The sequence below is a fragment of the Calidris pugnax genome, unplaced genomic scaffold (assembly GCF_001431845.1).
Source record: "Calidris pugnax isolate Ruff unplaced genomic scaffold, ASM143184v1 scaffold89, whole genome shotgun sequence".
Taxonomy (NCBI): domain Eukaryota; kingdom Metazoa; phylum Chordata; class Aves; order Charadriiformes; family Scolopacidae; genus Calidris; species Calidris pugnax.
This window is the reverse complement of record NW_015090865.1, coordinates 801,409-873,497: the sequence shown is the minus strand read 5'-3', so window position 1 is coordinate 873,497 and position 72,089 is coordinate 801,409. Positions and strand designations below refer to the sequence as shown.

Genomic DNA, 72,089 nt, shown 5'->3' with positions numbered 1-72,089 from the left:
GTAGCGAAAAGATCAATTTTTGTGCATTAGTGAAGAAATTTAGTGAAGCTTTGAATGTGCTATCTAGTCTTTATCTGATCTGTAAGTGAATAAAAGCACCTTTTGTTTCTAACAGTTTATCAAGAGGGGAGAACGACAAATGCAATTTAGGAAAAGGTAAAGTGACTGAGAGAGGCAGAACGGGACACTTAAAACTGTGAAAATATTTTTATAGAATTCTCATAGCTAAAGGTATAGGTTGCTTTTGGAGTAATTTTGGAAAGATTACATGGCTGTCATTTGCTGCTTAGAATGAAAATTTTAACATTTTTCTGTATTTTAAAATTATTTTTGGAAAGCATCTTCACCTCACGTGTATTTTTTGAACTATGCAGCTTTCAAATGAAAGCATTTCATATGAAGTGATTCATATGTTGAAAACAAAGGAAGTTCTGTTTCTCCCACAGGATAAAATTGTAAACTTTTTTGCAGATCATTTTAAAACCACAATAACTTGCCACTTACGATCTGTCTGTCTTGCCCTTTAAAACACATGGATGAAAATTTTGGACATCTCCACATATTTTTTTTATTTTTTCTCTCAAAAATTTGTGCAAGAGTTCATCCATGCACACACGATACTTTGAAGTGATCCTTTGAAACACATCCTCTGCTCATAGCCACATACTTTACTTGCTTTAAAAAACAAATATTAAGGCCATACTTTAATGTTGTAATGAACCAATTTAAACTTTCTGCCATTCAAGAAGGATGTTTAATATTTATATGTTACCTCTTGCTGCTGTATTTTACGTTTAGCTTGGTTTTCCACCTACTAATGAATGTAGCATTCTCCCTAGATTATACATAACTACAGTTATTGCTGTTGGCTCTGTATCAAGAATTATTTGTAATTTTCCAGCTGTGAAAATGTTGCCTTGCATTTGGAGAGGTTTCGTGATTTGGGGACCTAATGAAAGTCATGCTCATTAGGTACCGGTCTGCATTTCTTTCTGTACAGGATGCCCTTTCTTAGATGCATCTTACAAGAAACAGAACTGCTGTCTTAATATGTTTACTGCTGCACTGGAGGTTTATTTCCACTTCCAGCTTTAAAGAGAAATTATTGTCCTACGTCAAGTATGTAAAGTAAGCTCATGCTTTTTTGCTCTTTATGTATCCATTACTGTTGTAGCTGTGATAGAGGCGTTAGCTGTGGGCTTAAAATGGTGATATTTAAAGCATGTTGACTAACTTCCTCTCTTTGAAGTACATGGTGAAGGATTATAGCGCTGCTGTGTTGATGATGCTAGATTTAAGGGTCTGTCAGCACTTTCGGTATGAAACCCAGTTTTCAGGGATTTATAACTTCTAAATGTAGATACAGTCACTGGAAGTATTTAATATGCAATAGGTAGCACTTTAATCTGTTCATGAAGGGGTTTTGAGATTTGTTTGTGTTGAAAAAGTCATGGTCTTCTAAAGCATGGTGGGCATTTGCTTTCTCTTTTATAATTTGTACGTTGAAGAAGCCACTGTATGTTACAAATGGTAGAGCCATTCCTATTCATCTTAGAAGCTTCCAGATGTCTTGTATTACAACGTGCTATAAAAAGCTGAAGATCCAGGTTATATAGGAAGTCTGTAAAAGATACGAACATTGCTTATAACTTAAGGGTTGATTTCGTCTCGTGCAATCAATGGTAGTTTGTCTACATTTAATAATGGTACAGAATCACAACTATATGCACATGTGAGAACTATAAACTTTAGAATGCATGAAAAACTTTTATTTTTGTTTCATTATTGCAACTTCAACTCCTTTAATTTGATTAAAATGTTGTCTTAATATTTTAATTTCTGTTCATCAAATAAATATTGCATGTCTAACACTAATAAAGCACCACAATGCACTACTGCAGTATTTCTTGAATTGTGATATTAATCTGTGTTATGCAAAGCATGTCACTCCCGAGCTCTGCTGAAGTATGTGTTTGTAAGAGCTGTGCCGTTAAGACTCTCAGACCACAGAGAGGTATTTCCTTAAGGACCCCTCTAAATGAATATCCCAGCTGTTTGCAGGGCAGCCATTAAGGGAAATCTCTTTCAGTAGTGTCCAAAACGTACAATTAGTGGAAAAAAATGGCATGTTCTTACTGTGCTAATATCTGTGTCTTTTTTTTTATATGACAGCTGCACTCTCTTTAAATGTACCTTCCTCCAATTTTATGGTTGTGTAAATATTACTAGGAGATCTTTGGCACTGCAGGTCAGAGGGGCATTTAGCATGAGGGCGAACACTGTGCAAATTTTGATATGAAAAATATGTTGCATATTTCTCTTCCTACTTGAGAGGGTAAAACTCAGCCAGAGCGACACAAAACTGGGGCCTCCTTCCCCACCTCCCTGCCCCTTAGGTATCTTTTTCAATGCTCCCACAAGTTTTTCAACACACTTTTCTCAGCAAAAACCTGTTTTTGCCTTTCCTCTTTTCCTCTTCCTTGGGGCAGCAAGACAGCAAAGTCCGTCCCCTGGCAATACTAGTTTTTCTGAATTCTAAGGAGATACAAAGAGTGGTCCTGGTTCAAAAGAAGAAGGTGAGTAGTTCACCCAGTTACTTGGAGGCTTGAATTTCACTGGGATGCGGTTCCTTTCCTTGCAGTTAACTTGCTTGGTGACTAGGTCCTTCATGGGTTCGAGGTTTAGAAAAGGTTCTTCTCACTGAGGTGTCCATGAAACATGGTGGTTGCAGGAAATAGTCAATTTTTGAGATGCACATGTACTTACACGTCCTTTGGTATGGGTTTCCATCAGCGGTTTCACCCTGTGTTTCACTGACTTTGCAACTGTCCCGATGGGTGAGTAGATGAGGGACGAGGACAGCATGATGCTGCACCTTAAATACGAGCTTCCATCTGTAATTCACAGCTGGTAACTTTAATCTCAGTTCCTATGCCCATTTGAAAAAGGAGCCAGTGCAATTTCCCCACCTCAGAGGCATAATGGTTGTTAGTTGATACCAAGTGTAATTCTATTGACAATGTAAGAGCCCAGCTTGATTAAATAGCTTCTAGTTTCCCCAGCACGGAGTTGGTTTTTGAGTTTTCATTATTTAACATAAACCTAATAAAGGTTTTCAGTGATCTTTTAAATACAGTTTACAATTTAAAGAGCTATTGAAATATTTAGATGTAAACTAGAAGGATCATTAAGGACAATTCTCTGTCCAGTTACCTTTATTAAAGTTAATTCTTTATGGAACTATACAGAGTAAAAATCAGAATTTCATTTCCGTATTTTAAGTTGTTTAATTTGTTTTTCTGGGATTGTTGTGCAGCTCTGGGTGCAGCTCACTTGGGATACGTTACCCTTCTGTGTAACGCTGGGCACGGTAGTAAAGTTATAAATGATGATGATGATGAAAAACAAATCCTGTTTCTTACTCCGCACTAATAAATTAAATGTTGGGTTGTTTTGCTGGATTATTTGGTGATGGTGCCGTTAGATTATCTGCTAAAGAAGAATGTTGGGTTGTTTTGCTGGATTATTTGGTAATGGTGCCATTAGATTATCTGCTAAAGGAAACTGTTTTCTCTTGTCTGTAGTGCTTACTGAGCGACGCTGATATCGGGCTGCCACACCACGTCCTGCCCAATTTGCAAACCGTGTGGCATTGTCTGTGTGATGTTTATATAAATATCAGTAGTTTCAATGCTGGAAGCCAGTGGCTATAACATGGAGATTATTGCAACGTGTTTTTACAGCGTTTAGTAACATAGATCAGTCTTTGATAAATGGGTGGTGATTTAGGACAGAAAATCCAGATTTAGCCTCCGAGGCTAAATACTGACATGTTTGTACTTAAAGTAAGCAGTTTAAAAAGGTTTTGGGGACGTGCAGCATTTAAACGAAGCCAAATATTAAAAAGGGGAAAAAACTTCCTGGGATGGTCTTTTGTTTCAGCCTTAATGGTATCTGCTGGTGACCCAGAGGGAATGAGTGGAAGCAGCGTTCAGGAGATCCCACTGTTGGGATCCTCCCCAGAAGTTGACAGGATGAGGATTTGGATTTTAAGGGATCTATTTGCCCAGCGTGTGCCAGGTCCTTTTTGTCATCGGAAGAGTTAACACAGCATCCTTCCCTAGCAGGATCAGTGTCAGGATGGAAAAAAAAACCCCCAAAAAGTGGGAGTTTAACAGAAGGCTTAGGTCCTGAGGCGTGAGGTGTGAGGCAGAAGGTGGAGGCTTTACCCGGCTGTGTCCTCTGCTCCTGTCCTCCCTCTGACGTTGGAGCAGTAACTTCAGGGAAGTTAGGAAGCGTTTGAGGAAATTTGGTGTATGCAGCACGTGGCTGGCCAGATTGCCCCTGTTGTTACTCAAAGTAGGTGTCCGGCTCCGGGGAATCTTAACAAATAAGCCACCAAAACGTGTCGTGTTGCCTCCTTCTCTAAATGATTCATTTGGGGCCTTCTCAGGTGAGGAATGTCTCCTTCTCCGATAACTCACTGCTTACATTATGAATTCCTTGAAAATTGACTCCCTGGGACATCTTTACAGGAGACATCAAGGGGTCTCCATTTAAATTTGATGAATATTATGTAATTTGCCAAGGACTTCTATAATGAATTAAGAAAATCTGCCTCGCTGAGGCCGGAACTTTGTCAAAATAATGGCAGCTTCGTGGCATCCTTTAAAAGCGGCTGCTGACTCTCAAGCTATGAATGTTTTCTATTTCCTAATAAATTGTTTTCCCCATTAAAGCAGCTTATTTCATTAACTTATAATTCTTGGCTTAAATACGCTTATATTTTGCTAATTGTAGATTACTTAGCACTTATTTTTAAGGAATACTGAGGCACAAAATGCAAAATATCAGGGTTTTTTAAAGAGAAGAGTCTTGCCTTGTGCGTAGCAATTGCATTCGTATAAGCATTTTTCAAGATGCTATTTTTAAGAAGTTTTAACATGCTTTAAACTAAGCATGTTTTAAACTAAATCATTAAACGTGTATAACAAGAAACAATCTAAACTGTTCATGCAATTAATAGTTTTAATTCCTTTATAGGGATGTGCTCCAGAATTTTACAGTTATCATAGAATCATCGAATGGTTAGGGTTGGAAGGGACCTCAAAGATCATCGAAAGCTGCCACAATTACACATTTTTAAGTTGTAAGGTAATATTGTAGTATTTTTTTCCAAAATATACGGAGATGAGGTATCTGATGTAATCTTTTGTGTAATGTAGAAGTTAAAAATGAGCTCTGGGAGAATTAAGGTTTCCCTAGAAAATTGTACGAGCCTGTTTGCTGGACTGCAGTGCAACTCAGCTTGGGTTTAGCCTCCAGCACTCCTTTATCCATCAGGCTAAAATCAAATTTGCTTTCTTTTCTTTATAAAGTGGAGGACAAGAGGATAGGACTTAGATATGACATGTGCTCAGTACTGCTCTTATGGATCAAGGGAAAAATGCTGACACGCGAGAAGTGGTCTTGACTTTTTTGGGTGCGAGAAGCGTCAATACCGACTTAATGTGTTTTCAGGGTCAGATATAGAAAACTTCCTATTTCTTATGTTTTCACATTTAAAAACTTGTATTTATATAACATAAGAGGTATTTATCTCTTTCTTTATTGTTAAAGGCCAGATAATTGTTGGCTACAATAGAGGTAACAGTTCACTTGATTAATGTTACTGCTGTTTGGGACCCTCTCCTAATTGGCCTCCTCATAATCCCCACACAGAATACTGTGAAATAGTGTCAATTTTAAGTTGGGACACTAAATGAAAGGACCACCCAACAGTAGTCAGGAGAAATAAAATGACACTAATTAAAAGCAAAAGAATTGTATGATCTGAATTAAGATTCAGTTGGTGGATACTGAAGGTATTTTTTCTGGAAGGTATTTTTATTATAACCGTCCAGTATAATTGCTTTGGAAAAAACCTCATCCTTCATATTTGATGGTGTAAACTTTATTAGCTCTTTATAAACCAAATACTCAGTTAAAGACTTGTGCTTAACCTTTTGTTTCATCAGACATGATTTCAGACATGTTGATTTCAACATTTTGTTGCTGGAGTCGATCATGACAGAGTTATATTTACTGATGGGGTCTTAGCTATTCTTTTATCTGTTCCATGATTTTCTGTGTCATTTTAAGTTCTGAGCATTTCACCACAGTCTATTTAGAGCTTTATTTAAAACTCGTTCCAGTTCTCTTCATTCTTACGCACGCCGATGTGTTAAACTACTCCAGAAACCAGTTTAGCTCTCACCATATTTGGAGGCTGTTCCTCCTCTTTGCTCTTGGGCTGTTTTGGATGGGGACTTACGTCTAAAGTAACAAATGAAATATGTGATGAGAGATGACTGCCAAAACTGGGATCAAAGCAAGATTCTGAAGGGCTCATTGGAAAACTATCTTGAACTTTGGAAGGATGACTCAAAGCCACAGTCTAAATAGAGTAAAGCATAGCAAAATAAACGTCAAGGTGGGAATAGAGGTCTTGAACACAGGTGTGGGAGGGTGTCCCCCTAAGACTGGACAGTCCCTTTAGTCTTAGGGGAAAGGAAGAAAATCAGCAGACAAATTTCCAAGCGCATCCCAGTCAGGATGTGTTGGTCAGGGTGTTTTTCATCTGCAAGCCCACAAAGCTTTGCAGTTCCTGTTTGGGCTTACTCCACACAGGTGTGTTAGCTGAAGAGCATTCAAAATAAAAGGTAGCGTTTGTTGATAATCTCCTGTGGGACATCATTAACTTGTCTGAACAGTTGCCAACTTTGGGGATGGTTTCTGTTAAATACATCCAGTGTCTGCCTCATCTAACTTAAAAATAGGAGAATATTCGGCTTTGACTCATTAGTTACAGCCAGTTCATCTGAAGAGAGGAGGCTGCATTTTTTCCTGTAGCCCTCTAAGAAACATGTAGACTTGCAAGAGACAGCTGCTGTAACTGAGTACGTAGATAGCTGTGCTTTGCAGTTGAATATGTGTGTTTAAAAAGCTAGCATTGGAGAAAAGAGAGTTTTTTGTGCCAAACCGAACCAAAGCCCCCCTGACAATCACAGGATCTTTCAAACTCCCAATATTTTAAGGTGTTCAGAAATAAAGAAGTAGGAGAAAACCCTTCAGCAGTTATGGTCTTTAACAACTGGGAGTTGTGTGTTCAAGTAAAAAGTGAAATGTTTGTTTTAGAAAGAGAGGAAGACAGTTTTTTGATCGTTACTGTACCAAAGATTTACCAAATGCTAATATATAATGTAGGTGCAGAAGGGAACAGCATCTCCCTCAGAATATAAAAGGTGAAGAATGAGCCTGTTGAGTTTTCCTGTGGTAGGCATGAGAAGCAATAACTGATTCCTTACAGGAGGCGATAACTGACTGGCTGCAGTGAGCGTCTCGCTTCAGGAGTGTGCTAGATGCTGTGAACACAAATAGTAACAGATTTCTCAGATTTTCCTAGGGCCTGGAATAAGCACACAAATTTTCCCCCAAAGTAAATTTCTTGAATTACAATGCCCCTGTATTTGTTCATTTATTTATTACCCAAAGGACAATTAGCAGATACACAAAATATTGAATCTTGCACTGCTTTGCTTGATTCCTCCTTTGACTTGTCTTCGGAAGGAAAATAGTGGGGTTTAGTTTGACAAAAGCCTAACGGAGTCCATGCTGTGTTCAAAGACTGAGATTCAGGGTTTCCCCTTTTTCTCCTTGCTAACCTGGGGCTGGTACATGGACAGCTGACTCAGTGTCTGAAAACCCTGGAGCACGTTGGTTGTAGCCCTTGCAGTTTGCACAGTAGCAGATCTTGGATTATTGTTATCCTTTGGCTGCAGCACCCAATGGAACCACCGTATATTATATCCGCTTGTGTCTCGCAACTGCTGGACGTTAATTATTTAGACCATTGGAAAACTGAACCTCCCCTGCTTCTCACAGGTATAAAATGTGTTTATTTTAGATGTGGCCATGGAGTTTACACTGTCTGTTGCTGCCCGTGAGAAAAGCTGGCAGCATATCTGCTAAAAACCCATGAATCTCTTCTTCTCAGACCACTTCTTGTGAGCAGCAAAACTCAGGAACCTCACTGTTGTTTTTTTTTTTTTTAATTTTTGTCTCTAGCCTCTTAGTAAGTGGAAAGTTGTAGAATTCTCAATGAGTGTAATTATTTATGCTTTTTGCTTTGACATTAATGCCAAAATTTGGCATTATATCGGGTCAAAATGAGCTTAAAAGGCCACTAAATTTCAATATTAGCAGTTATTCCCACTTTGCACTGGTTTTAATGTCTGTCTTAGATCCAGGGCAGTGGATACTTACCACACCTGTTTTCAAAGCAGCAATTAGCTTTGCTGACATAGAGGAAAATTTAGGACCGAGTATAAATCCTGGTCCCTAGGAAGGAAATATTTTGGCTTGTCTTATGGTAAAGTTACACAAAAAATAATGTGTTTGTAGCCCAGGATTTGTGTGAGACGGCGGTAGCTTCAGTCTGTTTCTTTCTGAGACCTTTTCTTCCTCTGGCACACAGCTAAGCAGTCGAAGTCGTTGATTTACACAACTTCAGTTCTGAATATAAGCTTTTTCTCCAGCTATTGAAATACTTTCTCACATGTTGGTGCACCTGTGCTTTCAATTTGGCTTCAAATCAGTACAGAGCGTGCACTTTGGCAAGTTGTAAAAATTAATTGAAGAATAATAATAAATAAAATGGCATAGTGCCCAAGCACGTTGTTTTTTCTTTACTAATATAATTGCTCATTGAACGTATTTTCCAGATACAGTTCTGTATATTTAAGTATGTATCTGAATAACTGCACTTTTAAATTCAAGAGTCAAGTAGCTACTTTGTATGCCGCGCTTATCTTAAAATAGAGTTTGATTTAAAACATTTATCTTCCCCGGTATCATCTTCCATGTCAAAGCACATTTAAATTATTCTCTGTTCCTAATATCACTCGTGTTTAAAATGGTATCCGAGTACAAAAAAGTTTGATGAGCACTCTGTTGTTTGCCCGCTTTGTAGTTATTAGCTGCTCTGCCATTGTTTTGAATATCACAGAAGTTGAGAAGGAGAAGCTTCAGCAGAGTAAACTTTTAAAAATTAACGCCAAGGTCAGGCTCCAGGGTTAGCAACACCAGAAGACTGCAATTTAAAATGCGTCCAATTATGCAAAATCATGTGTTGAGTTACAGCCTCAAGTCTCCATTGGGATCTGTGAGGCTGCCGAGGTGAAAGTATTGGAAGAATTTCAGGAGGGATTTTTTCTTTTGTTTCTCCCTTAATCTTGCCAGAGAATGATGCAATTCTGGAAGCGCTCATCGGTTTTAGATCAGTAACTCCGAAGGAAAACTCTTACTCCAGGGATGTGTAGTAGGCACATCACTTTGGTGAAGGCAGCAGAACCAGCACGAGACTTTGGGGACTTTTGGCACTTTGTCACCTTTTATTGGCTTGCAGAGGCAGAACATTCAGCCAATGCCTCAGAATCTAGAAATAAATTAGTCGAGGGACAGCAAGTGACCTGCTAAAGAAGAGCAGATTTTACTGTTTATATTCTTAATATTTAAACCAAACGCCATCACGTCTAAGTGTTTTTGTCCCAAGATCTTAACTTATCCTTAGTTTATCTTTTCCTTCAGGTAGATAATTGGAACACATAAGCACACAGTGGTGCCAAATGGTGGCTCCCAGAAAGGCTGGAATGGAAAGGTCAGATTCGGTTTACTTGGATGATTTATGCAGAAGTTAGGATATTTAATTTGCCAAAAAAATCTACTTCTCTTTTCTGGGGGAAAGGAAAACATCATGTGCTGTTCTTTCAAAGTACTTATCCCCAAGCCAAAACACTGTAGAGATATTCTGTAGTCTTCCTACTTCAGAAAACATCAAAACTTACCAACATTACATTTTCTCAACTTCTCTGTGAATCTGAGGTATACGGTTTCATAATTTTGATCGTTTGTATGAAAGCATTCTTAATAAGAGAAACAGACAGATTATGTTCAGTAAAAACAGAAACACAGTTCTGAATATGTTTAAACAAGTTTTTGCATTGATAAACAAAACTACTGGGTTTTTTTTTTTAATCACACAGACACAAAAAAGTCATCAGTACTTACTAAAGAATTTGTACAGTGCTCAGGGCAAGTTACAGCTGGATCCTCTTAAAAACCTCAATCTTTTCTAATAAATGACTCATAAAACTATTGTAGCTATGAAGCTTTTTAGAAAATTTATATAATTAAAAGGGATTTTCACCATTTGAACAAATGTTAAGTTATTGTAAATATCTTCTTGTAATAGGAGGAAAAAAAAAAAAAAGTGTTGCTTTTGCAAAGCATTTCTCTTTCAAGCAGCCCAGAAATTGAGTTTCTAAACTGACAAATTTACTACAATAATTGTTCAAATATTTTTGACAGTGACGCCTCCTACTAGGCAGGGCTAAGGCACCTGGAAGGAGAGTCTTGTGCCTCTCTCTGTATAATTAGTTGAGTACGTAGGAATTTGTCCAATTAACTCTGTAGCAGTTCTGTTGAGCCAAACAGCCTTTTCTTAAGCAAAGAAAGTGTATGTATTTGTAAATATTACTCAAATTCCATTGAGAAAAGGAAGTAAATTCTAAACTCTAACTACTTCTGTCACCCTCTCGGATCTGTTCTCACCCTTTGATGTTGTTTAGCCCCCAAGACATCTCTTCTGCCTTCCACAGCTTGCAGGTGAAATCCTGTTTTAGGGTCTTCCTTCCCCTCCAGGATCTGCCACATCAACAGCACTTACCTCTACCACCTGCCCAGCGCCTGGTGTCCATGGGGAGTCACGAGACTGTCTGGTGAGGAATTAGGAAAAGCCTCCCCTGAGAAGAGTGTGACACCACCTTGGAGAGGAGAAAAAGTTGAATTTAAACATCTGTCTTCTTCATGTCCACTGTAGAAGAAGCAGTCTGTGCAATAAGGCAAGTCTAACCAAAAAGGCTGCATTGTTTCTTCCTGACCAAAGCACTAGCAGGAAAGAAATTCCCAGTCAATTTAAAAAAGATCTAGTGGCTGGGATGGGACATCTTTTTTCACCAAGTGCTATAGGGACATTTTTATCATAGAATAGCTTGGGTTGGAAGGGACCTCAGATATTGGATCATGGAGTTGAGCTCCCCTTATCTTCGGGCAACATCACCTTTCCAGGAAATCTGTGGTAATTAAATAGCTTCTTCACAGGGATGTATCCAATTCTGGTGTTTTTGTATCTTGAAATGCAGAATTGAACTGGGTAACATCTTTTAAGATGTAAAAAAACCCAAATCCCCTTGCAAGCCATTATTCTTCTATGTTGTTCTATTTATGTTAACAGGAGTACATTTGTGAGTAATGGGAATGGGATTAGGTCATCTTCTACTCAGCTGAATAGTCTGATAATATTGAATTCAAACTAACATTGCAGAACTCCCCAGACGTGTAAAGGTAAGTATTGTCTCTGTGCTGACATTAAAAGTGAACACTACTTCTAGGAATCCAAGAGAAAGCTTTTATTCAAGCTAGAATGGACTATAATAACAGGTAAAATTAAAATTTATGGGTTTATTCAGATAAAACCAATAATATTCAAGCTCTATGAGCAGCAAATTGTTACTGAAGCAATAAGAAAAACCACAAACCTTTTTTTTTAAATTATTACATTACTATATGATTATATATTCTCTAAGGGTCACGTTAGAAAGCACCAGCTTGTAAAAAGGATAAAACTGTATCTAAATATAACGTCAAATAAAGTTCCTATTGACAATGAGGGAGAAAAAAATTAAAAATCACTTAGGACCTATAAACAGATTTAGATGTAAAATAAAATGTGTAATGTTCAGTCTGTTGGTTTACCTACTGATATTGGAGAGATAAAAATTATAATAAAATGGAATACTATAAAACACTTGGCAGAGAATTTAAAACGTGATGTTACCATTAAATGTGTATTTACCCAAAAGCCAGAGGAGGTAAAGGGAGCTGGCTTGACAGAACTGAGATAACATCTATTTGAACATAAGTGGGTAAGTAAATTCAGGAACCACTTTGGACAATCATATTCTGGTGCCCAGTAAATTTCTGGATATAAATATAAATTAAGCAATGCATTCCTTACACTGGGAAAAAAGTCATATAAAATTTCTCTACAGCACAGTTCAGGTATGGCAGCTAATGAGATTAAGGAAGTAAAAACTGAAATTATTGCAGCTGGAATGGAAGCAAAATCAAGATCATAGCACACTGAGAGGACCAAGGTTTCTCTCTGGCCCAATCTGATAAGAATGGAGACATGCAATTAGAGGCTTGTAATAAACCATAAAAGACCAAGCAAGCGGTTCAAAGGTTATGTATCTTTTCTTATTCCATACAGCTTTTAATTCAGTGTTAGAAGAAGGTGACTTTTTCTATGTGTCATCAGCACTTCAAGAAACTCCCTGTTCCAGGACAGCATACTCAGAGATGTTGCTCAAAAGGCAACTTCAAGCTTGCCATAAAACTTCATACAGACAGAGGTGCAGAAACGATACATAAATAGATCTATTCAATGAATATATAGAGGTTGAAAATACATGGTAGTTTAGGTGGTTTTTTTTTAATGGAGTGAAGAGATCCCAGGAAAGGTTAACGTTTTACAAACAAACGTTTTGATTGTGGTCATTAAGCTCATCCAAGATAACCCTGTACCTGTTTTTTCTAAAAAGGAAAATTCTTTGAAATTAACCTCTTTTACCTAAACGTCAACAAATGCTTACCATAAGATTAAACCAAAGCTACATGCCACTGGAAAAAAAAAAAATGTTTCTGTGAGCCAAGTTGAGTTGATTTAAACTGAAACAGTAGAAAGGAATTTAAATAATATTAATAAACAAGCAGAACACCTTTAAGGCTGCTATAACTCTGTATTAAGTTTGCTAATATGTACAGCACAAAATATCTGGTATATATTATTTAAGCACTTCTACAGCTTTTTTTATATTTTTGCATTTATTATGGGTTGGATAATGATTGAATTCTCATTTGTGTAGAAATTATGATTTCAATGGATAAAAAAATCTAGGAATTAATCTTGTTGATGCTACTGAAATAAATTACCCTAAGTAGGCTAGATATATAAGAAAACAATATAAATGCATCTAAATTCAATTATTTAACAAAGGGAATATTGTATTTAATTAGAAAATTGAATCAATTTACTTACATTCATCCTTATCCTTCATAATTTTGGAGATGATAGATTTCCTCCTCTTACACTGTATTGTTATACACAGACAGAAAGAAGAGAATAATCTCTCTTCCATTTTTCAATTCCTGTTTGATTTTTTTTTTCAGCTGTGGATGAACTAATTACTAATCAGAACTAGCAGAATAAACTGAGGCAAAAAAAAAAAAAAAAGTATTCTTATACAATTACATTCATCCTTATCCTTCATAATTTTGGAGATGATAGATTTCCTCCTCTTACACTGTATTGTTATACACAGACAGAAAGAAGAGAATAATCTCTCTTCCATTTTTCAATTCCTGTTTGATTTTTTTTTTCAGCTGTGGATGAACTAATTACTAATCAGAACTAGCAGAATAAACTGAGCAAAAAAAAAAAAAAAAAGTATTCTTATACAATAGAAAAGGATAGTGTTGTTGAAACCTGGCTTAAGACTTCAACAAATGGATACAGAGGTTTAGCCAGGACTTCAACTAACTCCATAGTTTGACTTTCCTCAAAATATAGAGAAAACTTCTATGAATATTTCTTAATTTTATATAGTTTAATAGATTATAGTAATATTAGAGCTAACAAAAATTATTGTGAATTTATTGGAATGCAATAATTTTTAAAAGATTTTTTTAAAACTAACTTTTTAAAATTATTTCTGTTCATCACTGCAATTTATAGTGGGTAACTGGCAAAAACCCCAAAGAATATTAAACTCAAGATACCTAATCCAGTTGTTGGAGAATTCTCTAATTGTTAGAGTCCAGTTCAAAGTCTGCTCATGCTGAAACCAGAAGATTGAGCACAACAAAAGCTAAATGGAGAGAGAGATAAACCAAGTGCGAGGAGGACATGAACTGTGCTCTGATTTCCATACAAGCAAAATCACGGTTTTCTTCATCCTGAATGAAAATAAGTGAAAAGCATTTTATCTTGGTTTAAAAGAGTGGAATTCGACCATGGTACTGATGCTCATAAAACAGAAATTATTTTAAATCCTCACATTTTATCACGCATTTATCATTATTTAACCCCTCTGAACTCTCCTAAAGTAAGCTGATAGGGGCTTAGGCTGTAACTTGTAACTTATGTTTGAAATCCCAAGTCACTGAACTGAAGCAAAACTCCTGGTTCAGAAAGGCAGAATATTTTCACACAAAGAAAGCAAAACAAAAAGAACAAATCTCCTTTTGAAATAGACTTTATTATTTGGGTTTGCTGGCCTTATGTTTTTTTTCTAAGGGAGACTTAGGGTACTTAATGTACAAGAATTAAAAAATTGAGGATTTATTATGATACTTCAAGATATCATAAGGGCTTATGCAAACTGGAGTTCCACTTGCACTTGGTCTAGTTCCTTGGAGCTGTTTAAGCTAGAGAGAACTCATAAGTTTTACAGTCAAGGTTTTTATGAAGCGTATTATCCCAAATGGGTCAATCTGAAAATCACCGTAGTAAGAGCTTGTTATATTTGGCTGGGATCTGCAATTGTTAGGAGTCAGGCCAAAATTCAGTGAAGTCATGGATTTTTGTCAAGTCAGTATAGATTAATATGTACTAGATCTGTCACACTTCAGCTAACAATGACCTTTCTTTACGTGTATGTGCATTCCCTTTCTGAATTCGATTACCAAGATATCTATTTCTTAAGCCCTACAAAGTACTTTACTTGGGAAAAATACCTTGCCTGTCAATTTTTCAACCCGTGATTATAAGTAGTCATGGTAAATCCTGCAAACTACAGTGAGACTAATCCTGGGAGAGAAAGACCCGTGCAAGCATCAAGAGGACAGGTATCCAATTTTTCCAAAGAAATGAAAGTATATTTAAGTATTTAAATCATACATGAATTTTGAAAAAGATGCACCAGTAAGTTTAGGGAGTTTCTTTGCATTACTTTTCTTGAGAAACTTTTGGGCTAATTTCCCCCTGAATTTATCATCACATACAAAATTGCTGCAGTTAAGAAAATTGCGGTTTAATGTATAAAGGGCTGAATTGTTCTTCTGAAAGCAAGATATTATAGGGTTTGGCAGTTGTTATATTAGGTTTTATGAACTGTGAATGTTCTACAATGTTCTCCTGTACCTAGTGGGCTCAAACTGTTGATACATCTCTGAATGAATCTTGTAAACGGTGGTCCCGGGGGTGCACTCCAATTTTGGAACCTTTGTTGCGGCAAATGTAATAAAGGTTTTGATAATCAAGTAACATATAAGCTCACTGCAGCATGTAAATTACACCACTTCTGTTTCTCTAGATTCACTTCACAAGTATTTGATTGGCACCCCACGCTGTGTGTGTGGTTATAGACTTTTCTTACCTTCGCTGGAGTATGTGGAAAAGTTTTTTTGCATTACACTGCAGATTATTCGTTGCTGGAAGTGAATCCAAGGACAGTATTGAGGTATTTAAGCTGGCATTTTGATTGACTGGGCCAAAATAATGTGGAGACTCCACTGAGCTAGACTTTCTTCTGTAATTAAGATGTTTATGTATTTCCTTTTAAAAACAGAAGTGACACCTGCCTTTTTTAAATTTTATTTTCATGAAGGTAAAGAGAGATGTGAGCAGGCTAAAATGCACATTAGTGATCAGAGGGCTGGGCCAAGCTGTAAGAAATTCAGGTTCTCTGTCCTCTTCTGTGTGAATGTATTAGGGTCCAGACCATCTGCTTTCCAGGAAGATGCTTTTGCTGCTGGCTCTCATAGTCCTGGGCACAGGGACACTCCACCTTGTGTAGCTACAGCTTTGCCAGCATTGCAGAAAGCACACAAAGTATGGAGCTGGGAAAGGATGGAGGCAGAATCTCCCTTCTCTGATTCAGTAATGATAGTATTTGGTGCCTGAAAGCTACAAGAGCTCTTGGTGAACATTTGGTGTTAAAGGTGATGCCACTCAAGTTTAGACATAATGTTAGAGGTGTGCATTGAACTCTCACAGGATGATGGTGGAGCTGGGCTACAAACATTACAGAAGTTTTACTGTTGAAAGTGTAGGTGCATATGTGACTTGAGGAGCTGTACTTCTGTACCCCAGTGCCTACCTTTTATTCTTGCCTTCTTTTTGTGCTCGCGTCCCTTGGCAGGTGATGGCTTTGGCGATTTGCCACGTGCAGAAAGCTGTAATGGAGAAGGAACCTGAACCAAAGCTGCCCATCTTTCAAGCTAGTGATATAAGCAGCAAATCATCCTCTGAAGTGGATCAGGTTTGTTTGTAAATTATCCTCTCTGTGGCAGTTCCTAGGGGCTCCACAATGGAGAAGGCTAAAAGGCTTAATTAGGACCCGCGGGTGTGACAAATACAAATAAGTATATATACAAATAACCTGCAAGTCCAAGGGGGCAGAGAAGCCTGTAGGGACAGTGACAACTGCCCTGGAGTGGTTACATCCGCACAGACTGGCAGAAATCGAAAAAAAAATCACAGTGGACATGTGCTCCATGACCTTAGCCACCTGCCTCAGGAGTCCCAGTGTGATAGTCACACGCTTTTCCTTTTCCTGCAAAATCTCTGCTTTGTCTGTCTGTCCAGCAGATCCAGCTGTGGGCTCTGTGCTTCCACGGCAGCTGCTGAGCCGTTAGGGCCGGTTCATCTCACTCGGATGTTGTAAAATAATTAGTTAACAAGTATGAAACATGTCGGATGCAAGACTGTCGAGGGCCTATAAAAGTCTCTTGGAAATGAGTCTCTAAAGCGTGTCTCCTCTCGCTAATTGAGAGGGGGCAGGGAGAGAGCAAGAGGTATCATTTCAGCTCTTAATGTGAGCACATCCTGTGGAAAAAAATCAGATGTGAATAATAAGGCAACCCCAATTCTGTTATTTCTCAGCTTTGAAACATTTGACTTTATAAACTTTTCTTCCTTACATTTCTTAATCTATAATTTGATGTAATTTTAATATAAGGCTATTTTTCTACTGACACTGGGAGAAGTTATGAACTCACTGTAATGCAAGAGAATAAGCTTGGACCTCTGGAGAGTCAGCCAAGAGTAAGTGACCTTATTAACGAATTTAAGAGTAATGACGCTGTTCATTGGTGTTCAACAGATGTCAAGGTGTCAGCAAGGTTGGGAAACTCGTGATGTATGCTCTGGAGCAGCCTGTTTTTACAGTTTTAAGAGACAGGAGCTGGCAGGCATGTATCTGCCTCCAGGGCTTTCTTTTAAGAGACAGGAGCTGGCAGGCATGTATTTGCCTCCGGGGCTTTCTGCCGGGGTGCTGTGCTTTGTGGGGCTCCCCTCAAACCTCTGGCCCCTGTTCCTGGGAGAGTCTTCCCCGCGTGGGGTGAAGGTGCAGCACCCAGTCATGCTCCACCGCATTCCAGGAGTGCTGCCCGAGCCCAGAATAGAAACTCCTAACAACCAAAGGTGAGAAGTTTGTTTGGTAAATCAAAGACAAGTAGTAGTTACTAAGCTGGGGGAGGCCGCAGAAAAATAGTTGTTTAGCAGTAGGTCTATCCTGGAGCATAAAAAAAAATATATATATACACACACAGTTCATAGAGTGTGGTTTATAAATTTGCATGGTTTAGATCATGTTCTCTTCTTAACATCAAGAAATTCTGTGCAAGCCCAAGCAGCACTGACAAAAGCAGTGTTGCTCTGTAGCTCCTCTGATTGAAGGGGGTCCTAATTTGCCCTTAATTACCTTCAGCAAAGCACAGATCTAAACTAAATCCTTGGAGCTGACCCTCCCCAGATTTGCAAGAAGCTCAGATGAGCTCTGTCTTCAAAATGCGGCGCACAGCTCCCGTTTCACACTTTAACTGCAGTAACGTCCCTTCTGAGTTTACCTGTGCATTTGCAGTTGGAGAGCTTCAGAAGATAAAAAGTTAATATGATATAAATTTAGGGCCGACATGCTTGCACTGTGAAGGCAGGTTAATCAGCCTCTTAACATCCTGTATTTCCCCTGGCAAGTAATGACATTATGCTTCAATCACATCAACCTTTTTTTAACACTGCCCTCAAGAAAGATTTGGGAAAGATAAACATTTCCCGTAACATTTTTTTCCCCCCCTGACTTGCATCAGCTATATATGATTTATCTTTTAATGTGTTACGGCCAGCTCAGTACTCCCTGCCCAAGATAATCTCTCATTGACTCCACCGAGAGATTTTCTCATGGCAAGAACATTAAACAGAACACCGATTTTATTTTATTTTTAATGTGCTTCTGACAAATTTTTTAATTTTATATCTCCTTTTTAATTTTAATTTCTGTCTCAAAGATGCAGGAGAGATAATTTATTGGGATATATTTTCCACTATTGTTTCAGCCTTGCTTTAGTACCTGCCATGGATGATGGATGGCCTGGCTACTGGTGTCAATTATGGAAGTGCAAGTATTTCATTAGTCTTTCTAAGACATTGTCAGCCACAAATTACTTAATGGTTCCCAAAGTTAATAGGACGTTAACAGTATTATTGTGGCCAGTTAAGGACTACAATTGAATGCAGGGCAGGTGTTTGCATCCCAGGTGTGTAATATGCTATGCACTAGTAGATAATAAAATATGCTTTGCTTCTAATTTTATCATGAGTTCCCCAACCTTGGTGACACCTTGACGTCTGTTGAACACCCTTTGTGGTCACTGCAGCTCATTGCTGTTTGGCACATGATATGGGAGAAGTGAAGTCACTTGACAGGCCTGTTGCTTAATTATTTTCAAAGCTGCAGAGAATCATAGAATCATAGAACGGTTACAGTTGGAAGGGACCTTAAAGATCCAACCCCCCTGCCCTGGGCAGGGACACCTCCCACCAGACCAGGTTGCTCCAAGCCCCATCCAGCCTGGCCTTGAATCCATATCTACTAGTTTCTACTAGTTTCAGGTTCAAAAAAAATCACTTTGTCCCTGGGATGGTGGGTTTTCAGGGATCCTCAGGCAAGACTCTGTGTTTCCACAGCTTGGTGCCCTCATGTGTGAGGCTCCTCCACCAAGCAGTCGTATTTCTGGCCTGCTCAGCAACAGTCACTTCGCATCAACTCTAAATATACTCAGGCATTGCAAACACAGCCAGTGCAAAGTGGCATAATGTAGCAAAATCAGGCTTAAAATTGCTGCCACTTTGTTCAGTTCATTCATAGTCATTCCCATGAAGGAGGTGGTTTCTAGAAACATTTATTTTCTGTGCTTGCACTCATTGCAATGCAGACTGAATGCCCCTGCATAAACAATTAATCTGACTTCTTTGCATCAGGCACCCTTTTGATAAATACTGCTGTTGCAACATGTTTGCACAGGGTGAAGACCTATCACTTAAAAACATTTACTTGATATATTTACATATAATTCTGCATTCTTTCAAGACCTGTTGGCAGCATTAAGTTATTCTACAATGTCAGCTGTTACAAGGTTGTGAGTTTCTTGGCTCTTCAGTGTTGCATAGAAACAAAGCACTTGCAGATGCTTTGCCATTTGGCTGTAATGTTGCTTTCCACTTAACAAAAACAGCATTTCTTGGATGTCATATGAGCATCAGCATCAGATTTCTGAGCGATTAGACCAGTGGTACAGGTAGATCTAAAACTGTTGCTACTGCTAGTGTGTACTAAACCTTTAGTAAGGCCTTTGATGTTCTACCTGAGTGCTTACAAACTGTTGCCACCTTAGTCTGTCAGCATTTTTGATGTTCCAAAATGTGAAAACGATAACCACATATCATTAGCAACCTGTTGCTGTTCAAAGATAAAAGCCAGTGATGGCAGAAGCGATGTTAATAGCCACACTGTTATCTCAGAGACACGTTAACCGAGCTGTGCCGTGCACAAGGAATTGTCTTGCCATCCATTAAAATAATTAATCAGCAAAATGGCATGTTAATGAAGACTGCAGAGATGCCTAGATGGGTCCACAAAAGTGATCCTTTATGCCTGAGGCCAGATTCTGTTCTCACTTACAAAAAAAGGAAAATCCAAAGAGATTCTGTTGGCTTCAGGTACATTATTCTTCTTGAAGCAGTGTGTGAATAAAATCAGAAGCAGGTCCATAAAACTGAGGCAAAGTATAATATGAATGAATAAATTTTAGAATGATTGTTAGATTCATCTGAGTGAGGAAAAAAAATGTGGAAACTGTGAAATATTGCAAAAATCAGTTTTGTTAATAAGAAGTAACTTAGATAACGGCTGTGGCTAAACTAAATCGTCTGTCTCTGAAATGTATGCAGGCCTGGACGATAGTTGGGGAAAGAAAAACCCCCTAAATGTTGATAGGAAAGTGCTTAGAAGCAAAGTGCTTAGTAACAATCAGAAGAGATGACAGATTGTATTATTGCACAACAATAAGTCTTCAAGGTATTAGAGGTATCAATTTACAGCGCTCTCTATACCATCATTACCTGCCACAGTCTGACTCTAATCACAGCAATAGAAACCAGGGTAGCTCCATGGGTGTTTGTGACTTTCTCTGAATATTTATGAAGGTTATAAATGAAATCAGGATCTTGCTCTCTGTTCTTAGCCCATCTGTATAACCATGAAGGCCAAATGAAGCTTTTAGTCATTATACTTAATTGGATGAATGGCCTTCAAAGCTGTCAATAAGTGGTGTGTTCACAGTAAGGTAATTAATAACGCTATTTCCTTTTGGAAGACATATCATTAGCCATTATTTCTCGAGATACAACACTGATGTCTTTATTCAAAGAGGTAATTGCAGGTTACCCACCAATTCCCCACCAGTGACATCATCTTTGCAAACTGAATCTCACAATCTGTCACTTTTGAATTCATAATTAGGATATTTTTCTAATGACAAGTGAATGTTATTGAAAGAAATACCTACTTTGTCGTTGCAGGAATAAGCATAGCCTCACTGCAGAGTGAGGGGCTTGGAACACAAATAAGGCTTGTGAGTTGTTAGACTGAACATCTGGGACCTTCAGAGTGACTGTGTTGAAGGATCCAGCAGAAGTCACAAAGGCAAACCGGCAGCTGCATCACAACCAGCGTGTCACCAACATTTCTGATGGCACACTTGAAGAGACATGCTGAGAAGATCCTCTGCTGCAGAATTTATTTGCTAATTCAGAGTATTTTATAATGACAAATCAAGAGGTTCTGTTAGACTGCCCCCCTTCAGAAAATATGTACTGTACAGTGAGAATGTCCCTTTTCACCCCCCTTAATTAGCTAATGTGCTATGCAGAGTACTTGATTTCCGACCCCATCCTGGGAGGTCAGAAACATGGATAGCAATGGGATACTTTTCATTTGTTCATCCTATTTTAAAATGTATGTGTACAAATAACAAGAACCCTTCACCACGAGGTGAACAGCTCTTGCTAGTGTTGTAAAGCTATACAGGTAAATTATATCTATTTATGTCAGCGGGAAATCCTTAAATACAACCGTAGTTTTCAGCTATCTCAGAGAAATGGCTCTTCTTCTTGCATGAGCCATTCGGGTTTTTCAGTATCTGGAGAGTTTTGTAAAGGTATAAGCAACAGCATGGTTTATGCACTGACTTTGATCTGCAGACTTCAAACAAACGCGCTCTGCAAGCGCTTGTCACACGCCCAAAATTCTGGCAGGAGCTGGAACCTGTTCCCTATCCAAACCCAGATATTTTGATTCTGCTTTTATATCCACGCCTTACCAATAGCAGGAACCTATCTAACGTGGTTTCTGCTTCCCTGACCCTCGCTGTTTGTTTGACGTTGAGTCTCCTTTCACATGCATCGTCTCCTTGCACCTTGGCTCTGCCCCTCTCAGAGCTGCCCTGAGCCCTTCTCTCCACGGGGCAGGGGTGAGGTGCCCATGGCTGACCCCATGGACGTGCCACAGCTGAGTGAGAAACTGGAGACAACCACTCTTCAGGTATGTCTTTGTCGTACTCTCGTGATAGCAAGCCTCTTTGCTTGCTGCTCCTCTGCTCCGGTTATTACCCAGGCAAGCCCATGCAGTAGCTGCGAGGCAACAACTAAGATCTCAAGTACCGTTTCAGCCCCAGGGTAGTAGTGTCAGGAGCCATTTCGTGTTGCCTTTTAGCTCTTAATTCTGCTCTTCAACTGAGTTTTTGGCTGCACCCAAAGTGCATTTGTGTTTTGGAAGTGAGCTGGCCTTCAGCTGACCCTATGTCAACTTGGGCACCCCAAAGAATTTGAGATACAGCTGAAGGGTTGCAAAAGACCTCATGTAGAGGGCTAATAGCATGGCTAATCACCAAGCAAGGCACAACCACCACAATTTGGAACAGGTCCTGAGCAAAAGTAGTGTTGATGGCCTTGGTATTCTTGACCCAGGAAAGGAAGGTTATTTCTTATTTTACCTGTATAGCTTTGCAACACTAGCAGGAGCTGTCAGAAAGCTGTAATGTAGTGGAAACTCTCTGGAGTTTCTTTCTTGGTGGTTTAAAGATATGGTGCTACAGGGTAGTAGTGTCAGGAGCCATTTCGTGTTGCCTTTTAGCTCTTAATTCTGCTCTTCAACTGAGTTTTTGGCTGCACCCAAACTGTATTTGTGTTTTGGAAGTGAGCTGGCCTTCAGCTGACCCTATGTCAACTTGGGCACCCCAAAAAATTCGAGCTACAGCTGAAGGATTGCAAAAGACCTCATGTAGAGGGCTAATAACACGGCTAATCACCAAGCAAGGCACAATCACCACAATTTGGAACAGGTCCTGAGCAAAAATAGTGTTGATGGCCTTGGTATTCTTGACCCAGGAAAGGAAGGTTTCAGCCCCAGGGTAGTAGTGTCAGGAGCCATTTCGTGTTGCCTTTTAGCTCTTAATTCTGCTCTTCAACTGAGTTTTTGGCTGCACCCAAAGTGCATTTGTGTTTTGGAAGTGAGCTGGCCTTCAGCTGACCCTATGTCAACTTGGGCACCCCAAAGAATTTGAGATACAGCTGAAGGGTTGCAAAAGACCTCATGTAGAGGGCTAATAGCATGGCTAATCACCAAGCAAGGCACAACCACCACAATTTGGAACAGGTCCTGAGCAAAAATAGTGTTGATGGCCTTGGTATTCTTGACCCAGGAAAGGAAGGTTATTTCTTATTTTACCTGTATAGCTTTGCAACACTAGCAGGAGCTGTCAGAAAGCTGTAATGTAGTGGAAACTCTCTGGAGTTTCTTTCTTGGTGGTTTAAAGATATGGTGCTAAGCAGTTTCTTCTGGTAAAATATTTTAAGTAGTGACATAATTTCCTTCAAATAACTATCGTTTTCAAGCCCAATAAAAGTGAGAGCTTTATAGCCTGTATTAACTCAAACAGCCCTTTGGAGAATGTCTGACATTTTATGAATACTTATTGTCTGGGTTTTCTACCTACTCTTAAATAATGAAATACCTAACACCTGGAAACGTGTAATGATGTCGAGAAGGAAGATCTAACACCTTGTGCTGCCTGGAATATCAGGCATCAGATTTTCTCATTTGTAAACAATATTTTTCTTACAGGGCTTGCAGGTATCAGGAAATCTTTATCTCAAAGGCACTGCAGGAAATGTTCAGACCGTTGGTGAGTGGGTGCACCGTGACAGGCTAAAAAAATTTACCTCCCCCTACATTAAAAATTCAGGCCTTGAAAAGACATAGGCAGCGTGGTTGCAAATGGCTCTTGCAGAAGTAGTGTGAAAGATTACATAAAATTCTCTCATGGGAATGAAGAGATGTGGTATTTCAAATTTAATACAATAAAAATTGAGTTCAGTGTCTGATCTTTTCCTTAGCTGACTATATTTGCTATCTAACTTGCTATGTTGAAAAGATGACACTTTTCTTCCCCCCAACAATCTCATATCTCTTTAATCTTTTCTTCCTTATTTTTTTTTCCTTACAAACATCCTAGTGTAGTATTTACCTATTTTACAATCTAGGGAGAATGCTAGTGCATGGCTGCATTTAAAAAGCAGCATTAAAAATACAACTTCTTGATTTATTCAGCAGAAGGAAGGTGGATTTTCCTCTATGCTAATTTCTTGAATGTATGACAAATTGTAACTCACACTTGTAGAACAATTAAGACATAATTATTAAGAAGTGAAAGTCTGGCAATAAAACTTCTTTGAATTCTGCATTTTAAATACACAGAGTTGAATCCTGGAAATCTTTCTTTAGTAGAAATACTTGTGTGATAAAAGGCAGTTCAATAAATGTCCCTTTATCCAAATGCATTTCCTAGATGATAGGGTAGATAAAATGATCAAGCCCATGAGTGTTTTATTTGCAAGAATAAAGTGAGTGTTGAATGAGGGTGGGTTCCCACAGCTGTACAAGGCAGCAGCTGCTGCCAGTGCTGAGTAGGGGGATGAGACACGAGGCCAAGGTGATGCACACACACAGGAGGTGGGTGCAGATAAGAGGGGGATACATTCATTTTCATGGTGCCCCAACGCTCCTTCAGGCACAATCAGTCATTGCAGGACTTGTTCTCCCATTTCTACTCTGGGACTGGTGTACATCACAGACAAAACTCAGGACTGACACTCTCATGACGCCTTCTCTTGTGTTTTTGCCCAGCTGAAGTTGCAGGATCACAGTGGGGTTATGGTGCCTGCCCTGAAGAAGGCTTGGCATTTGGAGCAGCTGTGGGAGCTCTTCCAGATTCCTGAAGCAGAGCTTGTCACAGGGCAGCAGAGCACTTGCCATGATGCACCGGTGAGTTATTCTGGCATGATGCAATTAATTCCTGATAAAGGACCTCAAGGCTTGTCTAAAAATCAAGGTACAGTAGCATGCAACAAAGCCTTTTGCCTGTCAAGGGCTGCTGACAAAACTAAACATTAGGGTCCATGCCCTTCCCTCCAAATATCTATTTTGTTGTGCTGCTCCTTTGGCTAAAGATGCATGTTTCAGCCCTGGCATTTAAATTGGTAAGAAAATCTTCTTCAGACTAGAAGGAGAGGATCTGGGCATTATTGCTCAATAACTCTCAGGACTGAAAACGCTGGCCCTGAGCACTGACGTGAAGCAACCGGGTGGTTGTTTTGCACAATCTCAGCATGTGCCTGCAGATGGCTTTGTGCAACAGTAGCTGTCCTGGGATGGTAGGCATGATTTGTGTCTTATGTGGCTATAAACATATCAGTAGAAGGAGTTATTAATGATCATAACCCATAATTATCAGATGTTCAGTCCATTGATTATATTAAAGAACCTCTTACAAAGGTGTAAAGCATGAGCATTATCGCTGTTGCATAATGAAATCATTATGTAATGAATATGTAATTATGTAATGCACAAATAACGTTAATGACGCTGCCAAATGTTAACTGTATTAATCACTAGAGGGCAGATTATAATCCGTGCTGGTACTTTCCTGCTGGCTGCCTGCATCACGAGGAGGCAACAGCTCTCGGGGGCTCTCTGGCTGGCAGGCTGGGGGAGGCAGGGAGGTCCCATTGCCACCGGCAGAGAGAGGACACAGAGAAGGACTCCAAGTTCAGTAAGTCTGAGGGACGTTGCATCCTTCTGTCAAAACAAAAGGGAGCCACGGACCATGCTGACTTTTAGCAGAAATCTGGTTTATTGCTGTTTCTCAAGTTACATGAATGTGATTTTTTTACCATGTTTCAAATTTATGGCAGAGTCAAATCTCCAAGCCAATAATAAGACCGCTTGTGATAGTGCAGCTAATTGCATGCAAAATGTTGCAGGATCAAGGCATTTGTGATTATTTTACAAGCTCACTAGTATATAATATGTATCATACCCCCTCTTTTTTTGTCTTTTCAGAATTTATGCAAACATGTATGTTACTGTAAATTTTCCCCAGTGACAATTTATAAGAATCTGCGTTTTAAGCTTACTTAGAGTCTGTACTCCACTTCCAAAAATTCAGACTCAGTTTTGGTCTTAGCCTAAAGCCATCCTACCTATCCATATCCAGGACAACCACGGGGGATCTGGCGTGTGCTATTTCACTTCAACAAACCAAAAAAAAAAGAGTTGAATGAAGTTGAGATCAAGACAGTTCTCGTCTTTTCCTCCAAACCGTGGCATGCTGATAAAATCAGTAACGTTTCAATCCTTTGGATTTTTAAAGTAGAGAGAGACTAAATATAGACATGGAGGCCTCTCGCTCAACCTGCTGACCCTGAACCAAGTGACTGTAGGTTGCACGGACAAGAGCCCCATTGTCCTTTTCATTAATCAAACCCACTGAGCCAGGTAAATCTTTAAACAAGATGAATGGGCAGCATTTTTAAAAAGTAAAATAATTCACTAGGCTTTGGATGTGTTTCTCTTTAATTAGTTTGATGAGCACAAAGTCTGAAGTCTTGTCAAACACCCAGTATTAACTTCTGATGCTGACCTAGAAAAGGAGCGTTGCAGAGGTAAGAGAATGGCCAGGTTAAACTAACTGAATAAGAGATCTTTTCTGTTAAAGCCTTTTGCCAGATGAAAAGAATCATTACCACAATGATACTTCTAATTATACTGTCATTAGGGTAGTACTGCAGGTTCCTATGGTGCATGAAGCTCTCCTGCTTTCAACAACTTGATCCAAAAAGGGTAAAATACAGGTATTAACCCTTTCACAGGAAGTAAAGCTAAATATTTAGGCAAGCTAAAAGAAGAGAGCTTATTTTGAAGTCAAGTTGTAATATTTCTGACGTTTCTGGAAAATTCACGAGGGTCTTTTTAAAAAATTCAAGTAGTAAACAATACTGAAGAGTAAAGTACCTGGCCACTGTGCATTCTTGCCAGAGGCCAAAGATGGAGAAAATATGATGTGTGTTTCTCAAGACAGCCAAAAGGGAAAGAAAACATGCTTTATTGCTGATCTAATTGTTGCCTGACTGGAAAATGTGAAGTGAAGTTTCTGGCTCTAAGTTGATGTCCAAAGCATTGAAAAAGAGCCAAAAGCAGATAACGCACTGGGCTGCAGACAACAGCATAGTTCAAGGTCTCTTTCAACTCATGAAGCATCTGTTTAATCTATGAAGTGAGAAATACTTCCATTTTTTTTATAACTTTTAAGTTGCAGATGATGCTATGACATAACTAGAAGGCTTTGTCTTTAGTTTGGAGACCTGGATGTTCAACTCTTGGATCCAAAATGTATCCAAAATCACAAGTATGCTTGCAACTACAGCCCAAGGTGTAAAAAATCATGTGCTATTAGATGCTGGCATAAGACACCTTCCACCTAGTGCTTAAATGCTCCTAGATTTTGGATAGTAAGTCCGAGTTGACCCTTGTCTAAAACTGACTTGGAGGGGTCAACCCTTGCTCTGTCCAGTGTAAACGTTGTATTTTCTTCCTGTTTTGGATAGAGTCTAGCTCATATTTCCTTCTTCAGGAGCAGAAGGTGGGACCGTAGACTGTTCTGTCAATGTGGAACAAAATCGTGTCATCTTCAACATTTGAAGAGCAGGGGACTTGAACCTTCAGGGTTCCAAATGTCCAGAGTTACCAGAGCGTTAAGTAGGCTGCAGCTCTCCCATCAGACTTGGTGAGGTGTCCCCAGGCAGGAGTTTCTTCAGGCGTATAGCTGAGGTGTGTTTTGGAGATCCAAAATTAGAAGCCCATCTTCAAAGAAAAGGGAGAGATGCCTTGAGGAAGGAGACTTGGAGGAGTGAATTGTGCCTGAGGCAGATGGTGTGAATGCTGGGGTGAAATGAGAATCTTTCAGTGGAAGAAATAGAGCAAGGCAGGTAGATCAGAGTACCATACCACAACAGCCAAATGCATAAAGGGAAAAGGAGAAAGGGCAGATGGGAAGAAAGAGATAAATTTCCACAAAGGGGGAAAAATAACAGTATTTGTGTATCCCTGTATTTTGAGGGAATGGCTTTTTTGGGGTGCTCAGCCAGTGACACTGCAGTACCACAGTGCAGCTTGTGGCAGTTTAAAGTGAGGATGTGGCTGTGGAGGTTTTGTGAATCCCAGAAGCTTCTCTTTGATGACTAAGTAGTTATTAGCTCTTTTGAGACCGAGTACCATTTGGATAATTGGTGAGTGGACTGTGACCTGAAGTACTGATAAACTGGAGGGAAATAATTCAAAATTCTTTTCAGTTTTACTCCATACCGCTTTTGTTTCATGTTCACACAACTCAATCTAAAACATGAATCACTATTTTCATAAGAGAAATCATAATTGGCATAATTTGAAGGGAAAAAAAAAGCAGTAACACTTGCTAATATGGGCACAAATCAATTAATAAAACACCAAACAACATACTGTGGCTGATTTGTTCCTAAAATATTCTCTCTTCTACTTTAATAGGCAAATGTATTTTCTGTTATGGTCAGTATTTTAAAAAGACAGCAGGATTTATCCCGTCTGCCCCATTTTTTTAATCTTTGCTGTTAGCCACCATTTAAAAGCAAAGGACCCAGTCCTTTATGCCTGAAACTGGTGGGAGTTCTGTCTAAAATCACAAGTGACTTCATGTATGGCCATAGAGTTGTACTGATTGGAGTGACATTGCAACGCTGCCTGCCATGTGCAGACAGGACATTAAAAAAAAAAATCCTAGGAAACTCACTCCAGACTTTAACATGCTGATGAGGAAGACTTCCAGTTGGCAAAGGAAGTTTGTCACTGAATTTGTCACTGCTGTGGCTGAGAAGCTTTCCTGAGCTAACAGGAACCCGCGCTCATGTTCCTGGTGGATTTCCCACATCTCCTTTGCAACCCCGTGAGCTGGGGGTTATGAACGATGCCTATGCTTTTTTAGAGGAAAGGAGTGGATTGGCAAAGACCTCGGGCTTAGAGCAGTCCAGCCAGCTCACCTCCTGTAGGCTCACATGAGCAGTTGAGCCTGCAAACCCAAAGGAGTGGTAGTGATGAGCAGGTTTCTAAGGAGCAGAAGGTAGTGCAGCTGGAAGAGAACACACTGCAATCAAAAATATCTAGGCGCAATAAAATTGCTGTATTTTTACTATAAGAGTGTCCAACATAACCCTACATTGTGCATCTCTTGAGGCAGGAGTGGAGAGGTGACTGGTTAGCATGTGGAGTACTTTCTGAATTAGCTCATTAGCTTGGGTCTAACCCAGCCTCCAATTTGATCTAACTGGGTCCAACTTAGCCTCTGTCCTCCACTGCTCTGAAACCTTGGGGAGATACACATTTTCATCTGAGCTTTACAGTTCAGCATATGTGGAGGACTGTAGGGTGAGATGTTCAGGCCATGTCACTTTTTTTTGCATAGTATCAGACAGTACTTTAAGAAGGTCTTGTAGAATCAGTTTTTCCTTTTAAACTTGGAGCAGAGTCAGATTATTTTAAAGCACTTCGAAATATTGTCCCGTAACAGCTACTGCTCCTTTTGCAAGCCAAGTGACTGGGTGTGGGCAGCCCTGAAAATAGAGCATTCATTTATCCCCCATCCCATCCCATCCCTGCTCCAGAACCCGCCGAGGTTTGCCTGGCTCCCTCTGCTCCCCTCCCCTCTGCTCCCTGCTGATGGATGTCGATCCTGCTCTGGAATGACACAGCTGGTGGCTTAAGGAGGCATCACCATCCCTGGAGAAGGAGGAGAAATCACAGGTGAGTACTTTAAGAAAAGAGCCTGATGAGCAGCACCCCGAGAGCTGGCCTTTTGTTGGCTTTATTTTTGTATTTGTTTGTAAAGTGAATTCACATCAAGACATAAATTCGCAGTTTACTTTAAGCATATTTTTGCTGGAAAAGTGCCTCACCTTTAACTGCAGGTGTAATAAAATGGCTGACTTCATATGTCTTGAAAAATCTCTTTTTATCCCTTTTTTTTAATCACTTTGGGCTGCAAAGATTTTTTTTTTCTTTTTTTTTTTTTTTTTACATTCTCACCAGTGCTCACCTTTAGTAAACTAATTTCCAAGTACAGGAACTGTAATACTGCATTCTTCATGAACTGCAAAATTACTTCAATTATTACCTGTCCAGTCATTTATTCTTGTTGAGTTAGTACGTGGAAAATATTTTACAACTTTCTTCAGAAAATATTCCTCTTTTTCAATGTATATGGGGCCTGTATTGTATATAATCTCTCCACAAGATAAGAGTTTAATAAAGAACACTCAGATTTTTTTAATTTTTGTATGTCTATAACACCTATTTTGCCGATGCTTATAGATTTTTTTAGGTGATTTTACTTTAATTTTTAAATTAAAAGGAGATATGAAACTTATTTCTGACATAATTAGAAACCTAAAATGTAAGTTTGCTCACTGAAAACTATATCTTGGAGTTCTTTTGCAATACAAGTTAATTAACTGGATTTAGATATTTGCAAGATGATATATTTAATGGGATTACTGCTCATATAATGTTCTCAGTGACTGATTTGGAATCTAAGCTCAGGGAACAGAATACCGAGTTTCCAGCTCTTTGAGAGTTAATGTTGTGTTAAAGAAAAGTACAATTTGAACCTTATTGTTGATGAATAGGGAAGTTATTCTGGTGAAATGGAGCCGGTCCCTACAAGGGCTGCACGAGGCAGATGCCTGAGCAGGAGCGCGCAGAGAGCGACATTCCTGCGAGCGCTCGGGGTACAGATATCCCCACACCTGAACTCCTGGCAAGTTCAAGGCAATTGCCTATCTCATCAAAACATAATGGCCCTTTATTCAGACCCCGTCTCCCAAGTGGGATCAATTAGATGCTTTGGTCTGCAGGCTCAAAAATAAACACTCATGTTTTCATTTATATTTAGAATGAAAATGAAGACAGATGACCGTGGCTTTTCTGCCCGCTCCTGTCATGTTTTGAAACTACTGTTAATTTATTCTTTCAAAATATTGATTGTCTTTTTAATAGAAAAATGGCGAAAGCTAAATGATAACTTGCTCTGGGGAAAAATACAGGAGCCCTGACAAAGAATATTTCCATGTGCCAATATATCCCACATTAACGTCTATCTTCTTTTTAAGGCAAATATATTTCTCTGTGTCAATTTGGTTCACTACAATGTTAGAGTTTCACTCCTGGCACAGGATTTCTCTAATGAATATGATAATTTAAATCTTATGATCAGAGTACTACTTTTAAAAGAAATTTGAACATTTTTTTGTTTAAATGCTATTAAGTGTTTCAATATTAGCTCAGTCAAATAACTATTAGATTGGGGAATTTATATTCTCACTTTAGAGGATGGCTGTGTAGTTCTACAGTTCTTCTATATTGTAATATTTTTTAAAAGTACTTCATAAGTAAAATGATAATTCATGTTTAACCAGAATAGATTTTAAAATTTAACCAGTGTTCAAAAGCTCCAGTGAGTTCAAATGTCTTAACATTTTTATTTGTGAGAGTAATTTTCATTTTAAGCTTTGCTAAAATGAAGTCTAAAAGAATTAACTGGATAAGATCATTCAGTTTGCAGTGGTTCACCAGCACGTGTGCTGGAATGCAGAAGAAAATCCCACAAAGAGGAGATACATTCATGCACCTTCCAAAATCAGAGTTAAAATACCATTAGAAATGATACTGTTGTTTGGGTTTGGGATTTTTTTTTGCCAGTTTTAGCTTTTTTTGTATGACATATTTTGATTTTAACATAAAAGCCTTGGTTTGGATGTGGTTGTGTGCTCTGATCAGAGGGGGTTAGTAGCACAGATGAGAAACAGAGTGGGCTTCCCTGTACCTGCAAAGTCAAGGGAGCTGTCAATCAGAGCTGTGCCAAGGCAACCTTGAAGTCTCATGTTTTACATGAGTGTTACGTTATAAGTATTTCATTCTAAGTATTTTAGTACTTGAATAAGCTGCTCTTGTTAAGCTAAATTTAGATCTGCTCTGTTTATGAATGCATAAAAATATGCCTGTCTATTTTTCCTGATTTGTCTGTAGTCAAGACAACTGTGAAAAGTGCCTTACAATACAGGGCGATCACTAAATAGACCAAAATAGATTAATAGCTTACAGAAACCTCCTAAAATATTCTCAGCTCATGTATTTGTGAAGAGTTTGTGATCTTAGAGTATGATATTCTGTGATTTACCAGTAAAGGAATTTGAATTGTGCCTTTATGTTCCTGTCCTGTAGCATGATGTTCTTTTCTCTGGCCAGGGCTTTCACTGATGCAAACCCAGATACTGTTTTTCCTGGACCGAACAGGAATGCCACTGTATGAGGGGGAATTCCAGAGCTGAGAGAGAGTTTTTCCTCCATTCTTCAACTTACCCCATGCATATTATCGCTGGGTGCATCACGGGGAAAAAATGAGCAATTAACAGCTTTCTTCCAACCGTCGAAGTGACTTTGTGAGTTTACAAAGTCAGGTTTCTGTAACATTGGGCTTTCATCTTCAGATCTTTTCAAAACACAGTGGAAATAGCGAGCAGAGGCTTATGACTGCACAGCAATATTGCATGCCCAAGAAATGGCCTTTGCTGTGTCAATGTGAAAGCAGAAGGAAGATTTCAGGGAGGCTGGAGTCAACGGATCAACCACCATTTGTCAAGGACTCCAGAACAAGCAGTCGTGGGGCTTCTCTTTTGCTCTCAGTATGTGGAATTAGTGTTCTCTGGGATGAAGTTACAGCCATAGGCACAGATAGCAGGGAGATAACGAACTAATGCTTGGAAAAAGTAGGAGATTTGATCAAGGTATGTTAATGAGCTAGGCCAAGGATGGTGTGTCTGATTTAACAGTGTTGATAGGGATTGTGCTTGGGGAGTTTCTATCAGCTGGGACTAAGGTCAGTCGTTTGTGCAGAGTTATAACAGCAGCAAAAAATATATTACAAATAAGTCCCATTAATTTGAATTGCCTAGTGTTTAGGAGAAATATAAAATGACATCAGACTGGAGGAACTTTGAAGACACAGTGTACAAGATACACCCTATCAGAACACATAATTTGTCAGAATTTAAATACTTTTCCAAAGTCAGATATTGCCAGAATGTCTGAAAATGTCTTGACAGTATCAAAATATATCTTTTGGAATGAGCTGATGATGCTGGTTTGGCTTTTTGATCCAACTTTTAAATATTTTTTTTTTCTCAGTATTCTGTTCCATTGAAAGTTGAGCTGAAGCAAAGCGTCACAAAACATTTTTGTCTAAATTACTGTAATTTTTTTCCATTTATAAAAAGAACAGTAGTTACAAGCTTATCTTGACAGATGTATTTTACAACTATCTTCTATCTTACGTCTTCTATCTGCAGATAAGTACAAAAAATACAGAGTTTCACTGTTGAAAAGGCAATATCTGAAAGCACCAAGAAATGTGTTCCTGTATTAATCAGAGAATAATTTAATTCTGTACTAATAACAATTTAGAAAACACAAAATGAAGCTAGTACCTTTGTGAAATTATCATTCATTACACATATTAATTGACAGTGCACTCCAGGAATTAATTGATACGAGCATGGGATCTGGCAGTTATGGCAGATAGCGATGCTCTTCTCCAAGAAGAGGGAACATGCAGTACCAGTGCAAGATGACAGTGTTCTCGGGCTCCTCGGTGAGCAGAATGAATTGTTTCTCAAATGCATCATTTACCCTCGCAAAGAGCCGTTGGAGATTCTTGGATCAGGCCTGAGAGCAGCTAGGTATTCGCTGTCTCAATTTCAGCCCAAATATAATGTGCAAATGGAGGAGTTCATTGGGAAAGCATTTGGCAGCCCTGGGCAACCAGCTTTTCCCAAAATGAGAGCCTGTGGAAAGCTGTTTTCATCTTCCCAAGCCACTGGCCTTATGGACTTCAGCAAACAAGTTTCCAAATAATGAATCTGCAGTTCAGTTTCTGGCCAAGGCGAACGAGCACACGTTAACTCATTCAGAAAGGAGATGAAAAGCTCACATTCAGGATGCATTAATCTGAAAACAAGTGTACTTTTGTGTCTGGGGAGTATTATTTTCATTGCCATCAATTTAGAACATAGATAGACTGTGATTCTAGCTTCACTATCAGGTTGCCCCGCAGGCTGAGACCCCTCCCCAGGCCACTCTATTTAATTTAGACTAATCTAAAGCTAAGTGAAACTTTGTACCCTCTCTGATTTCTCCCCATGATGGGGAACACTCTGATTTCCCCTTCCCTGGTGACCTGCTCGGAGCTGCTGGGGAGATGGGGAAGGAGCAGTACGCAGGAAAGTGACCCCCAGGTAAGGGGAATCGTTATTTGTGCCAGCTGACAACCTATTAACGGGTGACAAAAGTGTTCAACCACTTCTTCCCTAGAAGTTGTTCTATTAGTTTGGATTTTCCTTCACTTTCACACTGTTCTCTTGAAGATAGACTTTGGCACATGCGTTTTTCAATGCGCTGCACGTATCAAGAGAGATAAATCTCCCGTGGAGTAGAATGAAATCCGGTACTTAATGCTGCTCTTACACAATTCTTGTGCTCCTACATTTGCAGTGAAATTTGATGTGGCAGGAATTGGGGCCTGTATTTTTCATGTTGGTTTGTTGTGCTGGGCTTTTTTTCATGGAATAAAATTCTCATTGGGCTGGAGGTCGGCAAAACAGGTCTCTGATTCCTCTGGGCAGCTGAACTGGGGGCAACATGCATCCTTCATTCTCAACCTTCTTTTAGAATAAAGTAACACTGAAAGGAGAGAAGGGGACTGTGTGCATGTGTGTGACTTTGCATGGACATGTCTGGTACAGAGGAGAGCCCTCATCTTTACTGGTACTTCTGTGAAAGGCAGTGAGCAGGGTATGGGCATGTCTCATAGTTGTTGCACAGAGTCTGATGACAATAACAAATTTTACACAGTACTCTGATTTCCCCTTCCCTGGTGACCTGCTCGGAGCTGCTGGGGAGATGGGGAAGGAGCAGTACGCAGGAAAGTGACCCCCAGGTAAGGGGAATCGTTATTTGTGCCAGCTGACAACCTATTAACGGGTGACAAAAGTGTTCAACCACTTCTTCCCTAGAAGTTGTTCTATTAGTTTGGATTTTCCTTCACTTTCACACTGTTCTCTTGAAGATAGACTTTGGCACATGCGTTTTTCAATGCGCTGCACGTATCAAGAGAGATAAATCTCCCGTGGAGTAGAATGAAATCCGGTACTTAATGCTGCTCTTACACAATTCTTGTGCTCCTACATTTGCAGTGAAATTTGATGTGGCAGGAATTGGGGCCTGTATTTTTCATGTTGGTTTGTTGTGCTGGGCTTTTTTTCATGGAATAAAATTCTCATTGGGCTGGAGGTCGGCAAAACAGGTCTCTGATTCCTCTGGGCAGCTGAACTGGGGGCAACATGCATCCTTCATTCTCAACCTTCTTTTAGAATAAAGTAACACTGAAAGGAGAGAAGGGGACTGTGTGCATGTGTGTGACTTTGCATGGACATGTCTGGTACAGAGGAGAGCCCTCATCTTTACTGGTACTTCTGTGAAAGGCAGTGAGCAGGGTATGGGCATGTCTCATAGTTGTTGCACAGAGTCTGATGACAATAACAAATTTTACACAGTTTGCCATCTTTTTTCTAGGCATATTTTCATTTATTACAACTGTGCAGCTCTTTGTGAGGTTAAGCGACATCAATATCTACATGAGAATCTGTTTTGGGCAACATCTGATGTCAAGTAGACTTTGGCGGTTTTGCTACATCGTTCCTTCTGCTCCTCTGGAATTTACAGATTAATCCATACATGAGCACATGAGACCTCACAGAAGCATCTCTGATAGAGTCTTGCTATCATTTCTGATAACTGGAGCCAGTTTGTTTGCTTGCTTTTTTTTCTTGTTCTTCTTTTTTTAATTTTTATTTTATTAACCTGCCATGATTTCTTTCTCGAGACGAGCCAGTGAAGAAAAAAGATTCTGCACAATGATGGTCCTCAACTGGCAAGCACTCAGCAGGCAAATCAGCAGGTTCCCACACATAAAGAATCACGTTATCATTCAGTTTGGGCTCTTCACTTCTTATTTAAAGAAGTAACGAGATGCAACTGGCTGTGACTCTTAATCTTTTACAAAGCAAAATTTGGCATCTCTGGTCAAAGGCAAGGAAAAATTATCTGCATCAGTACTCTGTTTGAATGTGTTAATCAGTAAATTTGAATTACTCCATCAATAACCAATGAATAAACAAAAGTGAACAGAAATGAAAGCTAGTCTGCGCAGTGCTTGCAACATATCTTAAAACATTACTTATAATGGAACAATTTGGAAATATTCAGCAGGTTTTAAAAGGTACTGATAAAGTATCGAAATTTTCCTGAAGTCTTTGACTTCACTGTTTCCATGGAAAAGGTGTTAGAAGTGATGAAATTATTAAACTTATTAGTACTGATTGACCTTGAATTTTCATGACCTTACTCTCTTATAATTGCAGCTGGAGGATTTCAGAGGAATGATTTAAAATTTAACAGGTTTCATCAGATTAATGATAGAACTGATGAGCTCCAGATCAAATCTGGAGGATGGAGAGTTCTAGTTTTCAACACTGCAAGGAGGAGATACGGTAAGGGAAAAGAGATCTTAAATTTATCTCCTGGGCATTGCTGGGCTACAGCTCTCCTTACTTATATACTTATACATGTATAACCTGCACATCATGAATTTTCTTCTTCCTCTCATCAGTTAGAGGACAAATACATTTTTTATTGTCCTGTCTAATGTAACTGTGGGTCAGTCATCTCATTGTCCTCATAGATGATTAATTCACCTGTATTTTGTACCTCATTTTGGTCTAAAGACAAAGATTGTGGACAGACAATTAGCAGCAACCATGCTGCAAATTTAAATGAAAAGGGCCTGATTATGTTTCTCATAAACAATTGTGTTTTTCTGATTCAGAGATGCAATGCAAAAAAATTCAGCAAAAAAAAATTTATTTTTTTTTCTGGTGGCTCACAAAACTTGCACGAACAAGACTTTTATGTGTGTGAAACTGCCAAACTGAAGCCAGGATTGGAACTCTCAAGGGGCTGAATATTGAGCAAAAGAGAGAAATGAAACAGCTGAGTTACTACACTGAGAAACATATGTGCTATACTTACACATTTACCAGTGTTCAAAAGATTTTCTGAAATGTAGCTGCTCTCTTGAAAATTATCTACATGAGTGTCTGGAGTTGTAACATATCTGCAGGAGCCATTTTAACCTCTCAGGTAAATTATACAGCACCGCAAAGGAGTTTATAAATGGGTGTTTATCCCTTAGATGGAAATCACTTTGGAGGAGCTCAGCCTAATGGGTGAATAACAAGCTGTTTGAAAACTGTTTGTGTGTAAACGCCCAGGACAGCAAAGCAGCCATTCTGAAGTAGAGTCTTTTTATTATCCTTCATATTTTTTTCGTTAAAAAACCAAGAAATTATCTCAAAACAACGATAGTGTTGTCACACACAGCAGAGCCAGGAAATTCAAAGTTATGGCTGATGTTGATTCTAATTCATGCAGCTGACAGCTCTTAGCCTAATCAACCATTTCACCACTACCCTCTAAATTATCCGAAATCTTTTATTTCAGTGAGTAATGTGTGCTTAAATTAATCAGGCATGCTGCCTTGGCAAATCCTCCTGCGTGTCCTCTCCACTCCTGCAGAAGTCAACAGACAGACATCAAACAGTCTTTCCTGGGGAAAGATTGGCTTCTCCATGGCAGAAACCGTAAATAGTTCCTCCAACTTCAAGAGAATTAGCTGGGTTTTATAGCAGTGTATTTGCAGAGATTTTGGGCTTTTATCTTGAAATGGAGAGTTCTGCATTGTGGTAAGAAATAACTAGGACTGCTTAACACTTCTCCCATTTCATTTTCCCAGGTGTATCTATTTGATCAGGTTTTCATATTTAAGTATGCAGCACGTGTTTTATGTTGAAAGAAAACTGCAATATTGAAGGATAGTAGAAGAAAACTAGTGTCAGAAACAAAGGAAACAAATATACTTGAATTATACTGTAAAGACTACGCACAGAAATGAGACTATCTAAAATATGCATTAAGGGTTGATGAAAACGTTGCTGATATCAAAGGAAACTGTTTGCGTTGACTTTGGTGAACATAGAATTTGATGCTTGTTTTGCAGACTCCAAAAGATGTCGGGACAGGGCTCTTGCACCTTGGTGACTGTGTCAACCAGATTCAGTGGTGGGTACAAGCAGTGAGGACACCAGCTCCAGTCCCCGTCCCTCTGCTGTCCCCGGAACTGCTGTGGCAGGATTCTCCAGGCTGGGTTAAAGACTCAGTGAAATCTATTTTGTAACAGACAGACGAGGAGCAACTTCCACAGAGACCTACTGCACCAACTCATGGTAATGTCTATGGGCTCTCGCGGTCTGTAACAGGGGCAGGTGGCCTGAACCAAGGTTCACCCTTCTGGGAAGTGCTCCAGAGAGGAGCAAATGAGGCTTTCACCTTTCCGTGCCTCCACATTATTTCCCTGTTCCCTCCTCTTCCACTGCCTTCTCTCTGGGGGTCAAGATGACACCTGAACCTTCTTTAATCGTGGCCTATCTCATTCCAAACGGACAGTTATGTGTTGTTTCTGTATTCTTCCTATCTATCCTTTCTACTTTTCTTTCAGGTAGCTCTATTTGTTGCTATCACGTGTTTTTTTCCCATAAATATTCTCTTTCAGCTTTTGATACCTCTTTTTGTTACCAGAGTCATACATTGTGCCCCTTCTCACAGTAATCTCATGACCCGCAGGTAATATACAGTACTAAAGTAGATGAAGTCCCTTCTCTTTCCTCAGCCAGCACCTATTTTCCAGCCCTGATAACATTATGTGCCTGGGGTCAAGTTAAGATGAGTTCCACAGAAAAAATATTTCTTTCTCTTTGGTAATTTAAGATTGAGATTGGGAGCCAAGGGTACAATACTTCAGGAATAGCTCTCCATGTAACAAATCCAGTTTGAAGTAACCTTCTAGCATTTTGTCAGAGATTCAAAAGTATGCTGAAAAGGTGAAAATGAGGCTTCTACAAGCAGAGTTTTAAAATACAAACAGTTGACTTGGTTTGGTTTTTTTTCTTTTCTTTAATTTGTTGTCAGTGTGGCATGCAAGGGTGCAAATAAATGAAAACTGAGCTTGGTGGCTGAATGGTAGGACACTACTTCTTGCATTTAATACTATTGAAATTAAAACTCAGAGGCAAAGTAAAAGAGAAAGGTCTGAAGCTCACCATCTCATGTCTACAAACATCAGAGCTCCCTTGAGGATGGAATTTTCACCACCTGAGAAACCTGAAATTTCCAAACTCAGTTGCATCATTGAAATTCTAGTGTCAGGTGAAAATGATCCCTATTCCTTCAGTCAAAGAAACTCAGGTCCTTCTGTCAAAAATGCTTATGCTGTCATTGTTACCTCTTTTTTCTGTACACAGGACCTGCTTATCAAGTCCTTTCATCTGGATCAATGGTAAGGTGACAGAGAGAGCAGTATTTGTGACTTAGAAATCAATAATATCAAATTTACCCATATGCAAAAAAAAAAAATTAATTTGTCTTATAAGGAATAACCCATAGAGAAAAACATGCTTCTTTTCATGACATGCAACAGCTTTAAAAGCTTGAAAGGCTACTTGGCTCCCCAAATGTGTGGTTGTACCTGCTCTCAACCAGACTTTGTGTCCAAAGTCATCTTCTTTTACCATGAAATAAAACTTGTGCTCCATGCAAACAGAAGGACTTTTGCCAGTCCTACCATTAGAGGATTGTGTCCCCATACCTTTACATCTGCTTTACTATTTTAAATAATTCAAAAGTTTAGATCTATCCAAGGGAAAATTTCATTTAAAAGTCCGAGAACAGCCTTAAATAATTTTCTCGTTTAACAGAAGTATACGGATTTTTTTAAAGTTAAATAATATATTTTACCATTTTTAGCTAAAATGCCAGCTGTTGTAATGAAATAGGACAGTGAGAGTTACATTAGGAAGACCTCTTTCTTAGCTGTTGGACCCAACAAGCTGTTACCACAGTGCTAGCCAGTGCTGTCATGACAGCTCCAAGTGGAAGATGTACCAATGTGTCACAACTGGCGTTGTGTTAGTAAATACCATATGCCTGTTATTTTTGATTTCTTGAGAAGGTCTAAGGGGAAGGAAAGTATTTGATGGAAATGATGTTTAGTCCTGAACTTAGCTTTCACATTGTGGAAGAATGAAAATTAAAACTCACCTAAACATAGAAGGAAACGCAGCCAATCACAGCTGAAGGATTAGTAAAAAGTGTTAAAAATATTATATGAATGTTTTAATTACAGAGAAAAAAATATAAAATGCCCAGTAATTACAGTATATTGATTCCATTTTTTTTTCTTGAAATGCTAAAACTATTTCAACACACACAGAATCAATAAACATAATTAAAATATGAGCTCATCAAAACAGTAATTAAATGTACTTAACAGCTTTTGTGGCTTTTCTCCATATGGTTACTGTGGGAGTGTGAATCTGGCTTGCTAGATAAATGTAACAAAATAAAGTGAAAGCCTGGGAAAAGATTACTGTGGTATCATAAGCAAATACAATAAAGTCTAGCTCTATAATAAGTTCCAATAAATCAAAAAGTTGACAAAGGAAGCAGTGTTTACAATTATTAGAGAGAAATTCTGGATGTTTTATATTTTTATGGGATTAACACTATCATGGACTTCATATAGAAGCCAAATCAAATCTTTCTTCCATCATTAAAGCAGTTCCACTGGAAGACTCTCTGTTCAATGAAAGATATTTGGGAACGTTACGGGCTTGCTGGTGTTGGTGACAAATCACTTGACAGCTGTCATTCAGGGGGCCATCCAGCTCAAGGACCTCATACAGCTGCTTGGAGTTGCCCTTCGGAGCAGCAAATCTCTCTCCAGTGATTAGATAAAGCAGCGCCACTGCCAAAGCAGAAAGTAAATTAGGTGCTTAAAGTGGGGCGTGTGAATACCTCTCCTCCACCCTTTCTCCCTCCCTCCTCCCTGGGCACATGTGCGGTGTCATGAATAATACAGAAAAATCAAGGGATGGACGATGCTTTAGGAAAAAAAAAAAAGAACATAAGAGATGAATAACTCTGGAGCTGATTTCTTCAGAAGTCACCACGGGCACCTATGGGCTACGCAGCTCCTCCTCCTCCTCCACTGCCTTTTCTGGAGCCCTCACCATCTCCCTCTGCCGTGTCTTCCAAGACCCTTGGGAATTACGCCGTTTAAATGCCGTTTTTGTATCACTGCCATGACAGGTAAGTGCAGACGACATGCAGTGCGTGTGTCTTACCTGTTGCCTGGATGTAAAAGAGTTTGCAGGGGTGTAAAGGGAAGCCTTACCAGCCTCTTCTCCCTTGACTGAACCGACACTGTCACTGATTTAATGAGAATATACGAAAGTAATCAAGGTAAATATTGTGTGGTAAAAAAAAATTAGAAGTGTGAAGATGTGGTGACACACCATGTCTTTAATTAAAAAAAAGGAGAGAGAAATGTATTTTTTTAGAGCCCAATGCACATGCAGTAGGGGTTGCACTGGCTGTATAAAGAAAGTTATTGCTACCTCGTGTTTTCCCTCACCACCTCTTGACCTGAAAAAACAGGTGCATTTCAAAACGTGATGCATAGCAGTGTATTGCAGTGATAGTCACAATTCTCCCAGTAGCTTATGGCCACCAGTGTACCTCATACTTTAGTGTTTTAAAAATTAGAACATTCATTTTAAAAGCTTTGTTTAAATGCACCCACAAATCCCTAAAGCCGACTAAACCCAGAGAAAGGAATAAGACAATATATTACAATTTCTAACACATTTTTCCAAAAACAATCACCAGAGCTTTTTCTCACCCAGATCAGCCCTCACCCTCCGATAAATATACTTCTCCATCATCCATAGGCTGAGAAAAAAAAATGCTTTAAATTGTGAAGCAGAGCAAAAAGGCAAATAACTCCTTTAAGTCAGTAAGTCCTTTAAGAAACAGCAAGATTTGGTAGCTAAATAGGTGTTGTTAAGGGGAGAATCCTATTACAGTTGTAAATACCCTGTCTCGCCCTTCCTCCTAGAAAAAGGCACTCCTAGAGAACAGGAACCCATTCAGCAGAACTGAATCCCCATCCCGTTTTTTACTATTAGTGCATTTTGGGAGTGCAGGAAGATACCACGGCTTGTGTATTTGTTACCTTCAGTCCTTTCTCATTTACCAGCTTTCTTTCCATCTGTGTCACTATTTACAGATGTTAAAAAAACCCTCTATTTCTTTTTCTTGAAATGATTAATCTTTTTTTTTTTTTTCCCCTTGTTCTTGAAAGCATGTAATCTTTCTATAAATAGGACCTGGTCCGTAGCTCCTGAAATTCCAATTCCACTGACCTTTTTAAAGCTTTACGTAGGACTTAAATTGTGGGAAGACAGTTAGTGTTATTCCCTAATGAGAGAATTACATTGTATTAAATTCCTTTACTTTTATCACATGAGCTAATGAAAAGGCCATTTATTTTTTTTTCCCCAAGGTAGCTAATTGCTCTAAAGGTGCAGATAGAAATACACAGCTCTCACCCCAGAAGTATTTACACAAAACCAAAATCCTATTATCAGAATAAAGCCCTATCTATTGACTGCTGTTTGAAAATTAGTCAATATGTTTCTGTCTTTAGCCAACTTTAGAAAATTTGAGCTAGTATTTTACACCTGAAAAATGGGGTACAATAATCTGTTACTGGGCCTTGATATAAATTGTTTCCTGCTTTTTACTGAGGTAGCATCCTATTGCCTCTTCTGGATGGTGCTACGAATTTATTAGACTCTGCATCCAGTTTCCTCATCTTGTATTATGTTGCCAAGTAGGAGACAAAATGTCTAGTAATTAAGGCTGCTTTTAAAGTTGAAGATGGCCTTTTAAAAGGCCAAGATTGAAATGGAAGATTGAAGACAAAAATATCTTTAACGAAAATAATCAAAAGGGGAAAAAAAAAATAAAAGGTTTATTTTAGACTTGGCATGAATATTGAATTACAATGGATTTAAAATATTCAGCAGGCAATAATAGCTAGGAAACAAATATCTGGCAAATTAGGCACTGAAATCTGTAGCAGGGGGTTTCATCACTCTTAGAAACAAGTTTTGCAGGAGCATTGATTATTTTTTTTTCTCCTGAATCAGGCAGCTACATATAAGACTGCTTTGTCTCACTAGTGTCTGTTGTCTTAGGAAAATCTGTTTAGTGGTCTGTGCTGTCGGAGTGTGTATGAACATGTAGTAAGTTTAAGTGTAGGAAGTAAAAAGTTAATTTTAAAAAAAACCAAACAACTGTGGTATATTACTGTTTTGTGAGAGGGACACAGTAAGATAGGGCCAATCTACCTCATTTAGCCACTCATAATTCTGTTTAATTTTGCAGAGCCCCAATGACATGAGCTGTGGATGATGCTTATTTGCAAATATTATGGGTTCCCAGTAAGTTTTCCTGAAGTCCGCATACGGTAGGACCAGCCAGATCAAAGATGTTAGTACATCCATGGCTGCCTTCTTCATTGCCACCATTGACATTGGTAGGGTTGTTCTGCCAACAGCATGCTATACTCAATTAGACCAGGTTTTAGAAGTTTTAATTCAGCTATCGTCTCGTGATCCCATTTGTAAGGTAATTTCTTTGATAAGGTTACATCTCTTCTGTTGCTGTTTCGGTTTGTCCCTGCAGGAACTACCTTCTTGGTAGTTAAGCCCAGGCATGAATGGGGCTGCTGAGCCCCCGTTTTTATGGAGCACTGAGGCACACCTATTATCAGTATTTTTTCATAACAAACTGGAATTGTGTGTTCAGATTCTGTAATGCTGCAATGATTTCTTGGTTAGAAATGCCAAAGTGAAGCTTTTGATGCTTCCTAATTAGGAGGCTTTACACATTTTCCATTAAATACTTTTTAAAATAGTACAAGTTGTTTGAGACAAAATGGTTGACTGTGATGTTTTTCATAGGACACTATTGTTTAGTACGTGACTTCTGTCTGTCTAGCAGGGGTGCTGGTGACTGGCATAAACCTTGAAACAATAGGTTTAAATACAAATTAAGTTCATGCAGAGCTTAAGGTGGCCTTTTACAGAAGATAGAAATGGTGGAGAACAGTAGCTAATACTGGGCCAGGAAGGATGCAGATGTGACTTTTCTGTGGGGGAATGGAAGTTGTTACAGTACACTGCTGACTTTTTAGGACTATTTCCTATTTTCTGACAGTCTGAAGAGAACCTGATTAGGCATTTCCAAGCCTGATGTCTTATAGCAAAATGTGTATTCTGTTTTTGAAACACTGATTTGTTTTATTTTCTCTGAAAAACTGAAACTTGACTCTTTTCAAATCTGGCATATAGGTAAGAAAAAAAATGAAAAACAGCTGCCTATTTTAGAGAGGGGAAAAAATAATAACATAGCAATAAAGCTATGATATTTGGAAAAAGTGTAGTGAGCATGTATAGTACATTAATGTCTTATGAATTTGAGCACACACACATAGCCAAACGCAGGCCCAAATTTTGAACGTGGACCTCTCGCTGCAGACCCTGATCTCCCCAACCTCTATACAAACGTGTGCTCCTCCATGCTTGGCTGGTCCCATTGGCTTCAAAGACACTACTCATGGGAGTAAAGTTACTCATGCATTTAAGTGCTTGCTGGATTCAGGCCAAAAGCTTAATCTTTTCCATTTAAAACCCTTTTCCTAAACTGATAACAGTCTTCAAGTTTTCAGTATCATGTGCAGCAGTTTAAATAATGTAGAACCAAAGTGGGGGGAAAAAAAGTGAAATAACAGTATTGTAATTTAAGGAGTATCGTGAGATAAACAGCATAGCACAGGCCTGGTTTTATTAGTAGTAAGTAGTTATCTGCAAGGCTGCCGTATGTTACTGGTCTGAAGGCAATTCATGTCTCAATTTCTGAAAAAGAAGGCAGGGAGGGCAGGCAGCTCTAAAAAGGCAGGTACAGAGTAAAGCAAAGTGTAAAAGATCATATTATATCTGAATTGACAGGGAGTAAACAAAACTTGTACTGCTCTTGGAACTCAGTACAACAGGGCAAAAAAAATTCATTGAAAGGGTAGAGGGTTTTTGGCAACAAAACCATAAATCTGCTTTTGATTGTTGGGCTTTTTTAAACTGCTTTGGTCTTCCATCAATGGTGGAGGCTTCCAATCTGGTCCAGTTCTTGAACTAGTGTCCCTATAATCTTACCCTCCTTTGTGTCATAGATGAGCTCTGCACAATTCTGCTAACCTCCATTAGAGGTGTTTCATTCTCTCTCCCATTAGGTCTTAAAAAGGGTATTACATATGCAAGATGATGTTCCATTTTCAGGAAGGTGTTTGGTTGGGTATCATTATTTACATAAATGCTGTTCACATGCATGTTAGAGGAGGCAAAATCAAAGAAATGTGCTTTACACCTGGAAAGGAAAATATGTAGGGTTTCTATGGTATTTATTTCCTTCGTCTTGACTGGCCCTTCATGAGACAAGATGTGAAAGGAGCTGCTCTCTGTGGAATGGGTAAGGTTTGGTTAGGAGTTGGTAAGTTCTTAAGGAGTGAGATTGCTGATAACCTCATCCTGCAGCTTCCAAAGATCTTTCAGACACACCAGGCTTCTTCTACCTATGGACAAAGACCATGAATTTTCCTAGACATTTTCTTTGAGAGGAGTCTAGAGAAGGAGAGATTTGATGGGCTCGCCGAAATTGATCTTAGTAATAGTCGGAGCTGGAGTTTCATAAGGACTGATGGCTTTTTGCCCAGAAATGCTTCACTGATGTAGCCCAGACAGGGACTTTTCCCAAGGGAAAAAGAGCAGGAGCAAACAGTGGGGGAGGAGATTGAGAAGAAAAGGGAGGAAAAAATCTAGTCCTTTTTTTTTGAGAATCAAATTGTATGTCTGTTTTTGTCAAGGAGAAGAGAGAGAAAGTAAGCAATGAAAGTAAGATGCTAGCCAAAATCATTATAATAGCAATTTTTCAATTTTAGCATCATTATTTATCAGCATTAAAAATAATGAAACATCTTTGGGGGAAAAGAGCTTGAGTAGGTATATTTTGAACATGTGTGAGCTGTATGAAAATATTCAAGTTTATAAAGTACAATGCTGATATCTCATCTTTTAAAGATATATTTGTGTTATAGTGCTGCATAGTTTTCAAGTAGATTAACTGACTTATTCTTGCACAGTCACACCCCAAAGTATCATGTTAAAGAACATGTGGCTGAGCAGCTCCTCTCTGAAAAAATATGGAGTTAGTGGTCTCTGAGGATGGGTAGTACAAGCAGCTTTGTGAGGAAAAATGTGGTTAAGAGAGACCATGGAGGTGGGAATTTTCACGGTCACAGTGAAGGAATGGATGAAAATCCCAGCAGAGCAGGCGTGGTGGAAATAGTCTCTGGGGACGAATTTTAACATCTAAATGTGCTGTGTTACTGCACAAGCCAAAATGAATTTAAGTCAGCAATATCTCTACTAGGTTTGGTATCAGACTTGCCTGTGTAAGGGAGAAGAGTGCTGAGATCCTGTGATATCCCAAAGGTGTTAGAAAAGGGAAACAATTGGTATAAATATAGAAATTCAACACCAGAAACAAAATACTGACCTAATCAGTGAAATGAGCATCAAAATCAGTCTTCATGCTAAAGCTTTAAGGGTCTGGCATATCAAATAGAGTATGAATATCTTCAGGAATATGCCAGAAGCTAATTGGTTTAAGAAATCTGGCTGTATGTAGAGACCATTACTCATAGATATCACGTTTTTCTGTTGCACAAATTATCTACAGTGCTCATGGTGTCTGCTCAAGGAAAAGTTTATTTTCATTCAGTCTTTTCTTTCCCCCTGACCTCAAAGGACTAATTAACAAAGTATTAGCATGTTTCTAAAATATGACTGAATTCATCTTCTTAAGAAAATGTACTGAAGAATGTACCCTATTATTAGAAATGACAGGATGTATATAGGGCCATATGTTTTCAAAGGGTTTTCTGTCAGTGTTAATCAAAACGTTGGGGAACTTATGAACATACTGAGCAGCACGTCAACCATATGGATAATATCTTCCCTTTAATAGTGAGAATTTGAATTAATAATAAACACTGGAGAGTAACCTAAAATGAGACAGAAACAATAATATTAAGACCCGCATAAGCATAATATCACATCATCCTGAAGACTCCTGGGTATTTTTAAAAAATCCTATTGTGTGTTAAATCCTGGTCATGGAACTACATTCATTAATTTTTCTTAGTTTAGCTTGGAAAGGTAACTCCAAAGATGCAGTTTATTTTTACTGGGTTTCGTACAGGACAGAGTTTGGCTCGTGTAACATGCTATAGCACGCATCAGCATCACGGGCTTGTCTGAGTGGTAAATGTGCATTCATTATCACTCTATTTGTTATTGAAAAGGCTTTGGAATATTTGTTTGGTGACACATACATGCACAAATCATTTCATGGGCTATGTAAATGGCTGCAGGAAGAAAACTGAGTCTGTTTCTAAGCTTACTAACCTGGAAAATGGATTGAGGCTACTTTATTTCGAAGAAAACTCTGAGGGCTCAACTTCACAAACTTACCTGCTTTTACAGATGGCGAACTTGCTGAACTAAATATTGAGAAATGGGCTTGAGAGAAAATCATTGTTGTGAGTGCAGTTGTATACTTCTACATCAAAAATGCTAACATTGCAGTTGTTAAGTACAGCCAGAAGCCCTGCCTTTGTGCTCACAGTTGCCTGCAAGCCCACAACCACACGCATTACAACTGCCTTCCAAAATCAAGCCCTTTTGACCGAAGGCAGCTCCGCAGCCGGGGGCTGAGCCAGGACCAGAACAGGGCTCAGTTCCCTGCTCTGCCTGGTGGGAATTCTCCTCCCTGATATGGGAATTGAGTATTTGCCCCTTGGCATTGCCCAGAGCTGCCAAGGGCAACTGAACACCACAAGGGATGAATTGTCTTACCAGAAGACACCAGGAGGGTTTAAGCCTGTTGCCCCACCACCTCCAGACCCCCCAGCCTTGGTCCCTGGCCCCCAGCTGCCTCCAGAAGTTGCACAGCTGGCGACGGGACTGCAGTCCTCCTCACCACCCAATCTCAACTGGGAAGGTTTTATTTTCACTGATACCAGTCCTGGTTTATTTTCTCCTTAGTTAAATACATTTAGACATTTGACTACTCGCATTGAGACATAAAGCCTTGAGCTGCTGATAAGCACAATCCAGCCTCGGCAGGGTGAAAACCTGAATCTTCTAACAGAGATAGGGATAAGTGGAAATACAACTTTAAGTCTTTGAAGCTATAAATTGAGATCTCCCTATTATATAGTGATGGTTTTTACTGGTAACTGTCCATCTGCATCAGTTCCCAGCTTAGGAGTATTTTCCTCTGACTTTTCGTTTTCATTTTCCCCTTGAGTCCATTCCTGCTTTCCAACTTCCTTTTCTGATGCTTGTTGAAAAGCACATTATTATGGATAGCACCTGCTGACTGGTAGATTGTCTTGCACCTGCTCTTAGCTTTGTTTTGGAGCAGCCACAGAGGACTTTGTGACAAGCAGCAGAGTTCATCCCTCCCTTCCCCTCTGCGCTATTCCATCAGCTCCTGGAATTTTTTTGCCAGTACTTTTTCTGAAACATAATAGTCTGTGACTCTCCTGCAGATCCCAGGGGAGCTTCTCCCGCACCTGGGAATCAGTATCCACCTGCAATTTATTGGTAGAAAATATATATCAGCTTTCATTTTTTCCCCCATTTCAGATGAAGATTAAGAACCAGGATCCCTGCACATGATGTGCCAAAAGTCTATGTTTGACAGTGAAACTTCTATTGCTTACCTCTGAGAGGTGGAGGAGACACAACCCCAAATCCACCTGCTGAGGACACTGTACCTGCAGGGTGTAGCTGATGGAGTGACTTTTATTTCAAAGCTGGTTCACAGGGCACTCTCCCACCACACTATGGTCCAACCACCTGCCCAGCTCTTGAGAGCTGCCTGCAGCAATGCTGTCCTCCTTATGGCCAAAGTTTTCAGCTTCCCGGGCCCTTTCTGTTCCCAGCTTCTCCCTTTTTCTTATACACTCCGCTTCCCCAACACATCATGGACTAGAACTTCTCCCTCTGGAGGAGCAACATTTTCCTCCTCCAGATGGTCCATTTCTTTCAGACAATCTCTCCACTAAAGTTTTACTTGCGAGGCACAAATTTTGAAACTCTTTCTTATATCTTTAGAAGACACCTATCTGGGTCTTCTGCTTATCTTCTGCAGCAAGCACAGATGGCAGCATCGTCTGAAGGTTGTCAGGTCAGCATCCCTGCTTAGCAGGAGCCTTCAGCTGGTCTCACCAGGCTGCACCAACGTTGGTGGAGTTTCTGTACAGACAGCTTGTGCATCTTCACATCTTCCTGTTCTCTGGTGTGTCCCACGAGTCCTTAAATACTTTAAATACTTTGCTTCTGTCACACAAACTATGAGAAAGAGTCCCCAAACTGGCACGTCGCTCTCATCAACCTTCTGTCAAGCAGATGTTCAGCTACAGGAGCGTTGCATGACGCATTGTCCTGATGTGAAACTAATTCCTCGTGCCTCCAAATCACAAGAGGAGGTGTTAAAACCTAAATAAATAAATAAAATATAGCCACTAGTCAAAAGAGAGAAGGACGGGAGGGAGGAAACATGCTTGTTAAAACTGCCAGGCACCCTGGCAATTAGTCTCACAATGGCATAATCCTGATGAGCTTCCACATCTCCTATTACACTTGGTACTTAGTGTTTGTTAGCATTTTACTCCATCTGCTTCTATACAATCTCCATCAGCTGAAGGAGGATATGGTTACTCCAGTCATTAATTGTTGATATCCTCTGTTGCTTGTGGTAGGTATTTGTTATGTTAACTGTTAATTTTCCTCCTCACTCTTGGAAGTGCTTTTTCCCCTACTAGCACCCAGGCATTTGCTAATGATAAAATTACTCCTCTTTTTATTAAGATGTTGACACCAGTGTGATTTGCAAGTTCAGTAAAATATGGTTCATTAGTCTTCACTGCACTTTTCCTGAATGGAATAAACAAAATTTTTTCCCATTATGATATTCAAATTTTTAAATGCATTAAGTTCTGGGATTTACTGATCAACTATTCCTCATTAGAAGGGATATCTCTTGTTTTCAGACCAAATCTACTCTTATTCTTCTAAAAGGAAATAATATGCTTTCATTTTCATTAAAGCCAGTTAGAAATAGATTTAAGTGGATAAATATATTTGACATTCTTTGCCTTTCCATTTCTCTTTTGCCAGCAATGCCAAACAGACTGTGAAAAAGAGAATTAATTCATTATCCCAAGATATTCATGAAGTTCTCTAAGCTTCTGATTCTTGGACTGCAGGTCATTAGCAATCATTAATTTTTAAAGCTACGGATGACGTCCTCTGAAGCAGATATCATACGAAATAAACACATCTATTAATGTGGTAGTAGGATGAAGCTTGGGAAGATGAAAGTGTATGGAAAAGCAGAATTTTAGCTATGCAAAGACCTTGAGTATAAACTGAGGCAGTGCTTGGCTTCAGGCAGTTATACTATGGTATGGCATAACACAGAGTATGAGGATTATCATTGTCCACTCTAAAGACCTACAAGGTGGTCTTCTGCATCCTTCTACTTCTGCACTCCAAGCAGCCATGAAGTGGTAATTAACATTTATACAGCTTTTGTCCAGTCACACCATGGTCAATGTGTTTGAGCGTAGAACATTTTGAGGTTTTCCTTTTTCCTTCCTAACAAATGCACACAGCTCTCCCCATTTAAGAGTTAAACATGCCTGGACTACCCCAATAATGACTTTCCTTTTGAAGTTTCCATATAATGATTAACCTGTATTATTATGTAGTGCTCCTAACCTAAGAAAAGATATGAGAGCTCAGGATTGTTTGAATGCCAACTAGGATATCTGTGTTAATAGTCAAACCATATGTCCTCCTAGAAGTATGATGTTGATTGTGACCTCAGAAGAAATCAGGCCTGCTTATGGCAAATATATGGAATTGATTAAATGAATAAATAACCCTATTATTTAGTTTTGCATAAAAATATGTGGGACCCAGGTCAAAGATAATCCCTAATTTTTCTATGCATAATAGATTCCAAAGTGTAAACATTACCAGTAGCATGAACCAGACTAGATGCTTTAAGTCAACAGTCAAAGGTGCGAGTGTAAACTCAGAAATATTGATAATGTTTGTGAATAACTTCAGACTAAATTATACTGGAGTTCCCAAGCTGGTATGAGTGCCTCTGTTGTTTTAATACTCCAGTGTCTATTATATGTATGAGTTCAAAGACTGACCACGGTTTTCACGTTGGAAGTTTCTCTGTAATATTTGGCACCTTTGCTTTATTTCAGAACCTCCTTCTGTGCCAGAATAGCATAAGTTATTGAGGCACTGAAGTATGTTTTCCTTCAGCCCCTACCCAGATACTCTCTATTGTCTGATCATGATCCTTTCCATCCTTGATTTCTTTATTTTTTAGCTTTGGTGCAGAGGTTCTGAGCCATACAGATTACAGTCTGCAGATCTGATCTTTCTTCTGATCAACACCATGCAGGAAGGAAGGTCCTGCTCATCAGGGCTCACAGAGTGGGACAGAGGGGCAGCAGGGGTACAGGAGGTTAAAGCACCCTCTTAAAAAATAGCAGTACGAATTACTATCTTGTCTGAAAACACAGGCCAGGCATAGTGACACACTGCCTGTTGTGGGTTGCATTGCATTTGTTTGTGTTTTGCTCCGCGTGCCAAAGACTAAATTATGAGTAAAACATGAAACTTTGATTTTTCTATGAGGCCACTAAGAGATTTTCAGTCCAAATCTCCGCTTCTCAGATTAATTATGAGAGTAATAGGTGTAAGACTGGCAGAGCACCTACAAATTATCCAATAGGCACAACATGATGTGAAACCTCGCCTAACTGCATGAGAAGGGAATAGGAGCAGCTTCACCCCCCAGTAAATTTGAATTTAAGAAATGTCAAGAAGTTGCTGTGTTGAAACATTCTTCCTAGCAAATGATAGTGAACATTAGAGTCGATGTTCAAGAATTTGGACTGGCTGATGAATAGCTATTTTGGTTATTTAGCAGTTTCTTTACATTCATTGTTTAAATATGATTTCATTTCTGTCTCCCTCCAGCACAACTTCAGGCAATACGTTTAAACTATAATTTAATGCATGCAAATATAGTAATTATTTTCAGTAGGTGTTTGGGTTGTTTTATTTTATGCAATTCTCTAATTAGCATAGTCATCCTGTATTCTTTAGGTACCCTCAGTTTAGTTTTTGCAGCGTTTCCTAGCAAATTATGGTATGGTCTGAAAAACTATATGATTTGGATTATATATTTGCAGTTCCCCAAAATGTGCACTCTGTGCTTTACAAACAAAAGGGGGGGGGGGAAAAAAAAGAAGAAAAGAATCCAGGGTAATAGCTGAGAAATTCTTTTTGCTATCAGCAAAAATAAGCACTGCCTTGATAAATTTATTCAGCCACTCCTCCACCAAAGGTAGGACATACACTTACATGGTATCTAAATACAATTTGTGTGTGTGAAATACAGCCCAATGTGTTGGAGAGATGGACCAGATCCAAAACCCACTGTAATGAGAGGGTAATGAGAGAATATAATATGCCATATTTTAGGTGTACAACTATGTAAATTAGTGCTGTGTAGGTACACAGGTGTGGGAGTGTGGGCACGTGTCCTACCTGCACATCTGCATACTCACGCACACATACACAGCATTTTTCTACACACACAGTTTGTGCCCAGGGCTGGCACGGCGTCCTTGCAGGATATTTAACCTTGCTTTGAGTTTAACCCACTGCCTGATGCATTTAGAGCCTGTTTGTCACCATTCTGGTGCAGAGAAGTGAATGTGGAAGTTATGGGTTTGGTGTTAGGTGATCTCTGGTGGGGAGAGGGGGTTGGCGATCCCAAGTGAGACCACTTAAAGTCCTGCAGGGAAGGGGTTGTGGCAGGAAGTCACCGTCTTGTTTGTTTTCCTTTTTTAGAAGTCAGCAAGCCTGAAGGAATCACATCGCCTTGAAGCCACCGCAAGGACACGGAAAGTGGTTGAAAACATAACTCAGCCTCCTCAGCGAGCACCTGGCTGTGCCCTCACCCAGAGGAGACTGTGGAAAGCCCAGTAAGTGGTTTTAAGGTTTAAGGTTTTAATTCTGCCAAGGCTTTCAGGGAGAAGCCAGCATGCAGGGATGGTGTGAGTTTACAGTGTGTTGGCTGCTTCTGTGCTCATGCCCCACATGGACGCTCTCAGTCCATGCTAAAGGACTGAATTCAGCAGTTTTAAAGCTGAGTGGGATGCCTTGTGTGTCAGTGGGCACCTAAGGGTTTGGTGAAGGGACATTAGTCTGCACCCAGGAAAAGTAATTACCTTTTGTACAGAAGAGAAGCCCTCAATAACATTCCCTCAGTTACCTATACAAAAGTTAGACTTCTGCCTAAATTGCCTTTTTAAGCAGAAAGCCTAGAAAACAGGGATATGGATGAGTGGAGTTTTTATCATCAGAGAGTCATTGCTTGAAGCAAATTTTGTCTGTCTGGTTCCATAGCATACCTGGGAGTTGCGCACATATAACTCATCTATTGCTCTCAGCCCCAGTAAATATATTTAAAATGCTGAGCAAATGGATTGGAATGACTCCATATGAGTCTGGAAATTTCTGTTGCTTCCAGTCATTTAGTTTTTTGGAGGCGATCTTTAACTTGAGAGCTAAATTACTGCCTGACATAATAGCTTATGGTGCAAAAAGACAACTGTCTCTTTTGGAGTTCAACTGTCTCATTTGGAGTTCATCTCCAAATGAAATTGCTATGAGACAGTAAAAACTCTTTGTTATAAATAGGCTTTTCTAGGTGGGATGTTGTAATATCCCGTATAATGGAGAAAAATGCCATTAATTGCGTTCTTTGTTGTGTTATCCTGCATATAAATCACCAATGCTCCAAACAAAATGATTTAGAAGCTAAGAATAGTTCTAATCAATAATTTACTACATTAATGCAGACTTAAACCTTTAAAGTAATGTCTTAAAGACCTTTGAACAACACATGCAGTATCCTGTCTTAACAACCAGTCTGCACAGAGGACAAAAACCCACTGCTGTAACCTTCATATCCTTTGCTCAGCTGCCAGACGTCTCTGCTTAGAGAGCTCTGGAACTTCTGGAGATGATGAATGTGAGCAACCAGCCCCCAGAGCCCCTTCTGAGCACCCTAGGCCTGTTGAACACCTGCACATTCTCTGTGGTGTTTGACCTCTTGCCATGGAGAAAGATGAACATCCAGGCTGCCCCTCCGTGATGGCAAGGAGGAACATATTTGTTGTAAGTTAAATGAGATCTTAATATGACACTCAGAGTTGTCTCTGGGGGTGTCTGGAGGAGGGGGTGTGCTTGGCACTGGTAAGAAGGGAAACGTAGTTTATTTGACTGAGCTCCCGCTGTAGCAGGGGGTAGAAGGTGGAGGCACCAGCCATCACTGCCTCAGAGCTGCACTGTTTTCAATATGCAATTATACCATCCCTAAAGGTAAATAGAAGGCTTGTGTGTGAGAAATATTTCTGTAAAATAGTTTGCAGCTGAAAAGATAACACTATTCCCTGCCTCCTACTTTGCCGTACAATTTTAATTATGTCAGGGAATCTCTCCTATTTTATATTCCATATATATTTATGGAATAAGCTGTTGGCAAATAGGACATTATTTCAAATAATTTAATGTATTTATTAAAAGAGATTACAAATCTATCCAGGCTATAGTCATTGCACTTAGGGCAACTATTATGGCTATATTATTGTTCCATTTATTTCAAAATATCTTTGGCAAGGACTGCTCCTCCATGAACAGTGTAAGAAAGAGACTCTCTGTCTGATGATCTGCCCTTCTGGGTGGCAGAGGGCTCTGCTGTCCCCTTTTCCCTCCCAGCCCCATCCAGATAAGCACGAGCCGCAGGTTCAGAGGAGGGCCAGGGCACAGAGGAAGAGCCTGATACACCCTGGCTTGATTATTTTATTTGTGCTACTCAATTTTTGCTCATAGCAGAATGGAGATACAGAGACGGACCCAAAGACATAGTCAACGAGAAGCTGCTGAGGAACACGAGGGTCCCTGTACATCCCCTGAGGACTGATGGAGGAATCCAAGGATGCCAAAACTCGTCCCTTCAGCAGTGCCAGTTTTTGTCCCCACATTCAACCAGAGGACAGGAGACTTCCCTTCGCAACAGAGGTACAGTCCACCCCAAACATGATTGACTCTGGTCACTGGTGAGAAACTAGGTGAATTTTTCACAGCAGGATGGTGATTGCAGAGGCCACATGTTTACCTGCTTGTACTCAGATTCTTGTTCCTTGGATGTGGGTGTCCTTGAACTTCCTTTGAATAGTCTGCAAAAGATGATGAAGGAATACCAGGCTTGTCAGTGGGTTTAACTTCACAAAAAGAGTCTGAAAAACATCTGGTGCTGCACAACAGGAAAGCTAGAGAACTGCTGTGCACACACAGTTGCAGAGCTACAGCAAGAGCAGGGGAACTAAAAAACCTTGTCTGGGAACTAAAAAACCTTGTATGAGTAGGAGCAAAATCCAACGTGCTGTAGAATATGACCAAAAACCATCCCAGCTGATGGGTGGGATGGGGGAACCAGGGTCTGCACGCGGTCACTGCCCTGCTCACACACACACAGGATGGAGAGGAGAAGAGGGGAGAGTCATAGACAGTTGTCACCCTGTGCCAAATGGAGCCTTGCTCCAGCCCTGACTGGGGATCTGCCACTAGTAATGGGCTACAAAGCCCATTGCACTAGCATGCCCAGGACCAGTGAGCCTAAACAGAAGGGCTGGTCTACATTCATCACCATTATTGTTGTCGTTATTGTTGCTATGATTATTTCTGCAGCATTTTTACTCTGTTGATGAAAACAGAGTTGTCATTCCTAATGGGCAGCCCCCACGTAGCAACTACCATGAAGTGTTATAAAGCTGCTCATACACCTAAGGGTACCTCACTGGTGACACAAGCACTTTCACCTACAATGAGGTAAAAGAGAGGACCGTGTCCACCATCAAACAAGTGCAAAATATTGTTCAGACTGAGTGAACCTCGAGCGTTCAAAAACCAAAGGATGAATGTGTCCAGTGTCTCTCATGTCTCTAGAGCAGCTCCCAAAGTGTCTCATGCTGAAATGCAATTACTGCCAATGTCTAAGGTATCATTTGCTGCTTTTTAATCAGTATCTACAACTTTCTTGGATTTTTCAGAGGTTTGACATGGTATAGTCAAATACATAACTGTATGTGATAGGTTTATTTAGTGCAATAGATTCTGGCTAATAAGTTCATCAATTGGTACATGCCTTAAGAAAGAGTTTAAGTAAACCCCACATGTGTGAGATTAACTATTGTTAATCCCGCTGTTAGTAGCACCTGTGTGCCTTACTCCAGAGCCCCTGTGCTCATCACAGCCTCTCCGAAACCCTTGCTCTCTCACAGGACATGGCCCCAGCCCTGGGAGCACTTACAGACCCACTCAAGTGCACTGGGCTGTTGGTTTCACTTGGAGGAGCCAAGGTCATAAAATTAAACGTCTTTATAACTGTTAGTAGGATTAGAGCTATAATAATATTTTGGGTGCTTCCTGCCTTCCTGAACTGCTGCCACCGCTGCTGCTTGCTTGAAATAACGTAACCCATAACATATTTTATAGGTTTCCAACCTTTGAGCAGGACGGATTAGAAAGGAGGTTAATTATGCATAAGATAGAAAGATTTATGTAAATATAAACCCAATATAATGTATTATTTACATACAGCCTGTACTTACTCTAAGTAACTTCTAGAGAAATCTTGGCTGTCACGAGCAGCTCACACCTCATTTCTGAATCTTAGTCCAGAAAAGAGAGGAGGATTCTGGCTACCTTAAATTGCTGCTTATATTTTCTAGACTAGGGCATATTTGTATAAGAACATAACTCAGCATAGCTTAACACAGATGGACAACAAACAGGATAAATCTCTATCATTTATTACATTTGCCTAGCGATCAAAGGTGTCTCACTAGACATTTTTCCTCATTGGTTGTTTGCATTAGATATGCAAATCTTCTTTCTTCCAGACCCATTTCCGAATATATTTGCAAGGCTATTGATGTCCATTACTTCACTTAAATATAGATCAGAAATACTGACAAATATTTTCATTCAAAGAGTTTGATCATTTTCAGATTACTCTCCATGCTAGTAATTAACCTCAGTCAACACCCTTCCATAGCACTTTCAAACACAGTTCCTAGCAAACATAAAGTTTCATAAATATGTACTAAATAACCTTAAAGCCCTTTATGAATAATTATGAGTTTTTAAGTTTTTGTGAATCTGCATATTAATTCCCTTCCATAAATAATACATGAAGCAAAAATCCAGCTTGTTTGGTGTCTGGGGACAGAGGAAGAAAAGGAGGGGATAATTATCAGTTTAATGTGGGAAAATACTTAACCTAAAAGATTATCTTCAAAACTGATGACTCCATAAGTTTGTGTATATGTGTGTATAAACACACATATATAAAAAAATATTTTTAAAGATGTGTACAGCTGCAGACACAGTTGAGATGTGCATCCACTCTGAGAGAAGGCTCTCATTTGAAGCACGTTACGCCTCTGCTGTGCCATGCTGAGCTGTTTAAGTGAAAAGCAACGCGAGGAGCTTAGCCTCCATATAGTCCCTCTTCCTATAAATGTACTACGTTCCCCCAAAGATAGAAAATTAATGAGAGGCTGCTGACTAAAATTACCGCATTTTGCCTTCTGTGGGACATCGTGGATTTAAAAGATAAGAGAGAGTGCAGCAAGTCCAAAAACAATTTCATTTCATTAATCCCTTAAGTGCCTCGGGAGGAGCAGCCCATGTCCAGCAAAGGTGATGTTACAGCAGCTCGTGCACGTCATCCGCGCACGGTGCCCTGCACGCTCTGCTTCTCCCCTCCGGATGGAAGGCATCCAATAAAAAGGTGGAGTGGGAATGATGTATGGCTGAATGGTCTTAGACTGATGCTTCCTGGATGCACACTGACAATAATAGGAACCGTAAGGGGGGTGCAGAGCCACACGGCTTTTTCAGTAAGAGTTTACAGTAAAGAAAAGGCATTTTCCACTCAACTGTTTTTTCCACGTAACCAAGTGGAAACTATTATTTTTCGCAGAACCCAAGAAGCTATTACATGTTTGCCTTTGTCACAGGACTGTAAACGGTGTATATTTGGGAGAATTGTATTGATTACTGCATCTTTTATAGACGTGATTGTTTAAGAAGATCAGCATAGCAAGATTTGTCAGATGAAGTACAGCAGATGTGTTTGGGAAACACATACAGATTTTGGGCAGCTGAAGTAGAATTTTTGTGTGTGAAACCCTGTCTGTACCTCACTGCCAGGAATTTATAGTTTGTACAATATTTTAAGAGAAGATTATCACATTCAAATTCTATAATTTTAAATGAAGAACTCCATTTGTTTTTTACGTATTAACCCACCTACAAAATGAAAATACATTTAGCTTTCCCTTTTACCTCTTTGAGATCTATTTTGCTTTATGGTCCCATTCAGCGGTTGGTTTGAAGCATGAAAGGTGACACCCAAACCTCTTAATGAAAACGAGCAACTAAATAGCAAGCCTGTTCGCTTGGCTTGAGCAGAAGCAGAAAGCAAAAAAAAAGGGAAAGTAAACTTCTAGAAGAATTTTGAGAGGTGCAAGTGCTCTATTGCTCTTTTCTAGCACTGCAGCATCCCCGGAGGAATGCCTCCTGGTGCTGTGTGGGTGGCAGAGAGGTTGGCCACCTTATACACAAGGTGATGGGAGCTGGAAGCTTTTGTGTGTCTTGTCCCTCTTCTTCCTCCTTGCTGGATTTGTGACTGGTGTGAATTTTGTGTGTGCACGGAAGAAGCAAGATGGAAAAGAGCCCCCACTGAAGTGGCTGAATCAAAAGCTCAACCTGAAGCTGCTCTCAAACTTTCTGGGGGTGGAGGAGTGACTTGTGGAAGTTTGGTAGTACTACAAATCAAAAGCTCAACCTGAAGCTGCTCTCAAGCTTTCTGGGGGTGAAGGAGGGACCTGTGGAAGTTTTGGTGGTACTACGTCCCTTCACGGTAAGCCTGTTAATTAATCATAAAGACTCAGCTGGAACTACTGTCTGGGGAAAAAAAAAAAAAAAAAAAAAAAAAAGCAGTACCCCAAATTTGTTTTCTATTAGAAATAGGACACAGAGTTGAATGAACTATTTTAAAGGCCAGTATTGCAGTTATTTGGGAATCCATCTCCCCTGAAAACTGAGAGGCCATTAGGAATTTGTGAATTAACTATTTTTATTGCACGGGGAAAAAAAAAAAAACCACTAGCCCATAAAATATTTAATTGCTGTTGCTGTGTTTCATGGAAGGCAAGACTTCTTGCCTCTGAAATGCTTTATGTGGATACAAACCTGTTGATGAGTGGTTTAAGCTAATTCTTATGTGTGCTGGACTCATAAATTCATAGACTTCAGTATGAACTCAGCTGCAGCCTGTGTTATTGGTTAAACTGTTTTCATCTCAAACCCACTCTGAATCCCCAACAAAAATAGTAGGCCAGATGCCCAGACTGCAGCTAGAGACCCTCATTAGGCATCATTTGCATCCTATTAACCACTGAGATGTGGGTCATTCGCTGCCTGTCAACCATTCAAGTCATTCCTTTTGTGTTAATTAGTAGAGAAATAAGGAGTTAATGAAGATCTTATGATCTGTGATGATTCATCTTTGTTGTTTCAAACGAATCCCTGCTCTCTGAGCACTCCAATGAGCTCCTACACACCGAATAATAGAGAAATAGTCAGAGGGAGCTTACGGCGGCCTTTGGAGTGTTGTTCTCCAGGGACCTTTTGCATGGTGGGCTTTGTTAGCTAAAGATTAGAAGGAGTTAATTGCTTCAAGATTGCTAGCAGATTGGGTTACAGGGTGTGTTGTATCTATGTAAGCATATGTCAGGTCTAGTTAAAAGATAGAAGATGCTTATTTTAATAAAATTACGAAAGAAAGAATTAATTTGTCATTATAGCAAAAATCTTATTTCTACTCTTAATTTGAGCACTAACAGATAAAAGCAGTGCTGGTTTTGCTCTCTCTTTCCTTCTCAGAAGGGGAGAGAGTGGCTCTTTGCTGGCCAGCATGGCTCCCTAGGCTGGTCCCAGGCTTTGGACCGACTCTCCATCCCCATTTGCAGAGGATAGAGCAGGGCTGGGCTCTGCAGGAGGCTGCAGCTCACATCTCCTGTGCCTCCTCTTCCTCTGGCTCCAAGGCCATGAGGGCTCATGGGCTCTCTAAAGAGTTTTCCAACTCTCCTCCCTGGAAAGACTGTTTTTCTTGGAATGGACCTGAAGCCTCACCCCCTTCAGCCGGGATGGTGATGTCTCTTCCACTGGGCCTCTTCCAGCTCTGACAAAGAGAAGCAGCTCCTTCAACCTGAGGTGCACATCTTGGGGTTTGCTCTTTCTTTAGTGCTCCCAGAGCCCTGTCACTCCAGGGAGCCACCAGTGCCAGACCTTTCCCGGGCTGCACCAGCCAGCAGGTACCATTGGTGGCATCTAGTGCCAGCGGGAAACTCCTCTTTTCAGACTCCTAATTTCAAAAATAACAAACAAACAAACAAAAACTCCACAGTCCCCTTCCTCAAAGCAACTTCCTCAAGACTCAAAGAGGAAAGAGTTCCTGCATCCACACCAGCTCTGATCCTCAGGTATGTTTATTTTTACAACTGAGAAATACCATTGAAAGCTGTATTTCTTCATCTCCTATTTGCCTCCTCTGGAGCAGAGACACTGGCTCAGGATCCAGGTGCAAAAACCTGGCACAGCTGGAGAGGTTAATGCCTCTTCTCCCTCCAGCCCCTTGCTGTGGGCTGCTGCTTCCAACAGCAGAACACTAGAACGTGCATGGACCATCATCATTTATAGCCTGGATTTATACTAAAATAAACCCCAAATTTAATATTCTGGGCTGTAAACCAAAGTAGGTCAATAAAGAACAGCTTCTTGATGTGGAGGATAGTTGCTGCTCTTCTTGCCTTGGTGGAATAACTTCTGGAGAGAAGCTCTCTAAATTGGCCTCCTTGTGCTGAGCTTCTCAGCAACTTTATGAATTCCCATAATGGGGGAGACATGGACCAAGGGCATCAGGAGCTGCTTCAGGACAAGAGATAATTGTCCCTCTTCTTCCTCCTTGCTGGATTTGTGAATGGTACATTAGAGCTTTTAGGAAACTAGTGTCTTGCTTTTATTTTATAGAAGAAAAAGCTCAGAATTAATTATTTAGGTTTGCCAAATATTGTGAAAGTTTTTGTTTAGACCTTTTTTTTTTTCCTGTACGTCTATCAGGTGGAAAATAAAATTAATTATTTGTTCAGCACTATATTAAAGTGTCTGTGAACGTTGAGGTGCATCTTAGCAATGAATAATATCCTAAAAGACCTCAGGATCTGTCTGAAAAATGGACTGCTCACTCTTCTCCATTTTAGCTCTCACAAATACTACATCAGTTAGGAATGGCTTGGTTTGTATTTGTGAAGAAACACTGTGAAAATTGCAAGGATATATCTGGCAAATACTTTTTTACATCCTATTGTGAAAATGGTATATAATTCATGTCTTCCTGGCCTTAAGGAAAAAAAAAAAAAAAAAAAAAAAAAAGCTAAAGCAGATATTTGTCTCCTCTTTGATAGTATTTTCCTCACTTCACAGGTAAAGGCATGGGGATAAGCCTGGTGAGGCAGGAGAGTAGAATGGATTAATCCCATCCCCAACGCTCAACTGCCCAGTGAATTGAGGGTGGACACAAGACCCAGCACCCTCATGCCACTCCTGGCATGTGAATCCCACCAGCACCTGGAAGAAGGAGATGTCCTGCACACACTTTGCTGGGGCTAGGGCTGGAAACAATTCCCTAGCTGATTCATTATCCTAGAGTCCCTCTCTAATTGTTTTAAATGAAGAGAGTTTTCATGTCACTTACATGTTCACATACCATACATGGACCTGTTGGAGTGCGTCCAGAGGAGGGCCACGAAGAGGATCAGAGGGCTGGAGCACTTCTCCTATGAAGAGAGGCTGAGAGAGTTGGGGTTGTTCAGCCTTGAGACGAGAAGGTGCCGGGGAGACTTTATAGAAGCCTTCCAGTACCTAAAGGGACTACATGAAAGCTGGAGAGGGACTTTTTACAAGGACATGTCGTAATAGGATGGGGGTAATGGCTTCAAACTGGAAGAAGATAGATTTAGATTAATTAGGAAAGAGCTCTTTACTGTGAGAGTGGTGAGACACCAGAACAGGTTGCCCAGAGAAGCTGTGGCTGCCCCATCCCTGGAGGGGTTCAAGGCCAGGCTGGATGGGGCTTTGAGCCAACCTGGTCTGGTGGGAGGTGTCCCTGCCCAGGGCAGGGGGGTTGGAACTCAATGATCTTTAAGGTTCTTTCCAACCCAAACCATTCTGTGTTAAAGGGAAAAAAACCTTACTCTACCCCTGCACATGCACATGCAAGGGGAAAACAGGGAGGGCAGTGCAATTGATAAAGGAAAGGTGGCTGTGACTCTTCTGCGACCGTCCCTTCCAACCCAAACCATTCTATGTTAAAAGGAAAAAAACCTTACCCTACCCCTGCACATGCACACGCAAGGGGAAAACAGGGAGGCCAGTGCAATTGATAAAGGAAAGTGGCTGTGACTCTTCTGCGACTTCAGAGAGCTGAAGGAGATGGGAATGTAAGAGGAGGCGGCTCAGGCATGGGAGGAATCACAGAGAGCAGGCAGGGGTGGGGTGGGATGGGGTGGGATGGGGGCTGTGCAGCCCAGCTCCTCTTCAAATAACCAAAGCTAAAGCTGAGCCAATGTGTGGCCACTCCTGAAGCATCCCCTTCAGTCTGGCCCCAGTGTCACTGCCTGCAGGAGCAGAGTGGCAGCTATAGATATTTTTTTCTTCTCCCGCGACATCAGTCAGAAAAAGCCGGCTTTTGCATGGGGGCGGGAGGGGGGAAGAGGCAGAGAGAGAGAAGAGGGAAAAAAAAATAAGCAGAAGTAATTTATTCGGGATCTTTGAGAGGATAATAGCCAATTATTTGTTTATAACACTGGTTAAATTTTCATTAGGCAGATTAATGGAATATCATGTACTGTCAACATTGGACTGAGGGGTGGTCTGTAAGAGATAAACGGGCAAACAGTCGATGTGTCTCCCTGAGTAAATTAGTTTTTGCTTTCCTGTTTTTCATATGAAAATGGAAAGGTGGACAAGGTGGTGCATTTTAAAACAGGTCTCAAGATGGGCCAAATCAGTTAAATATGAAAGCAATTCCGGTAATAAATACATTATAATAACTTAGCATCGTGCCTATCATTTTGATTTCATGAAAGTCTGGGATAATGTAGATTTTTAACCTGCTCTCTTAATACACATTTCCTCTTCCTGAACTTCAACGTTTCTTGCTGTGAGGTGAAAGCATATTACTTTTTTTTGCCTGATTTTTCTGTGTAATCTGTTCAGTATTACAGCTGGTAAGTGCTAGAGGCTCACAGCTCTTTCTTGTGAATTCTGGTATTATCATACTGGATAGCATGAGCAGTCCCCTCTAAGTACTGTATTATCAGCATCAGAACCCCTGAGTGGTTATGGTTGCATATCGTCCTCTTTTGAAGTCAGAGTATTTCTCAACGTATTAGCCTGGGATTTTCAGACAAGCCATGGAGAGGCAGAAACCCAAATTTCAGTGGGAGTCGGGCCCGTAAGTCCACTTAACCTCTTAGAAAAATCTCAGGACATTTTACAGAAGAGCAAAGCCATGCAGAGGGTCTCGTCAGCCTCATCACCTTAATTTGACCGGTGCTGTGTGGGCAAGTGGAGAAGAGAGGTCCTCTCCAGAGAACGCACAGCTCTCTAAATCACAACAGGTTTAAGACAGCCCCAAGACATTTCATTCAGACTTGACCGCTAAAACTTGCAGGGCATAAAAATGCCCTCTTGCTATTAGGAATGGCAAAGTATTTATTCCTGATGACACATTATTATCACAGTACCAAGCAGGTTTCCATTTAGAGACACCACTTGGTGACATTTGCTCATTTAGGTCACAAGTCTGCTCAGTTTTGAGGCTGCATAATCCTTCCAAGAATAACATTCATTCTTACACTTCTTAAAATTGCAATTTTAATAACCATCTCTACCACAATTATGTGATATTTTGTTTACAAAATCTCCAAGTACTTATATAACATGTTAATAAAAATTCTTAGACCTGGTGAGGGGACAACTCATACTTCTCACATGCTACCTGACCTCATCAGAACATCTGTAAAGGAAACAGAGCTGAGAATTATGTACCAATGCATGGCATCGGTCTAAAACAACATTCCTTGGGTTTGTTGTTGCAGCCTTCTAAAAAGTCCCCCTCTTGTGTGACCATAGACTTACCTTTGGAAGTCAATTTTCTTTATTTTCATCAACAGGGAGGCTCACGGTGCTCTTCTTCTGCCACGCAACATGGTAACTTGCCACATGTCAACAGAAGGAGCAGCAGCAGCAGCCTGGCTCCAGGCCATGCCAGGGTCTTCATACTGATCTCGAGGGACAAGAAAGTTGACTTCAGATTCTTAAATTCATTTATCTTTTAAATATTGTATTGCAGACAGTTTTTTTCCAAGTACAAGATGTTTCTTGATACTTATAAGATCATTCTCAACACATATAAGGTGTTTCTCATCCATAAATGGTTCCTACAGGCTTGATAGCTTTAACCATGGTTTATCCTCTCCCTGAAAATGTACCAGTGCAGCGAGGCAGGGACCCACCACACGTGAGTGGTCAGGTGTGTGTTCAGAAATCAGTTTGAAATCAACCTGAAATATCGACAGCTGTTGATAAACACATTGAGTTACCTGTATGATAAAAAGATACAGCTGGTACCTTTGACTTTCAGAAACTCAAAGGAAATTCTGTTTTCAAAACAAACAAGGTTTTAGGTCAGACTTGACTTGTTGTATAGACCCAGTTGCCCTGCTCCTGCAGGTATATGCTGTATGGAAATGGTTTTCTTTTTAAACAGGGACAAAGTTAAAAATTGAGACATATTCAAGAATTTCATTTTTAAAAATGTTTCATTTTTAAGGCAATGAAATGAACATTTTAAAACATTCCATTTTGATTATGTCAGAATGTTTTAATAAAAGCAGACATATTTAAAAAATTCTCAGAAGAATTTAATTGAATCAAAAACGAAACCAGAACAGCTAGTTCTGTTCTGGAACTAGAACATTCCTCTTGAATATAAACCTGTTTTTATCAAAATCAAAACATTCCTGAACAAAACCCAATGTTTTATGATAGGAAAGTCGCTGTGAAAACAATTATCAGCAAATATTACTGAGTTGCTGGGTACACGGTGCTGAAAAACATGCACTACTAAGAAGTGTTTTTTTTTTTCTGATATGACCAGTCCCACTGTGATAACCTGCTCATTACAAATGATTCTATTTCCCTTTGACCAGTTTAAATCTTGCCTGCTTCCACGAAGAAGCCCTTAATTGCACCCGTATCTAAGTGGTGTAACTGAGATCAGAACAGATCCCTAACAGCAATGCCATATGAACTATGCCAAGTGCCATCGTGAAGTATATTTTATAGTTTCCATTCTATTTGTGATGGAAAATTGTTGCTGTGATGCAGGATCTATGCTGGCATCTTTAAGGAGTTAAAACATTTGCTAGCAAAGTTATGGACGTCTGTAATGAATGGGATTATCTGCACTACTCATCAGTGCAGAAAGAATAACACTAATAATGCAAGTAAATTCTCATCTTGCAGATGTTTTTCTGTTTCATCTTGGAAGAGAATCTGTTCACTCATAAATCTTGCTTTGGTTAAAAAAAATAAAAACAAAGAAAGAATTAGTATTCTAGCAAGTCCTCTCGTCGGAATGACATTCATCATTTTCAATGTAAACGGAATGTTGCAAGAACTGATAGGCTCTATTTTTCTTGTACGACTTTAAAAGATATCAGAATTTTGGAGGGGAAAAAAAGAGAGTTAGTATGTACTTGATTTCAAATGCTGTGAAGTAGGAAGTCCATCCTGCAAACAATTCCTAACAGGCATGGTAACAACTAGCAAAGGTGTTACTCCAAAACTGCCAGCAGCAGTTTTGCTATAGTGCCACTGAAGAAAAAATATTCATTAAGAAAGGAGTTAACTCTCTCCCTATATTCATCCAGAGATCCCCCATTTGTGTGAATGGAAGATACACATGCATACGTGGAGGTATCTTTTTTCCTAACAAACTGTCCATACGATAAGCTCGTAAGGGTTTTGTGGAATATTTATATGTCCCTTGCTTGCTGTGAGCCAGACTTCTCTCACAAGAGATATAATTAGCAAAAGCATCAAAGCAGACATATTTTTAGCAAGTATCCTTCACTTCCACAGCATTCTTCCAAAACCTTCCATTTGGAAAAAAAAAAAAAGAAAAAAAAGAAAGAAAAAATCCCACCCATAAGGATGAGGCAAAATGTGAGATTCAATTTGTGCACACAGATATCTGCCATTTCAGAGAATGGCAAGTTTCCTCTTCCCTAAATGAACAGGTCTGCTTTCACTGAGGAACTAATGAAGTCTGACCCTCTATTAACTATAAAAGGAGCCTCAGTTTAGCTGGGTTTTTTAATCATGTTAATGCAATTTATCTACCGCATAGGGAGACTAATCTCCACAGTTCAATACGGTAGTTAAAATGAGGTGGTGTCTATACCATTTTGGGATTAGTAAATCTACCAGAGACTTGCCTTTTTCCTGGGATGTAATATTTTTCTTTTCAGGCCATCCTCATTAGTGCCCCTTACCTGCAGTACTCAAAATAACCATCAACAAACTGTATGCAAGCTGAGGCTTTTAAAGGGGACTAAATAAGTTAGGCTCCCAAATCCCATCAAAGGACAGTTGTGCTTGGTCTCTCATCAATCTTAAATCCCTTTGGAAATCCCAACATTAATACATGCTAAGGGATCAAATATGTCCTATGAAGCAAGGGGTTTGGTGGCTGCTCTGTTAGCGGAACAGAAAGAATAAAGTCACTCTCTGGTGACTCCCCAAAATACCTTCCTTCGGAACCGGCCTCATGAGATCTCCTGGCATGCTATCATACATTAGTTTCATTTAAAACAACTAATAACATCCTGAGACTCACAGATATGATCTCTGCTTCCAGTTATATTCAAGCCTCTGACGGCAAAATTTGGCCAACTCAGTTTTAAATACAACACCTAGGATGTTAACAAAATATGTTTCACGTGGCTGGTAAAGTGGCTGCTTTTTATTTCAAAGCCATTGACTTCAAAGGCTGCTCGGATTGTGTGTGTGTGTGTGTGTTTTCTTTTAAAAATCTTCATACTGTTTCTGTCTTTTTTTCTCACTATCAAATAGATCATTACATCTTCAACACTTAAGGACAAAAATTCTTCTCTCAGATCTGCACGGCAGATCTTGACAGTAATATTCAGCTCTTCCCCACATGCAGGGAACTCCTGTTGACATCAAGGAGAGAAATGGAGACATGTGCAGGTAGGTCTAAGTAGAATGCCAGCACTGAGACCCTCCAGCCATGGTCTGGTGGGAAATCTGCCCCACATTTTCCAAACACCCAATGCCTTGGGATTTTAGTGCCCAGTTTCCCCTACATTTCAGCAGCTGATGTTAAGGAGCCATTGAACACCCATTTTCTGTACCATCTGCACTCAGAATTTCAGACACAGTGTCCGGGGCCATATTGGCACCCCCTCACATTCACCTGCGGGTTATTCCCTTGCCACCAGGGTTATATCTGATAAACAGCAGATTTGATCACCCTCATCACCCACTTAGTTGGCTGTGCATTTAGGAACAACCTCCTGTTTTTGCTTGTCTGCCTTAGCACTACCTTCTGCGCTGCATGTTGGCCATGAACCTTGGCATCAGTAAGTTTATGTTTGCGTTGTGTTTATTCCTGTCCCACAAACTCATTAATAACATGAACTCCATAGCAAAGTGTCAGTCCATGGCCAAGGGAGGGGATGTTTATGTGTCTATTGGGTTTGGTTGGGCTTTACTTCATCTTTGTTAATGTTAATAAAGTATTTGCGAAACAGACGGAGCTTGGACAGATGGCTGCTTATTACAGTTCAATGTGCCAGGAGGTTGGTGCTGCTCTCCACTAACATGTAAGGCTTTATTTCATTTCTCTTTTGACTTTTACCTTTAATGTATTCTCAGAACTTTTTTAAGCATCTTCTTTTCCCATCTCTTCAAACAATCAAAACAAATCCAATGCCAAAAAAGGCCAAGTGTGAAAAGGAATGTCTCAGCCATGTTAAAATGTCTTCCCCAAAACCCCAGCTACCATGGAGGAGGATTAGCCATTTAAATGGGCACATGTAAAACAAAAAAACCCGCCACCAACAAAAAAAAGCCATTAGGATAGATTTTTTCCTTCACTTCTCATTTCACTCTTCCATTCTGTGTGTTTAATGAATAGCACAAGGAAGGTGAATAAGTTAAATAAGACAAATAAGACCATAGTTAAATTAACTAGTTATATGATTAATTCTTTGCTCTAGTTATTTTACTCATGTGGGAGCATTTGTGTGTGTTATGAAATGTACATTCAAAATCAGTGGTTGTCGTCTAAAGTTGTAAGGTTTTTACTTATATAAAGGTACATATGTTGTCAAATAGAGCAGCTTAAAGGGAATCTTACTATGAGCAAAATTCAGACCAAGATCCAGGATGACGGAGAATCAGCCCTTAAATAACCAACCAGAGGCTTTTTCCTGGTGCAAACATTTCTCAAATATACCATAACTCACCTTGTAAAGGACTTTTGTGGAGAATAGTTGTATAGAACATTTCCTTCAGTACCATCATCTCTCTTTGCAGCCACCCCTCATGATGGGTTTCTCCGTGGTCTGCTGTGAACATGGAAGGGAGAACAGAGCAGAGCACACTCACGAAAAAGTTCATCAAAAGCTGTCCTCCAGTCAACACAAAAACTCTCTCTGAAGCTTTGCAACAATCACTCCTGAGCAACAGCTCGACGCCAGAGCCATTGTCCCCTCAGTAGAAGTGAAAATCTCAGAGTATGGGCCTCCAGCTTTGCCCACCAGTCAGAGGACATATCAAAGGAAAAATATTATTATACTGCCTGCAGCCCCCCAAAGCCCAGAGCCAAAGGGGAAAGGAAAGAAGGGGACTTGAGACCCAGCCAATGCTGACTTATCCCCCTGTGCTCAGTCTCAGAGTTGAAGCTTCTCTGTTAGATGTTTAATTGCACTGATTTCTCCCTACAGTCAGCTACAGGCTGATCTTCAGATCAACATTGATGATGGTGGCCTGAAAAGAAAAAAATTACATCTTTTCAACCTTTGCCATGGCAGACAGCGAAGTGAGAGGAATAGGATTCAATCTGTTAAATTGCTTTTGGCCCAGCTCAGGGAAAGAAAATTTATCACACTCTGTCAAATCCTTATATTAATATTTATGTAAACAGAGGGAGGAAACTCATTATGTGTGATTCAACCATACAAGATGAAGGTCTTTTTCTGACTTTTTGCTGGATAATGGGAAGATTCATGATAACTTCTGACCTTCCAAAAGTGTCTGAAGGGCATATCTGACCCTCAGCAAAGAAAACATTTTCCCAAACTTGCCAAATTATGGATAAAAAAGAAATATATTTCTGTGCTGCAAATCAATGTATGTCTTTCAAGAGAGATTAGCTTGAATTCCAAATTTTTAATGATGCCTGATGATGTATTTACACAGAAACTTTCAAAACATTAGTAGCAAGAAAACCCTGACCTGATGGGTTTTTCTTCCAAATTAGAAGAAATCTTGCAATGGAACCTCTGTATTCACCCATATCCTCTCTTTTCTCGGCACGCTCACGACAAGTTAAGAAGGAAGATTGACATTTCCTTATATTTTAGAGCAAATGTGAAAACTTCTCCAAACTTTGCATCCTTAACCTTCAGAATAACAACAGGAACAAAGAATTATGTCTGACATCACTCTTACCTGGACAAACACTGCTGAACTCTGCTGACACTCGCTGTTGCTCGTGCCCAGCTCACACCAGCCACAGGGGTACCACCGATGCTTGGGGGATATTTGCGGGATCATGAATTGCCTGTGGATTTAAGGCTGCCCTGCACAAAGGGAAAGCCAGGGCTGATTTGGGACCTGCTTCCTGGTGTCACCAACAGGCACCCACCCCATGGGGAGATGGGATTTTGGGCCAGATCCAGCCCCCACTATGACACTTTTCAGAATGTCCTTTCCCAACAGGGCCAAGGTGGGCTCTGCTTGGAAGAAGCAGCTGCACCTCCAACAGGCTGTGGATGTCCCTTCGCAGGGAGGGCACACAGGACTTTCTGTCTCTGAGTTTGTTTTTATCTTAATTTTGGAACTTGGGTGTATTTTATCATGTTACTGTTGCCTGTCGCAGTTTTTCAGAAATGCACACACACGCCAGAGCTTTAGGATCAAATGGAAAACTGAATAAATCAACATATTATTGATGATGGATTAAAACCGTTTCCGGCAGAGTAATCTCTCACGGTGCATCTGTTGTGGAGGACTCTGTTATCCTTTTTGGGCATCTTTTAGGTGCATTAATTAGTACCAGCTGTAACTGGTACCAGCTGTAACTGCTCCAGCTCCCAGAGCTGCTGCAGGGAGCCCCCGCTGGCATTCGCAAGGGCCCTTGGGGTGCACGTCCTCCCCCCGACAGGCGGTAGGGATGCAGGAGGAGGACACGTGCTGGGATGATCAAACACTCCGTGTGACTGCAGACTTGGGTGTGTGAGGTGGGATGTGGCCGTAACCCCTTTCATGACACACACGCTATCGTACCATATTAAAGTTTACATTACCACTAAACAGAAGTAACATCGTTTTCCATGTCAGTGTTTCATGCTTTTCATTTATAATTTAAGACTCCTATGAACTAGGCTGATAATCAGAGTTCCTGAATTGTTCTTGAACTGTTGCAAAAATAAAATACTACGGGACTATTTCAACTTGGCCAGATACTATCTTCCTTCGTGCAGCTGGTACTGCCTTTTCATTCTGCAGCAAAGTGTCTGAGGTCAGGGAGTGCCTTCCTCTTTGTCTGGTCTCTATTAACTCTCTCTGGAAGAAGTTGTCCTCTAACAGATTTTTTTTCCCCCAGCATGCCTTTTTGGGACTGATCCTTTAAATTTCACAGAAACAAGCTGCTACAGCTTTTGAATGAACTTGCTGCTATTTGCTCTCGCTCTCTCCCTTTTCCAGCTGGTAAGTGTTAACTCACATTGCCTTTCCTTGCAGGTTTTCATTTCTTATTCCTGGGAAGTACATTTTCACATAGGGGAAAAAAAAAAATAAAATCCCATAAGTCCTAGCAAATCCATTTAAACACAGATGTAGCCATTTTACGGTTGTTGCTATGACAGTTTGGCAAAGGTTATGCATACTGTGAAACCTACCTTCCGAGGAGAGAGAGATCCATGGACGAGCAGAGGCGGAAGGTGGAACCAGCCTCATCCATGCTGTTTGCTTGGTAGGGAAAGGAAAACATGGAAGGAAACTCTGCCCGTCATGATAGCTCTTCCATTACACCCACCAGCATATAAATGGAGCTCAGGGTCAGTGCAATAATAGAAGCAGAAGACTGGTCATGGGAATGAGAAGAGGAAAAGGAGGTAGTTTTTTGGTTTTTCCTTGTTATTCAAGCAGAATTTAGCCCAGACTAGTAGAGAAGAGGGACAAGTCTACCAGAGAACACCTCCTGTCAGAAAGTAGTATGTTTTAATCCATGTAATGCCACACGTGGTTCAGCTCTTAATGTATACACAGACATGGTGTGGTTAAAATATTTTTTATATCTCATAGCTAACAAAACTTATTCATTAAGAGTAAAGCCATATTTAGTGCACTGTGAGGTAACCCC

The 72,089-nt window shown here is 39.9% G+C and overlaps 1 protein-coding gene and 1 long non-coding RNA gene across 5 annotated transcripts in view; both read left to right on the top strand.

The window, feature by feature from the left end:
• Positions 1-1,900, top strand: part of RAB11FIP2 (RAB11 family interacting protein 2 (class I)) — a 34,372-nt gene extending 32,472 nt beyond the window's left edge. Inside the window, exon 5 of the mRNA XM_014945314.1 lies at positions 1-1,900. This exon is cut by the window's left edge and continues 2,772 nt beyond it. The gene's annotated coding sequence lies outside the window, so the exon portion shown is untranslated.
• Positions 1,901-29,531: 27,631 nt separating this feature from the next.
• On the top strand, positions 29,532-62,682 carry LOC106889791. Of its 4 annotated transcripts, none has more exons than XR_001412396.1 (5): positions 29,532-29,666; positions 38,089-38,314; positions 53,063-53,196; positions 55,109-55,297; positions 61,832-62,682. It is a non-coding gene; the product is annotated as an uncharacterized LOC106889791 (long non-coding RNA). The 4 variants fall into 4 exon arrangements; XR_001412398.1 differs by lacking the exon at positions 61,832-62,682 and adding an exon at positions 59,003-59,109; XR_001412397.1 differs by lacking the exon at positions 29,532-29,666 and adding an exon at positions 36,398-36,523.
• Positions 62,683-72,089: the final 9,407 nt, after the last annotated feature.